We start from the raw sequence: 72,089 nt of genomic DNA, 5'->3' as shown, positions 1-72,089 counted from the left end.
ATACAAGTGATTGCCTTTAATTAAGGGATCACTTACTTAACGGGCAGTGACAGGTTCAAAATAAGGAAGGAAATCAATTTGACAGCAGGATGACAGATGCCATAAAAGAAGTAGTAAAACATTAAGTAAGCAATCGAGTCTAGGTACAGAAACACTCTTAATTTTGGAAAGGATTCAATAAGGCAAAAAAGGAAAAGAAATCAGTTAACCTTAACAGGCGAGTGAAATCAGAATTTCACAAAGGAAAAGTTTGAAATCAGTCAAGTTTGAAGATAAGTCAAAGAAGGAAACTCAGCATATAAATAAGGTGCACAAACACTATACATGCGAGGCCAAGCCTGTTGGCAAAAGGAAATAGCATACAATAGTAGCACAAAATTTAGTAGATAGAAACATTCGAAGTATAATAGTCTAGTAGGTCAAGTCACATTGAATCAGTAGTGAAGAAGACATAGAATATCAAAGGCATGTGAAGATCTCACAGTAGCAGGTGAGGAAAACCCCCTTTTAAAAATTAGGGTTTCGAGCATAATCGAGTTTTAGAGATAATAGAAAACCAGAGTCAGAAGAATCACACAAAGGAATAAAAGGTTTTGAAATAAAGAACTTCAAATCAAGTCATGCACTTAAACGAACAGTCGCAGACTCAAAGCCATAGGATTTTCAACAACAGTAGAGTTTTAAAAGAGGATAAACAAACAAATCGGGCAAAACTCAAGCAAACAAGCATAATAAACAGTCAAAAGAAATTAGGGCTTTTAACATGCAAACTCAGGTAGAAGAACGATATGAGCAAACATAGCAAAACATGTCAAAAATCAGAGAAAAGTTTTGAAATAACTTAACAAGAACCCAAATCGGAAAAGATAAGGGGTTTTGAAAGCAGAGTTTTAAAAAGAAACTTCGAGAAAAACGCTTAGAAGTCCAAAGCAAATATAGATCTGAAGCAGATCTAAGAGAAATCGAAAGAACCTTAGAGGTTAGGGTTTCAGAAGAACCCCAAGTGACGAAAAAGGCCTTGAAAACCATCCATCTAAGCAGGAGAGTCAAAAGTCTGACTCGAATAGCCATGGCTAGCCGGAGAATGGTCAAAGATGACCGGAGAACAGTCATCGAGCAAAGACTGGACAAAACCCTTTTAGGATCTAGTCATGAGACCACAGGAACGAACACGTAGGGGCCATGGGAGGTTGATACAAGTCTCTGATGGCCTTGGAAGGCCATGGATTAGAGCGGATTAAGGTGGCGGCGTCTAGGGTTTGATGTGGTTGTAGAGAGGATTTGGAAGAGGAGGGATTTCAGAGGCGACGGATTATGAAGAATGAAAAGGATTAGGGGGGTTTTGGGTTTAATTAGGAAAGCATTAATGGGAGTCGTTGATCTAAATGATCAACGACTGGGATTAGATGGGAGTCCGGGTGGGTCATTTAAATGGGTTGTGGGTCGATTTGAATGGGAATTGGGTTAGGGTAATTGGGCTTCAAATTGGGTTCAATTGGGGTTCAAAATCAGGCTATAATTGAAATAAAATGGGGCTAACATTTGAATAGCCAATTTTCCTATTTGATTTATAAAAAATAGTAAAATAATTTTTGTTACTAAATTAAAGGTACTAAAATGATTTATAGTACATAATTATCAAATTTAAAATACTTGACTTAATTTTTTTATAGATATAAACGTAATTAAATCTAAAAGAGGCTAACATTACAATTACATGTAATTTAGTTTTAAAAATACTAAATAAATTTGTAAAAATATGCAAAAATTATATTAGCTATATTTTAGTAAAAATATGAGGATCCAACAAATGAGTCACCAAAAATGATAATTTTGGGAATTATTATTGGTTTTTTATGAGTAAAATAGGGGAATAAATTGACTTAAAAATCTTTTCAAAAATTAGAAAAAAATGATAAAACATTTGGACATACATAACATGCGTATTTATGCTATTTTGAAAGTACTTTGTATATAAAAATATACAGGAAAAAATTGGGTATCAATATGGGTTTTGGATGATTTCAACAGCTTCGTATGGTGATCTTGGTCTTAGGCATCTATCCGGATTTGGATTTGGAAGTCCGTAGGGTAATTTGGAGCATTTCGGCGGAAGTTGGAAAAGTTGAAATTTGGAAGATGAAATTTTTTGATCAATAGTTGACTTTGGTGATATCGGGGTCGAAATGCGATTCCGAGAGTTAGAACAACTCTATCATGTCATTTGGGACTTGTCTGCAAAATTTGGCGTCATTCAAGGTAGATTTGATAGGTTTCGGCGCGAGTTTTAGAAGTTGGAAGATTTGAAAATCATAAGTTCAATTCATGATGTGATTCGTAGTTTCAACATTGTTTGATGTGATTTAATATCTCGAGCGAGTCCGTGTTAGGCTTTATAACTTGTTTGTGTGTTTAGACGGGATTCCAGGAGCCTTGGGTGTGTTCCAAATGGGATACAAGTCTTTTTCCCCTATTTTTGAACTACTGTTTCTTTTATCTGATGTTCTTCTTCACGATCGCGAAGTGCCTTTCGCGTTTGCGAAATTTTTCTGCTGACCACCTCATATTTCTTCTTTGCGTTCGCGTTCGCGAAGGTTTACCTTTTTCTTTCTTCGCTTTCGCGTTTGCAATCTCGCATTCGCGTAGGCTCGCGTCCCTTGTTCTTCGCGTTCGCGCCCCTTCACTTGCGTTCGCAAAGGGTTTTCTTGGCAGCCTTAATTTTCTTCTTCATGAACGCGACCCTTTCTCCGCTTTCGCAATTCATACAGGCCTTGGACAAATATAAGATCTTCAAATCAATGGTTAGGCCATTTTTATCATTTTGACTTGTAGAGCTCGGTTTTGAGCAATTTTTTGTGGGGGTTTTAAGCAAATTGATTGGGTAAGTATTCTTCACCTAGAATTTATTATATTCCATGATTTTATCTTTACTTTTATCATTTAATTTGTGTTTTGAGTTGAGGAAAATGGGGATTTTTAAAGAAACTTTTCAAAATAAAAAATCATGATTTGAGGGACGAATTGGTATCGGAATTTGATAATTTTGGTATGCTTGAACTCATATCGAAATGGGTGTTCGGGTTTTGTAAAATTAGTCGGGTTCCGAGTTGTGGGCCCGAGGGTCGACTTTTGGGTCGATTTTTAGATTTTGATGAAGATTGAGTCTTTATGATCCGGAATAGTTTCTTATGAGTTTTATTTGTGTTTTGAAGTTATTTTGGTTAGATTTGAGCCGTTCAGATGTCATTTTACCCGAGAAGTTCATTTTAGAGTATCGATTTGTCTACTTTGAGATAATTATCTTGCTTAACCTTGTATGGGGGAACTACCTATTAGGATTTGAGTCTTCTATGCTAATTGAAGTTTGTGAGCACGAGGTGATGAGTACGTGCCCAGACTTTTTGTGGAAAACTATCTTTTAGGGTTCTTAGGTCCTTGTATTCAGTGAATTTGTAGTTGTTCTCATTATGATTATGTTTATTAATTGCTAGTTCACCTCTACCTGCTATTCGAGTCAGACTTTTGACTCTCCTGCTTAGATCGATTGTTTTCAAGGCCTTTCTCGTCACTTGGGGTTCTTCTGAAACCCTAACCTCTAAGGTTCTTTCGATTTTTCTTAGGTCTGCTTCAGATCTATGTTTGCTTTGGACTTTTAAGCATTTTTCTCGAAATTTCTTTTTAAAACTCTGCTTTCAAAACCCCTTATCTTTTAAGATTAGGGTTCTTGTTAAGTTATTTCAAAACTTTTCTCTGATTTTTGACATGTTTTGCTATGTTTTCTCATATCGTTCTTCTACTTGAGTTTGCATGTTAAAAGCCCTAATTTCTTTTGATTGTTTATTAGATGAATGCTTGTTTGCTTGAGTTTTGTCTGATTTGTTTGTTTATCCTCTTTTAAAACTCTATTGTTGTTGAAAATCCTATGGTTTTGAGTCTGAGACTGTTCGTTTAAGTGCATGACTCGATTTGAAGTTCTTTATTTCAAAACCTTTTATTCCTTTGTGTGATTCTTCTGACTCTGGTTTTCTATCATCTCTAAAACTCGATTATGCTCGAAACCCTAATTTTTAAAATGGGGTTTTCCTCACCTGCTACTGTGAGATCTTCGCATGCCTTTGATATTCTATGTTCTTCACTACTGATTCAATGTGACTTGGCCTACTAGACTATCACGCTTCGAATGTTGCTATCTACTGAATTTTGTGCTACTATTGTATGCTATTTCCTTATGCCAACAGGCTTGGCCTCGCATGTATAGTGTTTATGCACCTTATTTATATGCTGAGTTTCCTTCTTTGACTGATCTTCAAACTTGTGACTGATTTCAAACTTTTCCTTTGTGAAATTTTGATTTCACTCGCCTATTAAGGTTAACTGATTTCTTTTCCTGTTTTGCCTTACTGAATCCTTTCCAAAATTAAGAGTATTTATGTACCTAGATTCCATTGCTTACTTAATGCTTTACTACTTCTTTTGCGGCAACTGTCAGCCTGTTGACAAATTGATTTCCTTCCTTATTTTGAAACTGTCACTGCCCGTTAAGCAAGTGATCCCTTAATTAAAGGCAATCATTTGTATAATTGATTCTGAATCATGATTGTTTCCATGTTTGTAGCTTATTACCTCTCTCTTACTAGTTTTCTAAAACTATAAATACCATGTACTTTTTTTCTTTCAAGGACACGAACACAAGGCATAAGCACTTGAGTTCAAACACACACTCCATTAAATCTCTCTCTTTTTTTCTCTGTTACTACTATATTGCTGTCTTACCTAGCCGGCTGAAAGCCAAGGCTAGGTTGTGGGAAACTTGCTTTTTTTCTCCGCATTTACATTTCTTACTGGTATGTTCTAATTAAGCTTCTGCACTAACAACAACATGCTTATTTACTGTTTCTTGCATCCTTGCTTGTCTATTGTTTGTATATAACCCATTACCAATATTAAAGCATGTTGTAACTTCCCCTTTTTCCTGTTCTGAATTAATGTAACATGACTTGTGAATCCTAAATCCCTACCCCAATGCGTTTAATACTGGTGGTTGGTTTGGGGCATGACAACATTGGACATTGCTGTGTATGACCCAAACCTGATTCCCCTGGGATCATAACCTCCATGTTTATCTCATATGTTGTGATTGGATTATAGGCATGTCAGCACTTCCCATTGCTGTGCATGCCCAATGCTAACCCATACCTAAGTGTATAGGCTCATTGCAATGGACTTCCAATCCCCTGACCCCTTTGTATGAAGTTATTAGCTTTGTGAAATGCTAATGGCTGTCTCCTTGTCCCCTCTCCTTTATACCCTCAGTTTTTCTAAAACTCTATTTCTACATTTTCACTATCTTCTTAGACTTAAGTTCTGCCCCCCCCCCCCTATGTGAGCCCTGCCTTGGGGATCCATGAGCTCCCACTAAACTTGGACACATAAGGGCTGGCATTTCCACACTGCACGCATCCCTATTCTGGTTACGTAACTTGGGTGTGAGCACTGCCCGGGGTCCTATTGAGACCCTTAGGGAACTTTGACACACTCAAGTCCGAGAAAGGCTTTGAATCAATGGCATTTTTGAGGTGGTTTATTCCATAACTCAGAGAGGAAGTCAAGAATCAGGCTTCATCTGGTTGTAACTTTTCTTTGCACTTTTCTAGGGTAATTCATTATTTCTGGTTTGTAATAATTTGTAATAAACATTTGGGGACTGGCTAGTAAAAAAGGTTGGGTAACTATTAGCCTGTTTGGCCAAGCTTCTTTTTGGCCAAAAGGCTTTTGCTTTTGGCCAAAAATTGAGGTGTTTGGCCAAGCTTCTGGAAGGAAAAAAAGTGCTTTTGAGGAGAAACAGAAGCAGTTTTAGAGAAGCAGAAAATAGTAGCTTCTCTCCAAAAGCACTTTTGAGAAAAATACACTTAGAAGCAGTTTTTTAAAACTTGGCCAAACAATAATTGCTACTCAGAAGTGTTTTTCAAACTAATTAGCCAAACACAAACTGCTTCTCACCAAAAGTACTTTTGAGAAAAGCACTTTTGAAAAAAGCACTTCTCAAAATAAGCTGATTTTTGCAGCTTGGCCAAACGGGCTATATGTATTTTCAAGGGTAGAAAGCATGCATATAGGACTGTTTTAAATTCTTTGTGTTCAATTTTGCATTTTTTGACACCATGTCTGTAGGGTTTATCTCAATTTCTTCATGGTCAATGTCACACCTAGATAACTTGCCTATAGGACTTATTTACATACTACATACCACTTAGATATCATGCTTTAGGTTCTAAACGGCTATAAATAAGTGTCATGTTCATAATATCGAAATCAGTAATATATAGAAATCATGCCTATATGGATTCCCAAGTAAATCTGGTTCGTTTTCATTCACATTCAATATTAGATATCATGTCCATAGGGTTTAAAATCAGCCATAGTAGATACCATCGCTTGCAGAATCTGAAACTAGTCTGTTTTAAAAATCAGACTATTTTGAATCAGTTTTAAATAATCTAATTCCCTTCTTTAACGAGGTTTAGCAAGCATGCCTATAGGATTTCAAACAATTCATTTTGAGTTATTACTTTTCGCCACATTCTGAATCAATTAGATATCTTGCATATAGGATCTCATCTAAACACTTAGGTAAGCCTTAGAGTAATAACCATAAAAAACTGAATCCGCCTTTGTTAATTGCTACAACCAGCAGGCAGGCCTGATTCGGACTTCTTATCTGAGTTATGTAATAAACATATCTACTTCAATAATCAAACTCCTCTCATCTTTAGTATTTTAATCAGACCTAAAAAGTATGTGCAAGTCATGCTAGTTATGTGCTTTTGTTTAAGGAGGTGTATATGGGCATTTATCTGTTTATATGCTTTCCACAACATGCAGTATGTGTTTTGTATGTCGCCTTAGATTTTTACCCTTTGAAACCAATCGGCCTAATATCCATTCCCTTTAGGAATAGTAGTCCTAAGCTCCTCCGGGACTGATAGGAATGGGACGGGTAATAGCATGCAATAGTAATCGAGACCAATCCGCGCTTTAATACCTTAATGGGGTGGGAAAGGTAGATATGGATATGATGACCGGTGTACTAATACCACGTGTATCCTCTTTTTTGAGGAGTGTCATACCGGGTATCGCATTGATGTGATCCATATTAAATATAAACCTAGGAACTCCTTTCCCTTTATTTGCAAACTCCTTTTTAAAACTCTTCTTTTAATTGTTCTTTCTTTTTATGCATTTAAATCCTCTAATATTTCAGCCCATACTTGTCTATTTGCTAAATTCACAATAAACTGTCTGGCCAGGGGTGCCTAACACCTTTCCCTTGGGATAACTTCAAGCCCTTACCCTATCTCTGATTATTCAAACAAAACTTAGAATTGAATCCCATTATTGTCCTAATGCACCTTAAGTTATTAGGTGGCGACTCTTCAAAATTGCAAAAACCCAGCTCTCAAAAGGAACGAGGTGTCCCATACCAAATGACATAAAACCGATTTCGCGGGAAAAAGAGGGCGCGAAAGCATGACGACTCTGCTAGGGACTTTAGGCTTTTACCATTTCAGACTGTTATTGTGAATTTATACCTCTTTATGTGGCAATTACTTGTTTAATTTCTTTAAGCATTCAATTCCCTTTTGAATTGCAAAACTAACTTGTCTTCTTTGTTTCTTTCCTTTACTAATGCTTTAAATTACGAAAATGTTGTATTTACTGCTTTCTTAACGTACAAATACGTGCCAACATATTTTTAATTATTGCATAATCATGCTCAACATCATATTTCACTCGTGCCCAAATAAATACCATAGCAACGCTTATAATGAGTGGTTGCGCTCTTCCTATATTATTACCCCCTAAATCCAGAAAAGGCATATTTGCGGTAAAACCAGTCGATCAACGATGTAGTCGATGGTTCCGTTCCTTTCCCCCTTGAGTTGTCTGCTCAAGGGTACCAGTCTAAAACCTCATAGAAACCATTACTTTGTTCAAATTGTACATGCATCATGGTCAAACCTAGCCGGGTCAGTTATGTTGTCCACATAATGATCCTTTAAGATAGCCTTGTCCAAAATCCACCAGGTTTCCCTGAACCCAAATGGACACCACCACGTTTTGTGCATTTATTTGGAGAACTAAATGTTTCATGTTAATTGTTGATGTTAAATAGTGGAGTCTGGTGGGGGTAGGGTCTTAATCCTTTTGTTTGGCAGAAAATGAAGAACGAGGTCCCCAACTTTGGTATGGTTAGCATACCCTCACTCTTGCTAGACTGGTGGAGGAGTCTTCCATCAAATGACCAAATCAATGAGTGGAAAAAGAGGGCCTCCAAAGCTAGCGAAAAGTTGGAATATCTAGAATACAGTCTGCTGGAATTAGAAGGAAAAGTGAGGAAAAGAGTCACCGACTGCCAGAACACTGAGGGAAATGAAGGAGAACACCTGGCAAAGGCATTTTTACTAGTGAACCTACGCGAACTAGAGGATCTAATCAACGAGAGTATTCAACCTGAGGAAGGTCCTTCTGGGACCAAGTAGATAGGAGTTCATATGTTATACTTTATAAATGTAATAAGGCCAATGGCCATTAGTGACTTTTATTTCTTGCTTATTTAGTGTCGATTTGGGATTCGTCTTATTTTCTATCAATAAAATGAGGCATTTAGAATTCTAAGTTCTCCAAATTAATTTGTTGCTAGGCCTACCTCGGGCACAAAGAGGTTCCCAAATTAGGACACGTTTTACATTCCGCACTATGTGTTTAAATATCGCAACATTTTTATGATCCTCACTAACTTGTTAACTTTTTGTTTTTACTTTTGTTTTATTATTCCCCTCCCCAAAGGTTAGTTCGTGCACTCTGGCAACATCATCTTATTTCACGAGATCCAGGGGCCCTCCACCCACTCTTCCTCTTAGTCTTATCAAAAACAAGAACAAAGGGAAGATGGAAGATTTGAACAATGTTAGAAAGGAGAACTCAGCTAAACAGGTAGAGGTCACTCATGGTCATGGTACTCAGGTTTCCAAAGAAAATGCATCCCAACTCGAATAAAGGCTGCTGAAATTCCAAGAAGAACTTGATCAGGTTCAGAATCTGGCAAATCTGTTATTTTCCCTAACCAATCCAGATATCAATTTCCCAAATACTCAGAACCCCACACCTCCACAGAATATCCCAGAGCAACAAAACCATCCCGCGCCTCACCATCACTGCAACACCTGCCATACCTCAAACAACACCCCGTTACTCATCCCAGAACTCTAAAATCCCGCAAATGACCACTTTTACACCCACCATAACACCCCTATATACGTGGAGACTATGCCACAGTCTACCCAACCCATCTCAAGCACACCCGAGTCAGATGACAAGGATTTGCTCATCAGGAATTTGGCTGAAGAACTTAAGAAATTGACTAGTCGAACTCAAGCCGTTGAAGGAAGTAAGGGGATTAAAGGGCTGAACTATGAGGATCTTTGCATACAGCCCGATGTCGAACTGCCCGAGGGGTACAAACCTCCGAAGTTCGAAATTTTTGATAGTACAGGGGATCCAAGGGTCCATTTGAAAACGTATTATGACAAGCTGGTTGGAGTAGGGAAAGATGAGAGAATCCGCATGAAGCTTTTCATAAGGAGCTTGAAGGGAGATGTTTTGTCTTGGTACATCAGCCAAGATCCAAAGAAATGGTCAAGCTGGGTAAGCATGGCGTCCGACTTTATGGATAGGTTCAGGTTTAACACAGAAAATACGCCAGATGTGTTCTATATTCAGAATCTAAAAAAGAAGCCTACAGAAACATTCCGCGAGTATGCTACTCTCTAGAGGTCCAAAGCTACTAAGGTCAGACCCGCCTTAGAGGAGGAACATATGAACAAATTCTTTGTCCGGGCTCAAGACCCGCAGTATTATGAACGACTAATGATGATCAAGAGCCAGAAATTTTCTGACATTATCAAGTTGGGTGAAAGGATTGAAGATGGCATCAAAAGCGGTATGGTTACAAACTTCGAGGCCTTGCAAGCTACAAATAAGGCCTTGCCGTCAGGTGGTGTGTCCAACACTTCCACTCACATATCAACCAACTCTGAACTACCAAGCACCTTCACCCTCCTACCAAACTCCACCACCCACTTATCAATCACCTCCACCTCCCACATATTAGCCTACTTCACCCAGATATTCCCAACCCGCACATGTTTACAAAACCTACAATGCTAAACCATCCCACTATCAATCACCTCATACACGCCAAACCTTCCCCAGACCTCGACCAAATTTAGATCGCAGACCTCCAAAACAATATACAACCATTGCTGAACATATTGACCAATTGTACGAGAGACTCAAAGTTGTTGGTTATGTCACCCACATCCCTACTGCAACTCATGAGAACCCTTCTCAGTGGGTTAATCTTAACAAATCCTGTGCATACCATTCCGGCATAAAGGGACACACCATCGACGAGTGTCGTTCTCTGAAAGACAAGATCCAGTCTCTGATTGATAGTAAGATTCTTGTGGCAAAGGAACCCGCTCCAAATGTCCACAGCAACCCTTTGCCAGACCATAAGGGCGGAGGCATCCACATGATTTAAATAGAGGATAATTGGGATCTTGAGGGATCAATCGGATTGATAGCGGAATGTGATGACCCAAATAAGACAATAATTACTCTTAATCTGATCGTGGTCCAAATTCAGCCCTCTGGGGACGCCGAGGTAAATATGTTTGTGCCACTTGAGTTTGAAGCAACGTCATCTGCAAAGACACCAGCACTAATTGAGGTCGAATTTGTGTCTCCAGCAAATGCACTTGCACTATTTGAAGTTACAGTTTTACCACCCAAGGCACATGCCCAGTCGGAGTAAAGATATCTACGTTGATTCTAGTGGCGATGTCGATCGTGACGCCATTCCATACAAAGGCTATACCATGGGACTATACAGCCGAGGCAAGGAGGAAAGGCAAGGTTAGGTTCGAAGAAACTATTGCGGCACAGGGTATGACAAGAACTGGCAGAGTTTATACCCCTAAACACTTAGCTGAGTCAAGCAAGCAGGCCTCCAATCGGCCACCCATCATTGAGACAGGGCCAGATGATCTTTGGAGAAAGATACAAGCCAAGGAATACTCAATCGTCGACCAGTTGAACAAAACATCGGCGCAAATCTCCATCCTTGCTTTGCTACAAAATTCTGAGGCACACAAGAATGCTCTATTGAGGGTGGTGAGTGAAGCATATGTGCCAAGCAACATCACTGGCGGGGAAATGGCTAACATGGTAGGACAGGTATTGGAAAGTCATAAAATTACTTTCATGAGGATGAGCTGCCCCCTGAAGGGTTGGGTCACAACAAGGCATTGTACATCACCGTGCAATGCGAAGACTATTTTATCACCAGAATCCTGATCGATGGAAGGTCCAGTCTCAACATTTGTCCGCTGGTAACACTCCAGAAGTTGGGTAAGGGACTGCATGAAATAAAGGATGGAGCTATCAATGTGAAAGTTTTCGATGGCTCCCAAAGGTCCACCATTGGGGAGATTAGTCTGTGTTTGCAAATGGGGCCAACTTGGTTCGATGTTGATTTCCAAGTGATAGACGTGCCAGCATCTTACAATCTGTTGTTAGGATGGCCGTGGATTCATGTTGCTGGGGTCGTAGCATCAACACTACATCAGGCGGTAAAGTTTGAATGGAATCACCAGGAGGTGATCATTGATGGCGACGGTAGCAACCCTATATATAGTTGCCAGACCATTCCATCAATCGAAGGAACAAAGAAACTAGGTGGAGAGACTTACCATCATATCGAACGGGTAAATGTTGTTGACAAAGACAAATGGTGGGATAACAATATCGAGAGTATACTGAACTGGAGTGGGTACGAACCTGGAAAAGGGCTCGGCAAGAACCTCCAAGGAATCACTAAGCCTATAAAACTCAAGAAGTATGGCACCACTTTCGGTCTGGGATATGAGTACACCTGGGAAGAATTCAACAACTGGTCACCACCATGGCGCGGTCCTTACTATCTACTAGAGCAGCCGATACCATATCTGGAGAAGACTTTCCAATCGGCCGATATTATTTATGGGTCAGATGAAGAAGAAGAAGCACTAGCAGCGATGAAGAACTTGTTCTTAGAAGATAATGACATGGACTGTTGTGTTGTTCTCTAGGAGGAGGGGGAGGAAGGCCCTTCCATACAGGCTGTAAGTAGAGGAGCACGCCTCAATAACTTGACCATCAGGACAACCAGAGCCCGACGAGCCTCGGGGTAGCAAGACTAAAACAAGTATCATGCACTGTTTTATTTACTAAATGATTTTCTTTTGCATTTTAATTCCCACAATAAGAGCTCCAATATTCCAAAACAATTATGCAATTTATCCAAGCATTTTAACTTTTCTTATAATTCAATGCTTATTATTATTTTTCTCTCATTACTTTACTTATACAGCGTTACTATTACTTACCTTGATGAGCCAATGACTGTGACATGCAATGAGACAACGCAACAAACGGACATAGATTCAGAGGAAGATGACATACCAAAAGAGATTGTTAAGGAAGTTGAGAATTTTGAGAACAGACCTAAGTCCAACCTGGATGAGACAGAAGTTGTTAACCTGGGAGATACAGAAAACGTCAAAGAAACACGAATCAGTGTTCACTTATCGCCGTCAGAAAAGAAGGAATACACAAAATTTCTAAGAGAATATAAGGAGATATTCGCCTGGTCTATGATGACATGACTGGTCTAAGTACATCTATTGTGGCTCACAAACTGCCAACCAATCCAACATGTCCACCGGTAAAGCAAAAGCTCAGAAAGTTCAAGCCTGATATGAGTCTAAAAATCTAGGAAGAAGTCACTAAGCAGGTCCAAGATAAGGTTCTCAGGGTAGTAGAATACCCGAAATAGTTAGCCAACATCATACCAATACCCGAAGAAGGACGGGAAGGTCAGAGTCTGTGTCGACTACCGGGATCTCAATCGGTCCAGTCCGAAAGACGACTTCCCTTTGCCAGACATACACATCCTGATCGACAATTACGCCAAGCATGAGTCGCAATCGTTTGTAGATTGTTTCGCTGGTTATCATCAGATCTGGATGGATGAAGAAGATGCTGAGAAAACGGCTTTCATTACGCCATGGGGAATGTATTGTTACAAGATGATGCTATTTGGGTTAAAGAATGCAGGGGCCACCTACATGAGGGGCATGACCACTATTTTCCACGATATGATACACAAGGAGATTGAGGTATATGTAGATGATGTCATCATCAAGTCCAAGAAAGTCACCGATCACATGGAAGATTTGAGGAAGTTCTTCAATAGACTGCGAAGGTACAACCTAAAACTGAATCCCGCAAAGTGTGCGTTTGGGGTTCCTGCTGGAAAATTACTTGGGTTTATTGTGAGTCGCCGAGGAATAGAACTGGATCCAGAAAAAGTCAAAGCTATTCAAGAATTACCACCGCCAAAGAACAAGAAGGATGTGATGAGTTTCTTGGGAAGGCTTAATTACATCAGCCGGATCATAGCACAATCTACAATTATCTGTGAGCCAATCTTTAAGATGTTGAAGAAGGACGTCGCTACCAAATGGACTAATGACTGCCAGAAAGCTTTCGACTGAATCAAGAAATACCTGTCAACATCACCAGTCTTGGTCCCGCCCGAGCCAGGTAGACCTTTATTACTCTACCTTACAGTATTGGATGGAGCCTTCGGTTGTGTTCCGGGGTAGCATGATGAAATGGGGAGGAAAGAGCGGGCCATCTATTACCTCAGTAAGAAGTTCACCCCGTACGAGGCCTGGTACTCTCTGTTAGAGCGCACTTGTTATGCTTTGACTTGGGTAGCTCAGAAGCTGAGGCCCTATTTCTGTGCCTATACCACATATCTCATATCAAGGATGGATCCTTTGAAGTACATCTTTCAGAAGCCCATGCCCACTGGCAAGCTAGCCAAGTGGCAAACTCTGTTGAGTGAGTTCGATATTGTTTATGTAACTCAGAAAGCGGTCAAACGACAAGCACTGGCAGACCACCTTGTTGAGAATCCCGTGGATGGAGAATACGAACCCCTAAAAACATATTTTCCTAACGAAAAGGTATCATTCATAAGAGAAGATATTGCAGAATCCTATGACAGTTGGAGAATGCTTTTCGATGGAGCAGCAAATTTTAAAGGATTTAGCATAGGAGCAGTCCTAGTATCAGAAACCGGCCAGCATTATCCGGTGTCTACCAAACTAAGGTTCCCGTGCACCAACAACATGGCCGAGTATGAAGCTTGCATCTTAGGGCTCAAAATGGCCATTGACATGAACATTCAAGAATTGCCAGTGATTGGAGATTCGGACCTACTCGTACATCAGGTGCGCGAAGAATGGGCAACCAAGAACTCCAAGATACTCTTGTATCTGCATCATGTACAGGAGTTGAGGAAAAGGTTCGCGAAGACGGAATTCTAGCATGTTCCCAGAATCCAGAATGAGTTTGCCGATGCATTGGATACCCTATCATCCACGATACAGCATCCAGACAAAAACTTCATTGATCCCATTCCAATAAAGATCCATGATCAGCCAACTTATTGTGCCCGCGTTGAAGAAGAAGTAGACTGAAAGCCTTGGTTTCATGATATCAAGGAATGTTTGGCAAAAGGCAAGTACCCAGAATTTGCAAACCCCACTCAGAAACACACACTTTGGAGATTGTCCAACAATTTCTTTCACAGCAGAGGAATCATGTATAGGAGGACTCCCGATTTGGGACTATTAAGGTGTGTCGACTCAAACGAAGCATCCAAGCTACTAGAGGAAATTCACGACGGGACCTGCGGTCCACATATGAACGGTTTTGTCTTAGCCAAGAAGATACTCCGAACTGGTTACTTTTGGATGACTATGGAAATGGACTATATCCAGTATGTCCGGAAATGCCACCGCTGTCAGATACATGCAGATATGATAAAGGTACCTCCAAATGAGCTTAATGCAACAAGTTCACCTTAGCCGTTCGCCGCCTGGGGGATGGATGTTATTGGACCAATTGAGCCTGCCGCTTCCAATGGACACAGATTTATCCTGGTAGCAATCGACTATTTCACCAAATGGGTCGAAGCAACATCTTACAGGGCAGTAACCAAGAAAGTCATAGCAGACTTTGTCCGCGACCGCATTGTTTGTCGATTCGGGATTCCAAAGTCGATATTACTGATAATGGCTCCAACCTCAACAGCGACTTGATGAAAGCTATGTGTGAAACCTTCAGGATCAAACACAAGAATTCCACAACCTACAGACTTTAGATGAACGGGGCCGTAGAAGTCTCCAACAAGAATATCAAGAAGATATTGAGGAAAATGATAGAGAAGCATAAACAATGACACGAGAAGTTATCATTTGCTTTACTGGGGTATCGCACCTCAGTTCGCACATCAACCGGGGCAACCCCCTATATGCTAGTTTACGGTACAAAGGCATTCATTCTCGCTGAGGTAGAAATTCCCCCCCTAAGAATAATGCAGGAAGCTGAGCTCGACGATGCAGAGTGGGTGAAAAGTTGTTACGAGCAACTAGCCCTTATAGACGGAAAAAGAATGAATGCAGTTTGCCATGGTCAACTTTATCAGAACAGAATGTCCAGAACCTTCAACAAAAGAGTCAAGCTGAGACAGTTCACACCAGGACAGCTGGTGTAAAAGAAATATTTTCCACATCAGGATGAAGCCAAAGGGAAGTTCTCTCCCAACTAGCAGGGTCCATACATGGTTCAACAATTTTTGACAGGAGGATCCCTCATACTCGCAGAAATGGATGGAGAAGTCTGGCCAAAGCCGATCAATTCAGATGCAGTCAAGCGTTACTATGTGTGATATTTATGCTTTCATTATATGATGTAATTTGAACTGCGCCTGACCTGATTCCCATTTAAGAGGGGATACATAGTCAGACCTATGGTTTCGGTCACAATTTAATAAGATTTTCATTTCCCCCGCAATTGGAAACTGGGGCAGAATTTTGAGGAGGACCCTCAAAATTTCGAAGTAATTTCAGCCGATCATCGTAGGCAACAGTCAGAAGCATCAACCCATTAAACTGGGGTACAATTTTGAGGAGGACCCTCAAAATTCCGTAGCAAGAGAGGTTGCAATGTCCCAAACCACGTCACAATCATCGGTTCGTCTAAAAAATTATTATTATTATTATTATGTCATATTTTTTACGAAATCATGCATGTTTATTACTGAAATTGCCTTGTTTAGCAACGCTACCCCAATGATACATACAATATCACCAGATCAAAGCCGAGCAGGTCAAGCAGAGCAAGCGGGGATACGAACTAACCTCCCCCCTTTTACAAAACTCACGATTTTTCTTTGGATGCAGGCACTTGGATTGCACAATCATCAAACATATCATACATTCATGAGACGAATATTGTTTAGGAATACAACTCTAAGAACCGTTGCACTTACCCACATTTGCTATCCATACACACCAATGACATTCTGTATGTCACAATGTCCACAGCAGTCACAATATCGCAACCTGGTATCAGCTAAGAAAGCTCTATTACCACTTGCCATTTTATTTCTTGCATAAGGCTACCATTCTGCCTTCCAAGACTAAACGTTGTCTCCTCTGCATTTTCTGCATTACATAAGGCTATCATTCTGCCTTCCGAGGTTAAGCTCTACCTCCATCTGCATCTGCATGGCTGAAATATCGCCACCTACTACGTTGCATGGTTGAAGCCACCTCATCTGCATCTGCATGGCTGAAAGATCGTCACCTACTACATTTGCATGGCTGAAAGATCGCCGCCTCATGTACGTTTGTATGGCTGAAAGATCGCCGCCTCATCTACGTTTGCATGGCTAAAAGATCGCCACCTTATCTACATTTGCATGGCTGAAAGATCGCTACCTACTACGTTGCATGGCTGAAAGATCGCCACCTACTACATTGCATGGCTGAAAGATTGCCATATAATGCATCCGCATGGCTGAAAGATCCCCTCCTACTGCATCTGCATGGGCTGAAAGATTGCCACATACTGCATCTCATGGGCTGAAAGATCGCCACATACTGCATCTCATGGGCTGAAAGATTGCCAAATTATCTAAAGGCGTCATCGTTCAGAGGCACCATTTTATAGCCCGAGAACACCATGTCATGGCCTGAGGATCTCTTTTAATTTTCTTGCATATCATTATTCAAAGGCGTCATGGCTCGGAGGCACCATCCTCATAGCCCGAGAGCATCATTTCATGGCCTGCAAATCCTTTATTATACGCTTCATGGCCCAGGACATCATGGTCTAAGGACGTCATTCTAACCATTCAAAGACAATCTTCATGGTCCGACGGAAAATTGCATCATGTTTAAATCTATGCACGATATATGCTTGTATTTCTTATTTGCAGGTAAACCGGCGAGCAACGGCCATCTCGGTAGGAGCGATCCTGTTCCAGTTCTCGCGCCCTATTAGACCTTCGCCATTTACCCTGTCCTGGATATTGCGTCCGTCCTCGAAAGTCTCTGCGGCCTAAACCTCTTCGAACCGTTTCGCTCGGTCAAAATTGGTCATCATATCTTTACCCGACAACTCTTTCATTCTTCCCAGGTAAAGAGGGGCAGCTTTTGATACCCAATTTTCCTTGTATATTTTTATATACAAAGTACTTTCAAAATAGCATAAATATGCATGTATAAGTATGTCCAAAAGTTTTATCATTTTTTCCTATTTTTTTAAAAGATTTTTAAACTAATTTATTCCTCTATTTTACTCATAAAAAACCAATAATAATTTTCAAAATTATTTTTTTTGGTGATTCATTTGTTGGATCCTCATATTTTTACTAAAATATAGCCAAGATAATTTTTGCATATTTTTACAAATTTATTTAGTATTTTTAAAACTAAATTACATGTAATTGCAATGTTAGCCTCTTTTAAATTTAATTACGTTTATATTTATAAAAAGAATTAAGTCCAATATTTTAAATTTGATAATTATGTACTATAAATCATTTTAGTACCTTTAATTTATTTACAAAAATTATTTTACTATTTTTTATAAATCAAATAGGAAAAATTGGCTATTTAAATGTTAGCCCCATTTTATTTCAATTATGGCCCGATTTTGAACCCCAATTGACCCCAATTTGAAGCCCAATTACCCTAACCCAATTCCCATTCAAACCGACCCGCAACCCATTTAAATGGCCCACCCGGACTCCCATCTAATCCTAGATGTTGATTGTTTAGATCAACGGCTCCCATTAATCCTTTCCTTATTAAACCCAAAGACCCCCTAAACCCTTTTCATTCTTCATAATTCGCCGCCTCTGAAACCCCTCCTCTCCCAAATCCTCTCTACAACCACATCAAACCCTAGTCGCCGCCACCCTAATCCGCTCTAATCCATGGCCTTCCAAGGTAATCGGAGACCTGTATCAACCTCTCATGGCCCCTACGTGTTCGTTCCTGTGGTCTCATGACTAGATCCTAAAAGGGTTTTGTCCAGTCTTTGCTCGATGACTGTTCTCCGGTCGTCTCTGACCTTTCACCGGCCAGTCATGGCTATTCGAGTCAGACTTTTGACTCTCCTACTTAGATCGATTGTTTTCAAGGCCTTTCTCGTCACTTGGGGCTCTTTTGAAATCCTAACCTCTAAGGTTCTTTCGATTTCTCTTAGATCTGCTTCAGATCTATGTTTGTTTTCGACTTCTAACCATTTTTTCTTGAAATTTCTTTTTAAAACTCTTCTTTCAAAACCCCTTCTCTTTTCCGATTAGGGTTCTTGTTAAGTTATTTCAAAACTTTTATCTGATATTTGACATGTTTTGCTATGTTTGCTCATATCGTTCTTCTACCTGAGTTTGCATGTTAAAAGCCCTAATTTCTTTTGACTGTTTATTAGACGAATTCTTGTTTGCTTGAGTTTTGTCTTGATTTGTTTGTTTATCCTCTTTTAAAACTCTACTGTTGTTGAAAATCCTATGGCTTTGAGTCTAAGACTGTTCGTTTAAGTGCATGACTCGATTTGAAGTTCTTTATTTCAAAACCTTTTATTCCTTTGTGTGATTCTTCTGACTCTGGTTTTCTATCATCTCTAAAACTCGATTATACTCGAAACCCTAATTTTTAAAAGGGGGTTTTCCTCACCTACTACTGTGAGATCTTCGCATGCCTTTGATATTCTATGTTTTCTTCACTATTGATTCAATGTGACTTGACCTACTAGACTATCATACTTCGAATGTTGCTATCTACTGAATTTTGTATTTCCTTATGCCAATAGGCTTGGCCTCGCATGTATAGTGTTTATGCACCTTATTTATATGCTGAGCTTCCTTCTTTGACTGATCTTCAAACTTGTAACTGATTTCAAACTTTTCCTTTGTGAAATCCTTAATTCACTCGCCTGTTAAGGTTAATTGATTTCTTTTCATGTTTTTCCTTACTGAATCCTTTCCAAAATTAAGAGTATTTATGTACCTAGACTCGATTGCTTACTTAATGTTTTACTACTTCTTTTACGGCAACTATTAGCCTGCTGGCAAATTGATTTCCTTCCTTATTTTGAACCTGTCACTGGCCGTTAAGCAAGTGATCCCTTAATTAAAGGCAAACACTTATATAATTGATTTTGAATCATGATTGTTTCCATGTTTGTAGCTTATTACCTCTCTCTTACTCGTTTTCAAAAACTATAAATACCCTGTACTTCTTTTCTTTCAAGGACACGAACACAAGGCATAAACATTTGAGTTCAAACACACACTCCATTAAATCTCTCTCTTTTTTTCTCTGTTACTACTATATTGCTACCTTACCTAGCCGGCTGAAATCCAAGGCTAGGCTGTGGGAAACTTGCTTATTTTTCTCCGCATTTGCATTTCTTACTGGTATGTTCTAATTAAGCTTCTGCACCAACAACAACATGCTTATTTACTGTTTCTTGCATCCTTGCTTGTCTACTGTTTGTATTTAACCCAGTACCATTATTAAAGCATGTTGTAACTTCCACTTTTTCCTATTCTGAATTAATGTACCATGACTTGCGAATCCTAAATCCCTACCCCAATGTGTTTAATACTTGTGGTTGGTTTGGGGCATGACAACATTGGACATTGTTGTGTATAACCCTAACCTGATTCTCCTGGGATCATAACCTCCATGTTTATCTCATATGTTGTGATTGGGTTACAGGTATGTCAGCACTTCCCATTACTCTGCATGCCTAATGCTAACCCATACCTAAGTGTATAGGCTCATTGCGATGGACTCCCAATCCCCTGACCCCTTTGTATGAAGTTGTTATCTCTGTGAAATGCTAATGGTTGTCTCCATATCCCCTCTCCTTTATGCCCTCAGTTTTTCTAAAACTCTATATTTGCACTTTCACTTTCTTCTTAGACTTTAGTTCTGCCCCCCTTATGTGAGCCCTGCCTTGGTACATGAGCTCCCTCTGAACTTGGACACATAAGGGCTAGCATTTCTATACTACACTCATCCCTATTCTGGTTACGTAACTTGGGTGTGAGCACTGCCCGAGGTCCTATTGAGACCCTTAGGGAACTCTGACACACTCAAGTCCGAGAAAGGCTTTGGATCAATGGCATTTTTGAGGTGGTTTATTCCATAACTCAAAGAGGAAGTCAAGAATCAGGCTTCCTCTGGTTTGTAACTTTTCTTTGCACTTTTCTAGTGTAATTCATTATTTCTGGTTTGTAATGATTTGTAATAAACATTTGGGGGCTGGCTAGTGAAAAGGGTTGGGTAACTATGTATGCTCAAGGGTAGAAAGCATGCCTATAGGACTGTTTAAATTGTTTGTGTTCAATTCTGCATTTTTAGACACCATGTCTATAGGGTTTATCTCAATTTCTTCATGGTCAATGTCACACCTAGATAACCTGCCTATAGGACTTATTTACATACTGCATACCACTTAGATATCATGCTTTAGGTTCTAAATGGCTATAAATAAGTGTCATGTTCATCATATCGAAATCAGTAATATATAGAAATAATGCCTATAGGGAGTCCCAAGTAAATCTGGTTCGTTTCCATTCACATTCAATATTAGATATCATGTCCATAGGGTTTAAAATCAGCAATAGTAGATACCATCACCTGCAGAATCTGAAACTAGTCTGTTTTAAAAATCGGTCTATTCTGAATCAGTTTTAAATAATTTAATTCCCTTATTTAACGAGGTTTAGCAAGCATTCCTATAGGATTTCAAACAATTCATTTTGAGTTATTACTTTTCGCCACATTATGAATCAATTAGATATCATGCCTATAGGATCTCATCTAAACACTAAGGCAAGCCTTAGAGTAATAACAATAAAAAACTAAATCCGCCTTTGTTAATTGCTACAACCAGCAGGCAGGTCTGATTCGGACTTCTTATCTGAGTTATGTAATAAACAGATCTGCTTCAATAATCAAACTCCCCTCGTCTTTAGTATTTTAATAAAACCTAAAAAATATGTACAAGTCATGCTAGTTATGTGCTTTTGTTTAAGGAGGTGTATATAGGTCTTTATCTGTTTATATGCCTTCCATAACATGCAATATGTGTTTTGTATGTCGCATTAGATTTTTACCCTTTGAAACCAATCAACCTAATATCTCTCCCCTTTAGGAATAGTAGTCCTAAGCTCTTCCGTGACTAATAAGAATGGGACGGGTAATAGCATGCAATAGTAATCAAGACCAATTTGTGCTTTAATATATTAACGGGGTGGGAAGGGTAGATATGGATATGATGACCGGTACGCTAATACCACGTGTCTTCCCTCTTTTGAGGAGTGTCATACCGGGTATTGCATTGATGAGATCCATATTAAATATAAACTTAGGACCCCCTTTCCCTTTATTCGTAAACTCCTTTTTAAAACTCTTCTTTCAACTGTTCTTTCTTTTTATGCGTTTAAATCCCCAAATATTTGAGCCCATACTTGTCTATTTGCTAAATTCACAATAAACTGTCTGATCGGGAACCACACTAGTGGATCCCGAGGAGTGCCTAACACCTTCCCCTTGGGATAATTTCAAGCCCTTTCTCTATCTCAGGTTATTCAAACGAAACTTAGAATTGAACCCCATTGGTGTCCTAATGCACCTTAAATCATTAGGTGGCGACTTTTCAAAATTCAAAAACTCAGCTCCCAAAAGAAACGAGTTATTCCATACCAAATGTCATAAACCTGATTTCGCGAGAAAAAAGGGTTGCGATACGGCGTGAAAACGTGAGATATATATATATATATATATATATATATATATATATATATATATATATATATGTGGGGGGCGCATGTGACGAGACAAGGTGGAAACATTATTATGCACGTGTGGCGAGATAAGGCGGGCACTTGCTTTATTATTGCACATGTGGCGAGACAAAGTGGGCTGTGTCAGGGATTGATTCATGATGACTTGTGATGGACTGGGGGCATTCTTGTTGTTGATACTTATGTAGTGGTGTACTTACCTGTGTGGGTTCTATTTTGAGGAAAAATTATGGGAAAATATTCTATTTGTTGTTTGTTCTTTTTTTTATACTTACTAGTTGGCATGAACTATGTTAGGATATTTGCACAAGCATACGCGTAGATAATTTCTCTTATTAACTAAAAGGATGAAACCTTGATATTATTCAGTAAATAATTGGTAAAGAGGGCACGGGGTGCCAAGTGTTTAGAGTTCCGAAATTTGAGACCCGTGAAATGTGAATATTCTAAGGTTCGGTACCTCCTGAATGGATATTGGTTGGAGCCTGGTATGAAAGCGGTCGTGTTTGTTGAATTATTACTTGTCTTTCCTCTATATGTGTTCACCGGATCCAAACTGTGTTATGCTTATTCTACTGTGTCATTATTATGGTGTTCCGCAGTTAGTTGTTGTTTTCCTTTCTTATTACAGTTACCATATCATTGTCATTGTCATTATGCGTAGTCCTTATATAAATTTCGTACTCTATTGCTCCTACACGTATATTCGTTCAGGTTATTTTAGTCCAGTAGGTGTCTTGACTGTTGTTCGTCACTACTTTACCGAGGTTAGTCTTGATACTTGTTGGGTACTGCTGTGGTGTACTCATACTATACTTCTGCACATTTTTGTGCAAATCTAGGTATTGATCGTTAGTAGCTGTGCGGATTGTTACTGTGGAGACTCGAGGTAAAACTGTCGTTGTGTTCGCAGGCTTCGGAGTCGCCTTTTAGTTTTTGTTTTGCACTGTTTATTCTTATTTCTGGACAGTTGTATTTAGAAGTTTTCTAGCAAATACTATGTAGAGCTTATGACTTGTACTACCGATTTTGGGGTTGTAAATTTTAAGGAGATTTCTATTTTAAATTTTTAGATGTTATTTAAATAATGTTGTTGTTTCAATTAATATTAGGCTTACCTAGTCCCTAAGACTAGGTGCCATCACGATACCCAATGGAGGAAAGTTTGGGTCGTGACACATAAAGACATATTATGTTAAAAACAATTTTTCTTAAAGTTTATTCCCCAGTAAGATAATCACTTCTTCAGTCAATATCCTCAAAGAAGTTCCCAACTTCTAAATGAGTAATATTTGCAAGGCCTCCAAAATCATCATCTTTATATGCATGATTTGCCTCAGCATCATCATATTTGTTTGAGGGATCTGCTTTATCATCATTCTTTTGAAAAGTCAAGTGTGCCTCCACATTGTTATCATTTCTTTTAATGGATGCTTGATAAAGTTTGGCAAAATGGTCAGGTTTACGACAAACATGTGCCCAATGACCTTTCATACCACATCTGTGGCAAATGTTAACTCTGCTTTTTAAAGGATTATTTTGAGGATCCTTATTGTTCTCTTGTTTATTTCCACCATAATGACGATAATTATTTCGTCCCCTTCCATGTCCATGTCCACGTCCACGACTATGGCCATGGCCACGACCATGGCACGATAATTATTTTGTATTCTTTCAGACTTTTGAGTAGTTGCTACCATATTCACATCGAAAAATGGTGCAAATCCAGTGGGACGGGTTTCATGATTTTTCAATTAAAGTGTATTATGTTGCTCAGCCACCAGGAGGCATGAGATTAATTCAGAATATTTCTTTAAACCCTTTTCACGGTATTGTTGCTGCAATACCATATTTGAGGCATAAAAAGTAGAAAGAGTCTTTTTCAGTAAATCCTCGTCATTCACAATTTTCCCACATAATTTAAATTGAGAAGTTATCCTGAATACAACTGAATTATATTCACTTACAGTTTTAAAATCTTGTAACCGTAAGTGAATCCATTCATATCGAGCTATTGGCAATACCGTTGCCTTAAGATGGCGTTCCTTCAAACTGCTCCATAATTCAAATGGATCTTTTAAGGTTAAGTATTCAGTCTTTAACCCTTCATCGAGATGATTGATGACGAAGGAAGATCATAGCATTTACTTTATCCTGGCCTAGTGCTTTAGTTCCTTGTATAATACTCCCTCTGTTCCAGTTTATGTGAACCTATTTCCTTTTTGGTCCGTTCCAAAAAGAATGAACCCTTTCTAAATTTGGTAATAATTTAGCTTAAAGTTACAACTTTACCCTTAATGAGAAACTTTTATAACCATACAAATACTCTGGGCCCCATTTGAACTTGTTTAAGACCACAAATTCCAAAAGTCTTCATTTTTTACTTAAACTTCGTGCCCAGTCAAACAGGTTCACATAAATTGGAGCGGAGGGAGTAGTATTTTCAAGAGCTTTTGCAGCAAGGTGAATTTCAGCATCAAGGACCCATGATAAATAATTCTTTCTGAAGATGTCAAGTGCCACAAATTCAAGTTTTGATAAATTCGACATAATGAAAACTATCATTAAAAAATAGATTAATTAGAAGCAATTTGGATAATTATGAAACAAGAAAAAAATAAAATAAGCCATGTAATATGGTATTCATATTTATATAAACAGACTTCAACAAATTTTTGAATAAATAAAATTAACGGATAATTTCAGTTGTGGCAAATTCTTAATTTAATTAAGAGAAAAATAAACAAAAAGAGAGGTAAAGCTCAGCTGTAATTATGGCAAAGTTTTGTTACAGAATGATTTAATATACGTATTCTATATTTTCTTTTAATATCTTAATAACAATTTTATAATGATCTTACAATCTAAATTTGACATCAGTATATATTTTTAAAATTTGAATAAAATGTCAATCTATAATTATTTTAAAACTTGTTGGCATCATACTTAGAAAAATAACTGCATAATGTCTTAAACGACAAATTATAAGGATGCATCACCTTTATGTGGTTACCAGAATAATTAAGTCCATGTAATGAAGCTTACATAAGCATAGAATTGATTGGTTGAAAATATTTAAAGAATGGTAACATCTAAATTAATCGATATATATATGTGTGCAGATTAGCAATCAATTTTGGGAAAAAGAAAAATCTCCAGACGTAATAAAATCAATTTAGCTAGTGTATGTCGGATCGGACTTGTGTAGAAGCAAATTGGTACTGTTAATATATTATGAAATAAAAGCAATTTAGTAAAATATGAATAAGAAATAGAGATAAAAAGAAGTAAGACATTTTCTTCTTCTAACTGTTTGTTCTTTTTATCTATTACAAGATCTTTATATGGGCATAAAAAAATAAAAATAATAAAAAAAAGTAAATATCCATCATAATTTAATTTTTCATATAAGAGAAATGAATTTAAGTTATATATGTGCATGAGCATATTTACAAACTGAAACCATAAAATGACAATCATTCTCAGTCAAAGGAAAGTGGCGGTATAAAATAATCCCAGCATCCAACAATATCTGAGTCGAAAAGCAGAAGTGGAAATCCACGTGATATCCTCCTTTACTCAGACGATACAGCTCACAGTATACTTTGACCTTTTGGATCATTTGAGCAAGGTAAGTAATAAAGAAAATTAATACAGCACAGCACTAATCTATGTGGACTACACACAAAAAACTACAAATTTTGCGTTCTTTTAATTCATCAGTCTTGATTTCTTTCTGCTGCTGATAATTAAGTTTTTTGATAATGCCTGTTGAACTCAAATTTTCTTACAGAAAAGAAGGTGATGGAATTAATAGGTGGGTTTTCTGGACTAATCGTAATGGGGAGGAGCTGAACCATATTAAATCTCTCTTCCAATTTCTCAGTGAGTTCTTCTATCTCTTTGTTTTGTGCATGTGGGGTTTTTTGTTTTTGGGTTTTCGCTTTTCATCAATTTATGTGACACTGTTTGAAAACAATTTTATAGACGTTTGTATGACTGTAAATCATTTTCCTACGGGTAAAATGAGAAGTACTTCCCGACCCTGCCTCAGTGGCGAAGCCAGAAATCTTGAAAAGGGTGTCCAAGGTTTAATATATATGTACAGAAAGTAATTTTTGATATGTATACATAGTACTTCCTCTGTTCCACTCTAGGTGAACCTATTTTCTTTTTGGTCCGTTCTAAAAAGAATGACCCCTTTCTAAATTTAATAACAATTTTACTTAAACTTACAATTCTATCCTTAATGAGAAGCTTTTATAACCACGCAAATACTCTGGGCCCTTTTTGACTTGTTTAGGATCACAAATCCTAAAAGTGGTCATTTTTTCTTAAACTTCGTGCACAGTCAAACATGCTCACATAAATTAGAACGGAGGGAGGGAGTATAATTTTCTATATACTCAGTATAATTTTTTCGATGAAGGATGTTCGACTGAACACCCTTCACTCTATGTGGCTACACCACTGCCTGTCTCCGAGGGATAGTTAAACTAGCGACTCATCTGGAACCTGCCTCGGGTGGCGAAACTAGGAATTTTGAAAAGGGTGTTCAAGGTTTAATATATATGTACAAAAAATAATTTTTGATATGTATACATAGTATAATTTTCTATATACTCAGTATAATTTTTTCGATGAACTTAACACCCTTCACTCTATATAGCTACATCGCTGCCTGTCTCCGAGGGACAGTTAAGCTAGCGACTCATGAATGCTGCCACTCGCCTTTGACTATAGCCTCTCATTTAACTCGCTACTTCGTCAAAAGTTGAATTGTTTGTAAATATATAAAAGTATCATTCTTTTTGGATAGCCTAAAAAGGAAAGTATGCCACGTAAAATGGGACAAAGAGAGTACATTCTATTTTCATTTTCTATGATATTGGTCTAATTAAGATGAGATTAAATGGAGCAAATGGAGATTCCTATTGCCCAACTTGCTTGGATTGCGGCGTAATAGTTGTTATTGTTGTGTTGTTTTGAAATTCTTTGACATCAATGTTGTCCAACTTTTTTCATTGGATAGGAGATTCTACTCACACTGATACAAATGGTGACAGTCAAATAAACAGATTGACAACCAAGAATCTAGTCGAGCTTCTTGATGTTCAAGGAACTTGTTTGATTCAATTTTGGGCACCTATAAGGATTAATGGTGGCCAGACTTTTTTAACCACAGCAGACCAACCTTTTGCTCTTAATGGCAAGATTCACGAGGGTCTGTGGGCGTACAGGCGTGTATGTCTCCATACTATAGCTTCAGTCGACACCACAGATATTACTGCAGCTAAACGCATCCATGTCCATGGCCGTCCAGCACGCGTCTTCAGAAGTGGAATGCCTGAATTCAGCCCTCATGTCAGATACTATTACATGGGCGAATACCCTTTGCGCAATTTTGCAATGTGTCTGGGAGTAGGTAGCTATTGGACTGTGCCTGTGTTTGAGGGTTCAGGGGACCGTTGCATTGGCGTACTCGAATATGCATTCGACGCAAATGAAGGTCTTGATATTTGCTCTATCTTAGACCGTTTCATCAACAATCACAGAATACTTAAGGTATATCCTATGCGCCCCTACTTTTTTTAGAGTTTAACTCTTATACACCGACTTTATTGAAGGAACTCTATATGTTTGGTCACTTAAAAGATAAGTACGGCTAACTCTCCGTAATAACTGGAACTAGTTACTCGGTAAATAAGACAGTCGACCTGCTACAACCAATAGTGGAAACTTTTGTTATGTATCCAATGTGGAGGACTAGGCATCCCAGGAACTTGTTGGATATGGTCTATTTTTATGGGTTTTCTTAGGTTGTGGTCAACTATTTTCAACAAAGCAGGACGACAATAAATGCAATGTTCTCAAGTAATTCTGCGAGTACTGAAAAACTTTGGTAAACAGATGTCACACAACATGCATGTTGGAGTTAACATCACTCAGATTAAGCAGATGTCACACAACATGCATGTTGGAGTTAATTTCACTCAGATTTCAATTAAATAAGTGAAGTTTCAAGATTTTACTAAATCAAGTAACTTGGCCAAGTGAAAATTTTGATAACCTCGAAAACTTTGATTACCAACTTGAAAGTGAAACATTTCAAGAATTTAAGAAGGGGAGCCTTGGCGTAATTGGTAAAGTTGTTGCCATGTGACCAGGAGGTCACGTGTTCAAGCCTGGAAACAGCCTCTTGCAGAAATGCAGGGTAAGGCTTGAGATACATCAAATGGACCTTCTAAATGTTAATTTGTTTAGCATTGGATGGTGTAACGAGAGATGTCCTGAATGAAATGACTATTTTCACACAATCAAACAACAATGTGTCATGGATCAGAAATCATTGTAGTTGGTTTCTCATAAAATTAAAGTTCTTAATCTTCTATCCCCGTCGGATTGCTCATCAACAACAATAACAACTACAACTATGGCTCAGTCCCAAACAACTTGGAAACATTCTCCACATAATTGAATGTCTAAACTTGTATCAGATGCTTCCTTGAAGTTAGATTTCCTCTATAGTTTACAGCCTAGTTTGCTGTTTGTTATATTTTCTACTGCCCTGAAACTTATGTTATTTGCAGACAATGGGTCTGGCTCTCATTCCTTCATGGTTAGCATGCCCTCAAGAGGTAAAGTTCACTCATTAGGCATTTTTTATAAGGGAAAAAAAAAAAAAAGAATTCCCCACGTTAAACATTTATCTTGAACAATGCATGTAGCCCTTCAATCTCTTTTTCTCCCTTTCTCCATTCCGTTGATGTAATTTAATTTACTCAAAGCAGATACAAGAAGTATCGGAGCAAGAACTCGCTAAAGTAAAGGAGGTTTTGGAAGTAACATGTAAGACTCACAAGTTACTCTTTGCTCAAACTTGGATTCCTGTGCTTGATTCAAGTAGAACAGAAATGTTGATCACCTCGGCCCCAACAAAGTATTGCAGTGAAGAGATAACATCTCTTGAATTTTTGGCTGTTAGTGACCTACATCATGTACGGACTGGGCAAGGATTGGTTGGAAAAGTGTTTTCATCAAAGGGTTCATGCTTTTGCAGAGATATAACTCAATTAAGCATAGATTTTTACCCCTTAGTACCAATTGCACGCTCTGCTAGATTTACCGCCTGTTTTGCAATTTTTGTGAGACTGAAGAATGCAAGCCGCATGGTACTAGAATTCTTTTTACCTCGTGATGAGACACTCGATGGAAATCCGCAAAGTTTCTTGAGCAAGCTATTAGCCACAATTGGAGAACAACTTCCAAGCTTTTCTCTAGATTCAGGACCAAGCTTTTTTGTTGAGGTTATCGGAACTGCTCTTGTTGATGGGCTTGATTTCTTTGAGATAAGCCAACCACAACCAGTGATTGAACCAAAGGGAAACAAAAAAGTGATGCATTTTGATTCCTTGAATCAAGAATCCGCTGATTTAGGATCTTCGAGTTCAACTGATATAGCAGCTCATTCCATGGAAACTACAAAGGATACTCCTGGTATACATGGTATTGCTATTTCTCAAAAGATTTTGGAATTAGAGAATAAAGAAGAATCTGTACTGCTAAATTCAGCACACCAACAAGGAGTTGAGGAAGCTGATGCGGTGGACAAAGAAAGGAATTTTTTAAATTTCAAGGAGAATGAAGTTTCCTATACTGATTCAGACATATTTGCAACATTTATTGTTGATCCAGAGCAAAATTTGCAAAAAAACTTGTCTATTATTGAAGCTTCTCTTGATGAAGAACTCGAGTACTTTGACATAGGTCAGCATCAACTTCCTTTGATGGTAAAATATGACACCCTCAATCAACTATCTGATATTGATCCTTTGATTTCATCTGATTTTGAAGAAATTATAACTGTAGATTATGGATGGGATGCTCGAATGAATCTTCAGTCAAAGGACAAAGGAGAAACTACACAGCCAGATTTAGCATATCAACAGAGAGGGGAGGCAGCTGATGTAGCGGACAAACAAAGGCATTCTCTGCATGTCAAAGAGAGTACAAATTCCCATAATTGCCCAGAGAAACATAAAAGGATAAAGAGGATAGAAAAGGAGTATGGTATTAGTCGTAGCGTTCTAGAAGAACAATTTGGAAAGAAACTTTCTGATGCTGCAAAAGATTTAGGAGGTAAGCATAATCTTATCAATATAGGCATTTCGCAACTTCATGCACATTCACCACGTTTGATGCAACATGAGTAAGATCGTCCCGTTGTAATTTTTTCTTGCAGTTGCTCGAACTACCTTGAAGCGCATGTGTAGAGACAACGACATTTACAGGTGGCCACGCTGTAAGTCTGCAACTGACGTATGTTCTGTTTCTGAAAGCAAACCAGTAAAAGGAGTTGAAAAACAGTCAGTGAATTCCAGTCAAGAAGACCTGCAGCCACATGCTACATTGACTGATCAGAGGAAGAAACCTACGGCTGCATTTCAGAGTGACAACGCCATGAGCGTAAAGGTAACTTGCAAAGATGTGACTGTAAAGTTTCCACTGTCTCTTTCATCGGGGAAAATCGATTTAGAAGCAGAAATCAAAAAGAGATTGAGAATTCCTATAGGAAGTTGTTCTATCAAGTATGAAGATGAAGACAATGACTGGATTGCAATAACATGTGATTCAGATTTAGAGTATGGAATACACACTTTAAGATCATTAGGAAGAACTACAATGAAGATGTTGGTTGAGCCCTTGAATTAATTTTACTGATTATGTACATGTATTAACCCTCCATTTATTGGTGTTCACCATGATCTTTCTTACATCAGTTAAAAGCTTTGCTTGAGCAAAATGATTTTTAGTTTAGTAAGTTAATGCCAATGTTACTGAGTAAATTCTCTGATCTCTCTTAACTCTCTCTGTCCTATAAAAAAAGGCAGCCCGGTGTACAAATCATCCCGTGTTATGCAGGGTCTAGGGTCCGGGGAAAGGCCGCAGCCCAAGGGGGTGTGACGTAGGTAACCTACCCTAATGCAAGTATCAGTAGCTGATTCTATAGCTCAAACCCGTGACTTATAGGTCACGCTGAGACAACTCTCCCCGTCTTATGGTATTTTTAAATGAACCAAACATAGTCCATGCTACATTTATGTTTCATTTCTTGTGAAGCTTCAAGAACTTATAACTTGAATATTTAGTATTTGCCATTATATATAAAGGATTGAGAATAGCTTTTTACCTGGGTCCCTTCCCGGATCCCGTGCATAGCGAGAGCTTAGTGAACCAGGGCTGCCTTTTAATGCTATTGATGTTGAACGCTTTAGGCTGCAGAATTGTTGAGGCATCCACATTTACAACCATACCTTGCTAAATGCCGGAATTCGCCACCTGCATTCATACCAGTATTTTCTAAAAAGGAACCAAAACAGAAGCCTGAACAAACTCATGAGTCAAATTCCAAGCCTACATTAGGAAAAGACACAAGGCTACCGAAGGAAATCACACAAGCGAAAAAACAGGACAAGGTTGCTGAACTCAAAGGGATGAATAGCAAATGTGAATCACCTAATATGGAGAGTGAAAGAATAAAAAACATATCTGTCAAAAAAAGTGGAAGTAGTAATTCAAGAAGCTCCACAAGAAGTACTTTGACTGATCAACAAGAAGCTGATCCAAAAGAATTTACACTTGAGGCTGCTGATAATACAATAGAAGTAACAGATCAAGAAAATCATAAACCAACTGATCATAGGCCAATTGAGGGCAAGAAAGTTGCAAATTCTCAACCAGAAGAGCAAATAAATGCACATTGAAGAAACCAGGAATACCAAAATCATATAATGAAGTTGCAGCAAAAGACATTGATCACATCGGGATACAGAAAAACACGATGGTCATAAACGTGCAGCGAGTGAGACATCAGTAATGGCTGCACTGAATTTGTTACAAGGGAACAACAATGTGGGAATTAGTATGAGCAATGAAAGGGCAGAAGCACTAGAGTCATTACTTGAACTTTGCGCAGAGTTACTTAAGCATGAAAAGATAGAAGAATTAGCTGGTGTGCTAAAACCATTTGGAGAAGAAGCTGTTTCTTCTAGAGAAACTGCAATTTGGTTGGAAAAAGGATTAATGAATCTCCAAAACCAAGATGAGGAAGCTGGGAGTACATAGATTTCTTGAAAAACTTCTTGTAAAATGTAAGCATTTGATTCTTGTTTTTGAACTGATCTTGAATTAATGCTTGTAGACAACAACAAAAACAAACCCACAAGTGGAGTCTTCGGAGAGTAATGTGTATGTAGACCTTACATCTACCTTATAAAGGTGGAGAGTTTGTTTTTGATAAACCCTTGACTCATTGCTTGTACTTAAAAACAGATGAAGAGAGCAAGTTAGTTGTGTGCTTACAAGCTTCAAAAGTGTTTGTCAAAAAACAAGACTTAAAAAATTTAGGTAGAGAAAGTAATTATCGAACATAATCTAACTGTATTGGTGGTAAAAAAAGCTACACGTGGAATATTATACTGCTGACATGGCATAACACGTAAGAGCAATGATATAGCAACACGTGGCAGTCTTATTTGATAGAATAAGAAAAGGCACGGGAGGGAAACACCCACGAGGTAGTACCGAGTCTAACAACTAGTAAAGACTGAATCAAGACAATAAAAAGGGAAGATTCATGAACCTTCAATTAATGAGGAGGGGAATCAGAATCGTTATAGAATCTCGTGGACAGTTACAATTATCAATTATAACGGATCATAAATGTCATTAAAGCTCGTAATGATTTAGCCATAAATGGAAAGAAACGTTATATGTGTAAACCTTTATATAAGGGGAGAGAATTTCACTTACAAGATCAACTAAGACAATATTGGAATATATTTACTTTACTTTTCTGCTTTTCTCGAAATTCTCTATATTGACTTTGCAATCAATTATTTCCTTATTTATTCTTGTTCTTTTTCTTCGATATCATTGAGAAAGTGAGGCAAAACTTGGTTATCAGAAGCCCGTTTTCTTCTAAAAATAGCTTTTGACCGAAAGATATATTTTTAGTTAAACAAATTGGTTCCGTTACCGGGAATCTGATAATCGTTTCACTTTCTAAATTCATTTTTCTGTCAAACAACCATGTTGACTGTCAACGACAACAACCAACAAAACCAACTGAATTAACTAAACCAACAAAAGGGTGAAACTCCAATCTCTTCACCCCAAAATTCTCCCCAAAACTCTCGAGAAAGGTCACCTCAAAGATCAACATCACACGAATAATCAGTAACGGGACGATCAAACTGCTGAAGATGCATTGAAAAAGCTAATTGCAAAACACGTCAACAATGCCCTTCAAGCTTTCGTTAGTGGATTACCAATTGTACCACCAACTCTACCTCCAAACAACACTACAACCATAGAAAACCCACGTTCGGGACTTGCTAATTCAGACAGTGGAGGAACTCCCAGCGAATCTCGCGATGGAAGGTCAGGTACCCCAAATAATTCTAATTTACAAAGTTTAGTACTAACTTTGCAGAAACAGCTCAAGGAGCAGAATGATCGCATAGAACAAATACCTGGAGTGCCACCCGTGATTAAAGGAGTGGATATTGATAAATATTCACAACAGCCCTGGAAGCAAAGTGCCGCTCCCTTGCCGATTCCAAAAGAGTTTAAGATGCCCGATATTTTGAAGTATGATGGAACAACTGACCCACGAGATCATGTATCTGCATTTACAAATGGCGTGAAAGGCAATGATTTAACCAAGCAAGAAATTGAGTCGGTGTTGGTCAAAAGATTTGGCAAAATACTCACAAAAGGAGCACTAACATGGTATTCTCTTTTATTGAAAAATTCTATTGATTCTTTTGTTGAGCTTGCAGATTCATTTATAAAAGCGCACTCAGGAGCTCAAAAAGTTGAAAAGAGGATGGAAGACATCTTCAAAATAAAACAAGGAGATGTTACCGCGTGTACCTGATAATTGGGCGGCCATGGCGTTTGCAAGTAACTTAAATAAAAAAGCTTAGAAGCCACGAGGAGACTCAAGGAAAGCTTACGAGAATTCCCTGCTAAAACTTGAAATGATGTTTACAACAGATATAGCACGAAGCTGCGGATAGAGAAAGATACTATCACTCATTCACGGGGAGATGAAAGAACAAGTTTGAGGCGACCAGAAACTGAAAAAGGTCCGGTTTGAACAAGTACGGACCTTACATGGGACTAGCAGGACGAGATTCACGTTCTAAACAAGAAAACACGAGGTGCGATTCTAGATCAAGAGACAGAGATGCGGGATCATCATCCAAGTTTGGAAAGGAGCGAGATATGTGGGATAACAATGTTAATACGAAGGCAAATATTGGTGATTACAGTTTCAATGTTAGCACTTCTGAGTTGATAATTGTTTTAAGAAGTATGAGAGATAAGGTGCGGTGGCCAAAAGAAATGAGTTCTAACTCTAGCAGAAGAAATTCCGATTTCCAGTGCGAGTTTCATAGTGACCACGGTTATAAAATAGCATATAACAGAGTGCTACAAGGTGAGTTAGAGCATTTGTTAAAACAAGGTTATTTAACCGATTTGTTTAGTGAGAAGGGTAAGTAAAGAAAAAGGGAAATAGTGCTCACCACATTCGCAGAAGGAGTTGTCAAAGATATGAAATTTCAGGTGATAGATACGGACATGGCATATAATATGATTCTCGGCAGACCTTGGATTGATGCTATAGATGTTGTTCCGTCTACTTTACATCAGGTTATTAAGTTCCCTTCACAATGGGGAATTAGACAAATACGTGGTGATCAGCAGGCTTCTAGAAGTATCAATTCAGTGGTAGATTCAAGCATAAAAAAAAATGTTGCAGACAAAAAATAACAATTACAGAATTTAGTTGATGATTTAGCAACACAAACCTCAACTAGGGATGGGCAAATGGATATAGATTCAAGGCCTGATATCATTCAAAAGCCAGAAGAGAATGAAAACATCAAAACAACAATTGAAGAACTCAAAGCAGTGGTGATGTTTATACATTGGCCAGATAGAAAAGTTTACAGTGGAACCAACCTGAGCACAGAAATGAAAGGTAAAATAATTAAATTCTTAAAAGCTAGCGCAGACTGTTTTGCTTGGTCGCATTCAAATATGACAGGTATACCACCGGAGGTGATGACCCATAAGCTAAATGAAGATCCAACATACTCACCTGTCAAACAGAAGAAAAGGGAGCAAGGATCCTTCAAAAACCAGGTGATTCAGGATGAGGTACAAAAGTTTTTAAAATTCGGGTCTATCCGAGCAGTAAAAAAAATATCCTAATTGGCTAGCTAATACTATAGTGGTACCAAAAACGAATGTCAAATGACGAGTTTGTGTAGATTATACTGACTTGAATAAAGCTTGCCCTAAAGATTCTTTTCCTTTACCGCACATAGATCAACTAATTGATGCTACTGCAGGACATGAATTGTTGAGTTTTTTAGATGTCTATTCAGGATATAATCAGATAAAAATAGATCCTTTAGATGATGAAAAAACTTCCTTTATTACAGATAGGGGGACTTACTGTTATAAAGTCATACCTTTCGGTCTAAAGAATGCTGGAGCCACGTACCAGAGGTTAGTAACGAAAATGTTTCAAGAACACCTGGGAAAAACTATGGAAGTCTAAATCGATGGCATGCTAGTCAAGTCAACAAAGGCGGGGGATCACATCCAACATTTGTCAGATACATTTTACATTCTTCGCAAATTCAATATGAAGTTAAATCCCGAAAAGTGTGCATTTGGCGTGTCTTCAGGTAAGTTTTTAGGTTTCCTTGTTTCTAACCGAGGAATAGAAGTAAACCCTGCATATCAAAGCCATTGAAGAAATACCGGACATACTCACGAGCAAAAAAGAAGTGCAGAGGTTGACAGGTAGGATAACAACATTGGGAAGATTTATTTCTAAATCTTCGGAGAAGAGTTTTAAGTTCTTTTCAGTGTTGAAAAACAAAACTAATTTGAGTGGACTGAGGAATGTCAACAAGGACTCAAAGATCTAAAAGCATACTTATCAAACCCACCTTGCTGGCTAAACCAAAGGATGGAGAAAGGTTACTCATCTATCTCCTTGTGTCATAAATGACGGTAAGTGCAGTATTAGTACGAGAAGACAAAGGTAATCAATCTTCAATCTATTATGTTAGCAAATCTTTATTGGATTCTGAAACTCGATATCCTCATTTAGAAAAACTTGCTTTAGCACTAATCATGGCATCTAGAAAGTTGAGGCCTTATTTTCAATATCACCTTATCTCTGTAGTGACCGCTTACCCATTAAGAAATATATTTCATAAGCAAGAACTATCAGGTAAATTAGCCAAGTGGGCTATAGAGCTCAGTGAATATGATATCACATATCAAATTAGAACTGTGATAAAACCACAGGTTTTAGTAGATTTCGTGGCAGACTTCAGCCCAGGGATAGTACCAGAAGCAAAAAAGGAACTGCAGGTGTTCAACGGGTCTAATACGGGTACATGGATCCTATTTACTGATAACTCCTCAAATGTTAGGCATTGTTCTAATCCCACTTTCATGAGAAACATAAGACAAGCAATAAAGTTCCATCCCATTACTAATAATGAAGCAGAATATGAAGTTGTAATTGCAGGTCTAGAATTGGCACGAGAGCTCGAAATAGTGCAGATTATAATCAAAAGTGACTCGCAGCTTGTAGTTAATCAAATGCAGGGGACTTATATAGCTAGAGAGGCGAGGATGCAACAATATTTGAAAAGGCACGTGACTTAATCAGACAATTCCAATCTGGAAAATCGTGCAAATACCTAGGGAGGAAAATGATGAAGCAGACGCATTGGCTAATCTCGCATCTGTTGCAGAAGTAATAAATAAAGAAAATGCTTCCGTAATATATTTGTTTCATTCAGCACTCGATCATGACAAAAACGAGGTAAATTTCAATAATTTAACTTGGGATTGGAGAAACGAGATCGTTAATTTTTTGCGGTACGGGATTCTACCTGAAGATAAGAAAAAGGCTCAGTCACTTCAACGAAAAGTTGCCCATTATTGTTTGGATCGTGGCAACCTATATCGAAAGATGTTCGGTGGACCTTTAGAAAGATGTCTCGGACCTTCTCAAATAGAGTATGTGATGAGAGAAGTACATAGGGGACATTGTGGAATCACACAGGAGGAAGATCCTTGGTAAAAACTCTAATTAGAGCAGGATATTATTGGCCAAAAATGGAAGAAGATGCGGAAAATTTTGTGGCCAAGTGTGACAAATGCCAACGATATGGCAACAATATGCATCGCCCAACGGAGTTTTTACATCTGGTTATTGCACCATGACCTTTTATGAAGTGGGGGATGGATATCGTGGGTCCACTACCTCAAGCCAAAGGAAAGATACGATTTTTATTAGTACTAACAGATTATTTTACCAAGTGGGTAGAAGTAGGTGCCTTCAAGCAGGTGCGGGAAAAAGAAGTCAGGGACTTCATTTGGAAAAACATCATATGCCGGTTTGGAGTTCCAAAAGAAATCGTATGTGATAACAGCCCACAATTCATAGGTGCGAAAATCATAGAATTCTTTCAGAGTTGGCAGATTAAAAGGATAACTTCAACACCTTATTATTCTATTGCTAATGGATAAGCTGGATCAACAAACAAGGTTATTATTAATAACTTGAAGAAAAGATTAGAGGAGTCAAAAGGTAAGTGGCCAGAAGTGTTACCAAGAGTCTTATGGGCTTACCGAATGACACCGAAAATAGGTATGGGAGAGACTCCATTCTCACTTGTATATGGTGTTGAAGCCTTAATCCCAGTTGAAATAGGTGAACCAAGTACAAGATACACCTAAGCATCCGAAGAATCAAATAAGGAAGAGATGCGGATAAATCTCGATTTGCTTGAAGAAAGGAGAGAAACGGCTCTAATAAGGATGGCATCGTAGAAACAAATTATTAAGCGATATTACAATCAGAAAGCTCATCTTAGATACTTTAAGATTGGGGACTTTATCCTCAAAAAAAAAATTCAATCAACAAAAGCAGCCAATGCAGGAAAATTAAGTCCAAATTGGGAAGGACCTTACAGGATACGAGATATTGCTGGAAAGGGTGCATATGAGTTAGAAACAATGGACGGAAAAGTACTCCATTGAATTGGAATGCTGTTCATTTAAAGAAGTATTACTTCTAAAGGAAGAATACCCGGTCAGGTATCATTTATGGTTTAGTTTTTTTTAATTATACTAACCGTTAGATGATAGGTACAAAGCTAGCTCGCACCAAATAATGATATTAGACCTAAAAGGCACGCGGGATATAAAATTATCCCCGGTCTGGGTTACAACCTTTCTAATGGAAATAAAAATAGTTAAGCAGTCATCATCTAAAAATATACCTCCGAGTCTCGTATGTATTTTCCTTTTCAGGAAATGGACCGAATGGAAGGAACAATCAAGTGCTCGAGCATTCATACTTCAAAGCTCTAATACTTGGGGGATTATAGATAGAAGACAAAGAAGACTGTAAGTCAAAGAAGGTCAAAGAAGACTAAAAGTCAGAATTCAAGCCTGGATCAACCCAAAAATCAAAAGTCAAGAGCCAAGAAACAAGTCTGAATCAGAAAACCTTTTGTATTAAGCTTTCATAAAGTGTAAACTCGCGGACATAAATTATAAGATCCTGTGAGTACTAAGGTTAAAGACAATGATTAGTCATGGGTTGCAAAATATACCCTAGAATTTTTGAAATCTGTTATAAGAAAAACAGTTATGAAAGAGTTGTAGATGTTAAGTGCTATGTAATCTAAAAGTTCAAGATATAAAACTTCCTCAAATTATTCATGAAACTTCTTCAAAATATGTAGTTTCCTACTTCTCTCATATATTTACACCAATATGAAGTTGAGACGTCTTCTTCATTAGTGTCGTTTATAAAAGGGCCCTCTTTTATAAAATTCGTGTCTATGCAAAAATCACGAAATAGTAAAGCATTTTGAATGCAAGACAAAGAGTTTAAACAAAAAACTCATATAAACGAAAGATCATATATTAAACTTGGCTAAAACTAAGTATACACTTAGTTAAAACCAAAATGTTCAAACAAACTCCAAAACGAACCAGGGGTAAAAACTAACCATCCATTCCAAAAAACAAAAACAAATTCTTATCAAGAGTTCCAAAAACAAACTAAGAATACTAAGGAGTAGAGTCCAATGCGACATTATCAGCAACGGGAGAGGCAGAATCCAATAAGGCATCATCAGCAACGGGAGAAGATTCAACTTGAGCAGAAGAAGCTTGAACTCCAACTTCACTAGGAGTAAGTTCATCACATTCGGAAACGCCGACTTCTGGTGAATGAAAGTCTTGACTTTGCTGAGTTTTCTCGATTGCTTCCTTAGCTTTAGCAATCTTAGCATTGAGATCAAAACCTTCCTGGCTAGCCTCCATCAAAATCTCGAGGCGGGTATTCAAAAAGCCCAACTTATATCAAGTGTCGATTTATCTTCAAGGGCTTCATAATCTTTCTCCCACTAGTCAATTTCAGCCTTCAATGCTTCTTTCTCAGTCAAAGAAGCATCATAAAAAACCTTCATAGGGGCGAGGAAACTCTCCAAGAACTGGATCTTATCAGAAGAGACACAGAGGTCTTATTGAACGTAAGTGAGTGTTTGAACTGGCTCCCTGGCATAAGTCTCCTTCCGGTTAAGGAGTTCTTTCAAACCCCTTATCTCCTCGGTAGCTTTAGAAAGTTGCTCTTCAAATGAAGACTCAAGGATGTCTTTGTCTCTGCTAACTTGATTTGAAGAGGCTTTTTCAACTCCCAATTCCGCCGCCATCATCCTTACTTGTTGTTCCAAAGCACACTTCTCTTCCGCTAAAAGTTCTTTCTCCAATTGAAGAACCTCGTATTGTTCCTTCCAGTTATCTGCTTTAGTATGATAATCATTGACTAGTTGCTCAGTGTGAACAATTCTTTTCATAAGATCTATGCCTATAAAGTTGATCTACAAAAGAAAAGAAAGAAGCGGTGGCCAAACAAAAGTAAATAACCACGAGGAAAAGGAAAGGGAAAAGCTAAAACTTAAATCTTCAAAGATGAATGAACAATAGCATTAATCCACGTCAAAGAGCTGTGGATTTCCAATTTAGACTTATCAACTTGAATTAAAGGTTTTAACCATACGTCGGCTTGACCAGATTTTTTCAATAGATTACCATCTTCAGGGACTTTTATGGTAACCTTTTTCATCACTATATTGCTACTAGAAGTACCAACTTCAACATGAGAAGTAGTAGCAATAGGTATGGTTGAGGAAGTAAAAGCAGCCACGGGAGGAGCAATAGCAGAAGTAATAGGAACAATTGATTGAAAACAGATGGGGACTGACACTGGAAAAGAAGCAAGGGGTAATTCCTCAGAAACAGGATCAAAATCACCACTATCAAAACCATAGGAAAACAACTGATCAGTAGATTCACAAGGAGGAGCATTCATCTCTTCATCAGAACTCACTAAGGTAGCATCTTCAGGCTCATTAACAGGAACTAAACTTGGAGGAGGTGTGGCTTCATCATCCGAAATAACGCACCTCCTGACATGAGGTCTACGAATAAAAGAACCTTCCTCTGGTTCTTCTTCTTCTTCATCTGAGCCACGGGCTCCATCAACCTTCCTCTTTGAAGAGGAGCTCATAATACTTTCTTGAGCAAGACACACCGTAAGTCTTGTAGACGAAACAGAAGCAAGACTAACACCACGAATGGAAAATCCTGACAAAAGAAAAAGAGTTACGGTGAAAAACTCTTAAACAAGTAAAAAAGAAAAAGAAGAAAATTAAAAACAGGAAAAAGTACCGTGTGTTTTGACTTTCCACACAAATATTTGAGAAAGTTACTTGCAAAATCTTCTCTCCATATGAGCAACAGATAATAGCTTTCCTACCCAAGCACGGAAGTCGGGGATCTCTTCAAAGACTTCCATCGTTGCTGAAAAAGTAGGCACGAGAATACGTGAGAACCAATTTTTAAGAAAGCCTAATACTCTCTTACTTTTGTCCACGAGGGAGAAAACTCCATCACAAAATAATTTGGGAGAGTGGATACGGAGTAAGTGACAAAAAGTAAAAGGCATAGAAGCCAAGTTTGATAAATAACGGAGGCATGCAACAGCTCTCCAAACAATAGGACCAATTTGTCCCAAACACACATTGAAGTAACGATAGAACTCAATGATTACCTGGTCAAAAGGTGGTTTAAAGCTTAAGGTAAAAGGATATGTATAAACGAAGGAATAACCAGTTTGGTATGGAGTTATTCTTTGGTTAGAATCGGGATTAAAATTGGAAAGTCGGGTTTCCAATTACATTCTCTTCGAATCAGAGCAAGAAGACTAGTGGTAATCAGAGTTGGGTAATGATAAACACGATCAAGGGAAGCAGTCATGGAAGAGACTTGACTCTTCATGGATTCACTATCAATCACAAAGGATGGCTCCTGAGGGACATTCTCATCAACAGTAGGTTCAGGAAGGGCTTCAGATAAATCTTTATCTTTAGAAGAAGACCTTGGGGTTGCAGAAGCCCTAGGTCTAGAAGAAGGTGGTTTGGAAGCACTACCTTGAGAGGAGGAACCACGATTAGAAATTAAACCGGGGCTATGTAACCTACTGCCTCTTCTACTCCTAACAGGGGTAGTTGAAGGGGGAAGTTCATCAACAATTAATACTTTACGAGGATCAGGATTTAATGAAGCCATGACTAACTAGGAAAACACAAGAAAAAGTTGCAGAACAAAGTAAGACAAGAAGACTAAGAGGGAAAGGCTTTAGAAAATCGAAAAGAAAGAAATTAAGTATTTATGGTAAGGCACGACTATTGAGGTCATTATGAAGCGTCATAATGGAACCGTCACTTCGTGACTGATGCGGTTGCAGGAAAACCCTAAAAGACGCTCAAGAACAGAAGAACTAATTGTCAAAATCCATGTGGCATGATCATTTAATAAAAGTGATGAACATTACATCGGTTCAGAAAAGGGTATGATTATATTCGAAAATTGCGGCAGAGGATTCCTACCATAAAAACCTTCCACTTCCACGAATATTCAATAAAGAATATTAAGAAAATGGGAGGACTATCTGTATCGGTGGTGAAAAAGAGCTACACGTGAAATATTAGACTGCTGACATGGTATAACAAGTAATAGCAATGATATAGCAACACGTGACAGTCTTATTTGATAAAATAAGAAAAAGTACGGGAGGGAAACACCCACGAGGTAGTATCGAGCCTAAGAACTGGTAAAGACTGAATCAAGACAGTAAAAAAGAAAGATTCATGAACCTTCAATTAATGAGGAGGGGAATCAGAATCTCGTGGATAGTTCCAATTACTAATTATAACAGATCATAAATGCCATTAAAGCTCGTAATGATTTCGCAATAAATGGAAAGAAATGTTATATGTATAAACCTCTATATAAGGGGAGAGAATTTCACTTGTAAGATCAACTAAGACAATATTGGAATATATTTACTTTACTTTTCTGCTTTTCTCGAAATTCTCTATGTTGACTTTGCAATCAATTATTTTCTTATTTATTTTTGTTCTTTTCCTTCTATATCATTGAGAAAGTGAGGCAAAACTTGGTTATCAGAAGCCCGTTTTCTTTTAAAAATAGTCTTTGACCGAAAGATATATTTTTGGTTAAACACTAACATCAATGTTGAATAAGTAAACTGACTTTGAAGATAAATAAGTGAAACTGAGGATGGTAATGTAATAGAAAAATAGGATTACTGCTTCCTTTTCCTCTCTTTTATCTTATATGGTAGTGTTTGAATGAGCATGTAGTTTAAAAAAGAAAGAATAACATTTGATGTATAATAAGATATACTATAATGAACTAAAAATGCTCAACAACAACAATAACGACCTAGTAATATCCCACAAGTAGGGTTTAGAGAGGGTAGTGTGTACGTAGACCTTACCCCTACCTCGATGGGGCAGAGAGGCTATTTCCAATAGACCCTCGTCTCAAAAAGACAGAAAATATGAGAAGAGACAATATATCAGTAATGTCAACCGAAACCATAGAAATAATAACAGCATCATAAGAACAAGAAAATAGATGACAAACAATAATAATAACCAGTAATTAAGGCTCGGTGATATGAAAAACAGAAGGATAGTGTGAACACAATATTAACCACTAGCCGTCTAACATCAACCCTATCAAACTAGCCTCACCACCGGTTCGAAGTAGAAAAGAGATCGAGTACCTCCCAGCCTACAACCTTAAAGCTCGACCTCCCTTCCTTCCTAAGGTAGGGGTTAGGACTGCGTACACATTAATCTCCCCAGACCCCACGTATGGGATCTCACTAAGTAGCCCTTGGCCTGCAATTTTAGCCGTTTGGCTTTTTAAAAAATAGCCATTTGGCCCCAAAACTTTTTATAATTATACTTTTTCCCTATTATCAACTATAAATACCCCTCATTCTTTCATTTTTACTCACAAATTCTTCAATCTCTCTCTAATTTTCTTCTATAATTGCTTACTTTATTATTGCAATTTCGTGAAAAATTGTGAAGTTGGTGAATTGAAGTATTCAAGTCTTCAAGTCTTCAACGATATTCAATTTTCAAGAAGTTGTTCGTCAATTCGGTAAACTCGTTCCAACTCTTAAGTTTTAATATTATAGTTTTGTTTGTTTTAGTTAGTATAATTATAATTAATATGGACTTTTCTTTGAAAAAAATATTTGGTGGTAATGGTAAGGGAAAATCTAAAATTGGTGAATTTAGTCGCCAAACTACTACTCTTCCTCTGGCTCCCCGATCCAGACCTGTTACCCGTCTTCCTCCACCTGTTATTCTTGATAGTGATAACCCTTGTTTTTAATTTTTTGGTAGTCAATTTTGCCATGATGTTGCACCAGGTCAACAATTAAATGATGAAATTATGAATGCTCTTTATCCTAATCAAACTATCTTTGAAAATGATGAGGAAAATAATGATTTAGATGAAACGCAACCGGATTTAGATGATATACCTAGTCCTGTTAATAACCCAACTGATAATAATTCAAATGATGCCCCGCCTGACCCTCCTGTAGTAACCCCTACTTTTAATAGACAATCTTCTAAACGGACCGAAACATTTGTTGTTTGGCACTTTTTTACTCAACTAAGAGAACAAAATAAGGCTAAGTGTAAAACTTGTGGGTCTTTGATGGCTCATAAATATACTGGAGACCGTAGCGGTACGTGGTACTTTGACTAGACACATAAAGAAACACCCTAGAGATAAAGCTAGATATTTACAAATGAAAGTTGCGCAAGAGGGTAGAAGTTTAGATACTGAGGTTAACCCTAGTACAGGATCAAATCTAGTTCAACTAGGAATTAACACTGTTACCGGTGGCATTTTATATTATGATCCAAATAAAGATCGTGAAGAATTGGCAAAAATGGTTACTGTTGTGTGCTTACCCTATAGTTTTCCTTCTAACTCTCACTTTGTGCATTATATTAGAAGAGTTTTTAATCCTACTTATAAAGGATGGCCTCGCGCAACCGTAAAGAGCGATATTTATAAAAATAAATATGAATATGAACAATATTTGCGCTATTTATTTACTCATATAGATTGTCGCATTGCTATTACTACTGATATTGGTAGAAGTGGTAATGACTGTGATTATCTAACTGTTATAAGTCATTGGATAGATGAGGACTGGATAATGCAAAAGCGCATTATTGCTTATAGAATAATTAATTCACGCCACACAGGTAAGTTTATTGTTAACACAGTTGCAGATATTTGAGATATTTTTTGCATTAGAGATAAAATAATGTCTGTTTCAATGGATAATGCTTCTAGTAACACTAATGCTATAGGCTTGCTTACAACTACACTAAATCCTGCATTTAGTAATATTTTTCATGTTAGATGTATTTGTCATATTTACCATTTAATCGTCGGTGCTGGTATGAAAGTTTTAAATGTAGAAATTGAAAAGGTTAAAATGGCTCTTAATTGGCTTTTTTATTTAAACAGTAGAAGTAGACTTAGAGAATATTTTAAAAATGTGATGAATTTGGCCTTAGAGAAAGAAAGGTTCCTAAACTTGGAGATGCAAAAGCCTCAATTAAAATAAATGCTCAAACAATTTATAATGCTTATCAACTTGCCTTAGATCATGCTAGACCAAATGTTCCAACTCCTACTTCGTCTAGTTCGCAATCATCTAAAAGAACTGCGAACCTAAAAGCCCTTAGTTCTTGGACAGAGTTCAGGGGTTCTCAAGGTGATAATATTGGTGATAGTTCACAACTAAATGAGCTTCAAGTTTATTTGTCGCAGGGACTTGAATCATAGAATCCCGACGGCTCTTTCGATGTTTTGGAATGGTGGAAGGACAAACAAAAACACTATCCGGTTCTTTCAAGGATGGCTCGAGATATTTTAAGTGTTCAAGCTTCAACAGTGGCATCGGAGAGCGCTTTCAGTCAAGCGAAGCTTCAAATCAGTGATCATATAGCGTCTATGAGGGAGAGCTTGGAAAAATCAGTACTCTTCAGAGATTGGATCCGTTTGGAAAGAAGAAATTTTGGACTTGTAGAATCACAACCGGAGATAGACGAAGCTTATGAAGAATTGCTAGCGGAACTTACACAGGATGCTGCTTCGCCCGGAAGCGGTGATGAACAAGCTTCTTTTCCACCATCACCAACGGAAATTCCTCCGGACCTTGAAGGATTTATGAAATTTGTTAGAGATAATACATAAACTAATATGTAACTTGTATTTTGGCACATCTTCCTTAGTTTTTTTCCTTTTAATGGTGGTATTAGTACCTTGTTGTGCTCATTCCATTGGGGAGAGGAAGACTAAGATAGATATTGCATTTTTTATTAATGTCCTAATAATAAAAATGATAAGACATTCCCTTGAATATTTCTTTGCAATTTATTTTGCGTTTAAATTTGATATAGTATATAGTATATATATATAGTTTACAAGAAATTGCCTTAGATAAAAAAAATTTAAAAAAAAAGCTCAGAACACACGCTAGGCCCGTTTAGGCCCGTGGGCCCGGCCCTTTTAGCCCCGGGACCATGTGGGCTTAGGCCTACAGTGGGCCGGTCCCACCCATCCAGACCGTTTGGCCCGGAACCGCCAAAGCCCGGCCCGCCAAAGCCCGGAACCGTTTGGCCCGGCTCGTTTAGCTTACTTAGGCCCGGACCCAGAATACAGCCTTACTTTTAACACATAAGGAAAAGATGTATAACATACAAAAATACTTTTGTTTTTCACGTGTTCTACTGTAAGAACACGTTATTAAAGGTATAATGAAAATGTTAAACTTCAAGAGTGTCCGAATGTGAATGAAATAATTCACAAATTTTGATATTTCTCAAATCCACTTAAAGCTGAGCAAGTCAAGGGAAGACTTTATAAACAGTAAATAAAGAGGAAAACTAATAAGATTATTAGCACGACTTTTCGTTTCTCTTTTAGTCGTCTCCTTTTCTTTAATCAATTAACTTAAGAGGACATAAAAATACAGCTGAACTGATTAGACCCCAACCTATACGACCTTTAAAATACAGCTTTAACTGATTAGACCCCAACCAATACGACCTTTTGAACCTTTTTATATGTATGTATATAATATATATACCTCTGTTACCTCAGTTTGATACATTCCTGGAACTGCAATCAGGTAATATATCCTAATTTCTCCACCAGTTATGTATAGATATTCTGAATTTACATAAGACATAGTTGTGGTAGTAATTTGTCAAGACGCAAGATTTAATTGCTGGTTGTAATGAATAGGCTTTTTTTGGTTACATTTTCCAGGTGAGTTAGTTGTTTTTGTAGTTCTACTTTGTGATTTTTTTATTTCTTGGCTTTATTGTCTAATGAAAGAGCAGCTGTGTTAGAAGAGGAATGAATTGAAACCTTTACCAGCATAAGCTTAGTGTGGTTTTGAAGAGCTTTTTTTTCTTCATTTTTTTGTGGTGGTGGTGGTGGTGGTGGGGGGGGGGAGTGGATAGGGATTTCTGAATTTAGAGAATAACAACATGGGTTGTGGGGAGAGTAGTGTGTATGCATACCTTACTCTTGCCTTGTGCAGGTGGAGAGACTGTTTCAGAAGGACGCTCAAGCTGAATTTAAAGAATGAAATTTAAAATAAGTAAAGGGAAACAATCCCTGGTTCGACCACTGTGTGTAGTAATTTCTTGTACTTATTTGTTGATGGTGAGTTCTTAAGCTTATTTTATCCTCGGGGGTAACCAATTCCACCAAGAGTTTTGCTTTATGTAATTTTGCCTGCCTGTTTCATACTAGAGGATATGCAATTAAAGGGTATGGTACAGTCTTTCTTGTATGTCGATTTAGCAAACCAATGGCTTTGAATGATATGAAAAAGTTGTTCAGGAGCACCCAATTTATACAATGGGTTTGTGTTTGAAAGCCGGCCTTACTCAATAATCCCCTAACTTAGAAATGTTGCTTGTTTCAGTATTGTGTGAGGCCAACTATTAGTAACGATAAGCATTTGAGTTATTGTTATAAAGATGGTGCAACTGGTGGAGTTTGGAAGTGAATATTTTGCATTATCCGTTTGTTATCTTTGTTTGTTGTGCTGGCTTGGATGTTGCGACGAAGAAATGGGGGCTTCATTTTATGACTGCTAGATTTGACTTTTGCAATTTTGTGTAGTCTGAACAAGATGGCTAATCCAAATAATGTTGAGCTGGAGGCAGCAAAGCTTCTGCATAAGCTTATCCAAGAGTCTAAAGACGAGCCGACAAAATTGGCTACAAAGCTTTATGAGGTGTGTTTACATCTCTTATGTTGTATTTCTTACCAAATTTGAGCAATTTACCTGTATTTTTGTGCTACTCATGACTCAGATTTTACGACATATGAGATCCCACGGGAAGGGAAACTCAATCCCCTTTAAAGTAGTAGCAAGGTAATTCGCTTTAAACTCCATTCATATATTTAGAGCATTACAGAACTTCTTGCATATTTCCCTCCTTATTTGGTCCCGACCCCCTCTCTTCAATAACCTTCTTTTAATCATTCTCATGTTGTGCTTCCCTTTACAATGAACAGTGTAATTTTCACAGTATAACTATAGCTGCCCCGTGTGATTATGTTTCCTGTACAAATGCATCCTTGAGCAGTGGCTCGATGGTTGAAACCAGAAAAACTGCTAAAAAATAGCCTGCATACAGTTTGGGGCTCTTGATACACTTGTGTGACTTGCCTATGACAGTTTTGCTTAAACTTCCCTAACTTCTGTTTTTGTTGGTTCAAGAGCTGTGGAGACTCTTGTCAAGCAACATAGTCTGGATATTGAAGCTTTAGCATCATCACATCTTCCTATGACCGTGGGAGCACAAGTAGGAGAAGTTGCAACGTCACAAGTAGCTGGTAAAACTATACTTGTTGCAATTTAACTTGCTGTCTTAATTTTAGCATTTCAAGTTCGTTTCCTGCTGGCTGTATGTTTCATATTTCACAAGTGATGAGTGTTAGTGCAGGTTCTTTACAGAGGGTTGAGGTCACAAGAGACATGACAGTAAATTTTCTGGGAAATGAGAACACGACAGTAAATTTTCTGGGAAATGAGATGGTTAAAGCAGATGTATACGCTTCTAACAGTGCAGTTAGTGGTTCAAGTGGCAGCGGACATGGTATTTATCGAGTATCTGGAACCCATATAAGTGGTAAGTATTAAAAGGCTTGTGCTAACTTGCAACTAGTAGCCGAGGGTCTTTCGGAAACAGCCTCTCTACCCCTCGGGGTAGAGGTAAGGTCTACGTACACTCTACCCTCCCGAGACCCCACTAGTGGGATTTCACTGGGTCGTTGTTGTTGTTGTTGTGCTAACTTGCAACTAGCATGTTACATCATGCATATTATGTGGTTAGAATCTGATATGTTCACTGATAATGAAGAAGATTATACACTGATAACATATTTGGAGGGGCAATAGGGGGAGATAGAGCAACATGTGACGGTGATTCAGCCAACAAGGCAACCTCTTTTTGCTCCTCCGTTTGCTCTGGTATCATCACAGAACTCTATTAACATTGTGTTTACCCTAAACCGGGTAGGAATTTTGTATTTATACAAAATCCTATTTACAAGCTTATGAGCATCTAATAAAACCCCTTAATGCACCACTTTACACGGGTACAACGTAAGAGTACAGCTCCCTGTTCTGACAATCTATACATTAAGCACGGAAACATGTCGCCATTGGCCGTTTTGAGATTGAGGGAGTAACAGCCTATTTTGCCTTCTGATTGCTAGCAAACAACAATTTTATAGTACTAGAATTATTTTTCCTCGGGATGAGAAGCTCAATAGGGATCCAAAGAGATACTTGGATACACTAGTGGCCACAATAAAAGAGCAATTTCCAGGTTTCTTGGTTAGTTCAGGATGAGAGATGGGGAAGAGCTTGTTTGTTGAAGTTATTTAATTTCTCCACTTGATATGCTCGATCTTTTTGAATTAGGTCATCCTCGATCAGCTACAGAGGCTACACAGGATAAAGGAGATGCAATGCAACCTGGTATCCTATTTGACATGTTCAATTCTTTTGAAATAGGCCAATATCAACCAGCCGCAGTGGCTACACTGGATAATGGAGATACAATGCAATTTGATGCATTTTTTGACATGCAAGACTTTTTTGAGTTTGGCCAACCTCTATCAGCTACAAAGGATAAAGGAGATGCAAATCTTGTAGACTCGAATCAAACAACTACAACCAGTATTGCTGATAACAGAAGACATTCTCCTAATTTAGACGATGATGTTGCTAGATCTCTACCCGGATTGGAATTGGGGATAGGGACACAGATTGTGCAGCTAGGTTCAGAACATCATCAAGTGGATGATGTAGAAGTTGATGCGAGGGACCTCCAAAGGAATGTAGTGCATGCTGATTTGGAGAAGCAAAACAAGACGAAGAGGATAAAAAGAGAATACGGAATTACTCTGGAGGTTCTAAAGCAACATTTTGGGAAGAAGCTTACTGATGCTGCTAACAGCTTAGGGGGTAAACTTATGCACTACACTTAAGAATCACTTGAACCTTATGCTTTACTTAATTTAATGATGTTAACATTAGCCTTTTTCACTTTACTTCTTTGGTAACTCGAGCTGCTAAACTTATGTTCTCATTGCAGTTGCACGAACTACATTGAAGCGCATATGTAGAGACTATGAGATTTACCGGTGGCCACGTGTTAAATCAAGAAAGCATAATTGCTCCCTCTCTCAAGCGGAGTTACTACAAGTTGTTGATAGACAACCTTCAGATTCTGGTCCTAGACACCAACAATATGTTGATTTTTCTCCTGGAAGTGGCCCAAAATCCGCAACAAATTCGAAGGAATTGCATGTTACCATGCAAAGTGAGAATTTCATAAGCGTTAAGGTAACTTATGGAAATCGAACAGTGAGGTTCCCACTCTCATTTTCATCAGGGAAAAGGGATTTGGAAGAAGAAGTAGAAAAGAGAATAAAGTTAGTTGGAAATTCGTCGATCAGGTATGAAGATGAAGAGAAAGATTTTATATTGATAACTTGTGATTCGGACTTGCACTATGCAATGCACACATTAAGATCATTAGGTAGGACCATCATAAAGATGTTGGTGGAGATTGAACCTGACTACAATCACATAATTGACTCCTGTTAAAGTCTCATCGCCGCCCATAAACAAAAACAACTTCCACGTGTTTGGTTCATAAAAGAATCAAGTCCGCACGTGAAGTGGCATGTTTGAATACAAAGCAAATCTGTCAAGAAAAGTGGAAGTACTAATTCAAGAAGCTCCACAATACTTTTACTGATCAACATGAAGCTGATACAAAAGAATTTACAACTTATAACACAATTGAAGGAACAAATCAGGAAAAGCATAAAGCAACTGATCATAGGCCTATTGAGGGAAAGAAAGTGGAAAATTCTCAACTAGAGGAGCAAAACAATGCACGTTGAAGAAACCAGGAATACCAAAACCATATAATGAAGTTGCAGCAAAAGCCATTGATCATCTAAGTACTAATCGGGATACAGAAAAACATGACGGTCATGAGCGTGCAGCGAGTGAGACATCAGTAATGGCTACACTGAATTTGTTACAAGGGAAGAACAATGTGGGAATTAGTATGAGCAAAGATAGAGGAATTAGCTGGTGTGCTAAAACCAGTTGGAGAAAAAGCTGTTTTGTTCTAGAGAAACAGCAATTTGGTTGACAAAAGGATTAATGAATCTTCAAAACCAAGCTGAGGAAGCTAAGAGTGCATAGGTTTCTTGAAAATTTTCTTGTAAAATGTAAGCATTTGATTCTTTTTTTTGAATTGATCTTGAATTAATGCTTGTAGATAAAAGCTTAAAAACAGATGAAAAGTTCAAAGGAAATACTCTTAGGGGTCATTTGTTTTGAAGACAACTTATGCTGAGATTAGTTATCTTGATATTATTTCTTATTGATTGTTTAGTATGTTGTATTAATCCTGGTATTATCAATTTTACTGTTTTATTCTAGGATTACTATTCCACCCTCTAGCAGGTATAAGTTATCCTGGTACTATTTTAATAATGAGATAACTTATCCCAAGATTAATAACCAAACAAGGGATAAAATGGTACTAAATTTTTATCCAAGGATTACTTTTGCTTATCCATCATGTCAAACGACTTAAAGAGGCAAGCACTTCACACACACACACAAAAAAAAAAAAAAAGCAAAAATTCAAAAATAAAACATTTTTCAAATCAACGATGCATGAAAATGTATTCTGAGGAATTTTCCACAAAAAAAAATGTCAATACATTTTTTGAAATATCTAAAAAGAGAAGTGTTGAATTTGGCAAAACCTTTTGTCCCACATCGGTGGGAAAAGAAGGGTTGGGGGGATTTTCCCCCTATAAAAGAAGGCTTAATGTTTAGGATTTAAACACACCTCTCATTTGCCTTCTCATCTGTTTAAGGCATTTGTATCTTCTCTCTTTAGTATTATTTCACTTGTATTTTTGGAGTGGAATAAAATATTGGTTGTGTCCGAGGAGTAGGCAAAATTAGCCGAACCTCGTAAATTCTGGTGTTTCCTTTATTGTTGTTTTATTGTCTTATTTATTATTTGGTGGCTGTCATAATTTTTGGTATAGTAGTTGTGACTTATTCACACTATATACATTTGGCTTCCGCAACAATTGGTATCAGAGCCAAGGTACTGTCTAAGTATGCTCTGTGGTTGCAGCATAGTCTGATCTTCCACATCAGAAAAGATTTATCTTGGTAACTGAGTCAAGGTTCTGTCTGAGTATGCTCTGTAGTTGCAGCTTAGTCTGATCTTCTACATCAGAAAGGAAATAATCTTGATTTGTGTCGTCAGCTATTAAATAATATTTGTGTCAAATATGGGAGACAATAAACAAGAAGAATCTACATCAAGTGTCAACAATACGTCATCATTGGCATCTTCGCTTATGACAAGAATTGTGTCAAATGCGAAATTTGCGGTAGAAATTTTTGACGGGTCCGGACATTTTGGGATGTGGCAAGGCGAGGTTCTAGATGTCCTTTTTCAACAAGGGCTAGATCTGGCCATTGAAGAAAAGAAACCAGATGTTATTGGAGAAGAAGATTGGAGAATTATCAACCGTGTTGCTTGCGGTACCATTCGATCCTACCTTGCTAGAGAGCAGAAATATCCATACACAAAGGAAACTTCTGCAAGTAAATTATGGAAAGCACTGGAGGATAAATTTTTGAAGAAAAACAGTCAAAATAAATTGTACATGAAGAAGAGACTGTTTCACTTCACCTATGTTCCTGGTACCACGATGAATGAACATATCACCAGTTTCAATAAGTTGGTCACAGATTTGCAAAATATGGATACAACTTATGATGATGGTGACTTGGCCTTGATGTTGTTGGCGTCACTTCCTGATGAGTACGAGCACCTTGAAACTACTCTACTCCATGGAAATGACGAAGTTTCTCTCAGAGAAGTTTGTTCGGCTTTGTACAGCTATGAACAAAGAAAGCGAGAAAAACAGAAGGGCGGAGAAGGAGAAGCACTATTTGTGAGGGGTCGTCCTCAAAATCAAACGAGGACAAAGAAGGGAAGATCCAAGTCAAGATCCAGACCCAGCAAAGATGAATGTGCCTTTTGTCGAGAAAAAGGGCACTGGAAGAAAGACTGTCCGAAGTTGAAGAATAAGGCCAAATATAATAATGGAAAGGCCATTATGGATTCAAATGTAGCTGATTGTGATGATTCAGACTTCTCATTAGTTACAACAGAGTCATCAACATCATCAGACATATGGTTGATGGACTCGGCTTGTAGCCATCATATGTGTCCCAACAGGGACTGGTTTGTGGAATTTCAAGAAGGAGAATATGGAGTCATCCACACAGCGGATAACAGCCCTCTTACCTCATATGGCATTGGTTCAATACGATTAAGGAACCATGATGGAATGATCAGAACATTAACAGATGTTCGATATGTACCGGATTTGAAGAAGAATCTCATCTCTGTGGGAGCCCTGGAATCAAAAGGGTTCAAAATCATTGCAGAAAATGGAGTGATGAGAGTATGCTCCGGTGCACTAGTGGTAATGAAGGCTAATCGGAAGAATAATAATATGTACCGCTATCGTGGCAGTACAGTTATTGGGACAGCGACAGTGACATCCAGTGACGACAAAGAGGCAGAAGCAACCAAGCTATGGCACATGCGCTTGGGACATGCTGGAGGAAAATCCTTGAAAACTCTATCAGATCAAGGATTGTTAAAAGGAGTAAAGGCTTGCAACTTGGAGTTTTGTGAGCATTGTGTTAAAGGGAAACAGACAAGGGTTAAATTTGGTACATCGATCCATAATACTAAAGGCATTTTGGATTATGTACACTCTGATGTTTGGGGTCCTTCCAAAACACCTTCATTGGGTGGGAAGCACTATTTTGTAACCTTTGTTGATGATTTTTCCCGAAGAGTATGGGTGTATACAATGAAGAGCAAAGATGAAGTGTTGGGAATTTTTCTCAAATGGAAGACGATGGTGGAGAATCAAACAGGCAAGAGGATCAAGTGTATTCGCACAGACAATGGAGGTGAATACAAAAATGATCATTTCAATAAGGTCTGTGAAAATGATGGCATCGTCCGACACTTCACTGTTAGACATACACCACAACAAAATGGAGTGGCAGAACGTATGAACCGGACCTTGCTGGAGAAGGTACGGTGTATGTTGTCCAATGCTGGCTTGGGCAAAGAATTTTGGGCTTGAGGCAATTACATATGCATGCCACCTCATTAATCGTCTACCATCTGCTGCTATTGATGGCAAGACACCATTTGAAAAATGGTATGGAAAACCTGCTGTAGATTATAACTCTTTGCACGTGTTTGGCTCAACTGCATATTATCATGTGACGGAGTCAAAATTGGATCCAAGGGCAAAGAAGGCTATTTTTATGGGAATTACTTCTGGAGTCAAAGGATATCGCTTATGGTGTCCTATGACAAAGAAAGTAATATTCAGCAGAGATGTTACCTTTGATGAATTTGCTATGGTAAATAAGGTAACAGAAGATACCAAACAAAATGAAGGTGCTTCTAAGCAGGTGGAGTTTGAGGGAAAATTTATTTTTCCTACACAAGAAGCAGAGGAGGAAACAAATGAAGATTACCCTCTGGAAGGAGAGCCAGTAGAGGAGATTCCAACTCAGGAACCTCAACAACAACTTGAATCAATAGCAACCAGCAGGCCAAAAAGAACAATAACGAAACCTGTTCGTCTCATAGAGACGGTTGCTTGTGCAACCTCAATTGTAGCTGATGATGTTCCTACCACTTATAAAGACGCTGTCCAAAGTTCAGAAGAAGATAAGTGGAGGATTTCCATGAATGATGAAATACAGTCCCTTCATCAGAATCATACATGGAGATTGGCCAATCTCCCGAAGGGAAAGAAAGCAATTGGGTGCAAATGGGTATTTGCAAAGAAAGAAGGATTTCCTAACCAAGTAAATGTTCGCTACAAAGCAAGATTGGTGGCCAAAGGATATGCTCAAAAGGAGGGAATTGATTACAATGAAGTGTTTTCTCCAGTTGTAAAACATTCCTCCATTAGAATTATGTTGGCTTTGGTAGCACAATTGGATTTGGAACTAGTTCAGATGGATGTAAAAACTGCGTTTTTACATGGAAACTTGGAGGAGGAAATCTACATGACTCAGCCAGAAGGATTCAAAGTTGCTGGAAAAGAAAATATGGTGTGCAAACTTGAAAAATCATTGTACGGATTGAAACAATCTTCTAGACAATGGTACAAGCGATTTGACGAGTTTATGTTGCGGCAAGGGTACAAGAGAAGCAAATACGATCATTGTGTGTATTTGCACAAGCTTAAAGATGGTTCCTTTGTATATCTTCTCCTATATGTTGATGATATGTTGATAGCTTCCAAGAATTCGGAAGAAATTGATAAGTTGAAGATTCAACTGAAGAAGGAGTTCGAGATGAAGGATTTGGGTGAGGCAAAGAAAATTCTTGGCATGGAGATAATTAGAGATAGACGTTCAAAGAAACTCTGTTTATCTCAAAAGGAATATTTGAAGAGAGTACTTCAACGTTTTGGCATAGATGACAAGACTAAGCCAGTTAGTACTCCACTTGCTTCCCATTTTAAGCTAAGTACTATTATGTCGCCAATGGATGAAGCTGAACGAGAGTATATGTCAAAGGTACCATACGCAAATGCTGTTGGTAGCTTGATGTATGCAATGGTTTGCACAAGGCCTGACATTTCACAAGCTGTTGGAGTTATTAGCAGATATATGCACAATCCAGGGAAGGAGCATTGGCAAGCTGTGAAGTGGATTCTACGGTATATTCATAATACTGTAGATGTCGGGTTAGTTTTTGAGCAGGAAGACAATCAGTCTGTAATTGGATATTGTGACTCAGATTTTGCGGGTGATATGGACAAACGAAGATCAACTACTGGTTATGTGTTTACTTTTGCAAAGGCACCAGTTAGTTGGAAGTCTACTTTGCAGTCAACAGTTGCTTTGTCTACAACAGAGGCAGAGTACATGGCTATTACAGAGGCTGTGAAAGAGGCAATTTGGCTTCAAGGATTGCTAAAGGAGCTTGGTGTTGAACAAAAAGGTATCACAATTTTTTGTGATAGTCAAAGTGCTATTCAATTAGCGAAGAACCAAGTTTATCATGCAAGGACGAAGCATATTGATGTTCGGTATCATTTCGTACGAGAAATCATAGAAGAAGGAGGAGTCACAGTGAAGAAAATTCATACTACGGAGAATCCTGCTGATATGCTGACTAAGGTGGTGACTGCGATCAAGTTTCAACATTGTTTGGATTTGATCAATATTGTTGAAAACTGAAGATTGAAGATGAAGACACAACCAAAATTTGTTATTGAGGGAAAATTAAAGATGTAGAATTTTGCCAAGGTGGAGATTTGTTGAATTTGGCAAAACCTTTTGTCCCACATCGGTGGGAAAAGAAGGGTTGGGGGGATTTTCCCCCTATAAAAGAAGGCTTAATGTTTAGGATTTAAACACACCTCTCATTTGCCTTCTCATCTGTTTAAGGCATTTGTATCTAGGCAAAATTAGCCGAACCTCGTAAATTCTGGTGTTTCCTTTATTGTTGTTTTATTGTCTTATTTATTATTTGGTGACTGTCATAATTTTTGGTATAATAGTTATGACTTATTCACACTATATACATTTAGCTTCCGCAACAAGAAGTAGTACAAAAGTCAGCTTATTGGTGTTGAACTTCTTTACCAAGTAAAAGATTACTTCTCCACCCATGTTTTAAGGATGAAAAGAAAACTATACTATTTTTGTTAAAGAAAAGGTGATTCTTAACAATAAGAAGACTCAAGTGTAAAATATTCAAAAAGAATTTGCTTATCATACATCCAAAAGAAAAAAAATTCCAGTACAAATGAAAGAAGATGCAGAACAGAACTGATAAACTTTTTTGTTTCAACTATCATATGAACATTGTAGTTTTATTATGATATTAAAGTTGCCTGATATATATTTAAAAATGAATTTATAAAGAACTTGATAAGATTAGATTTTTAAGCTTTTAAAACCTGAACTTTATAAAAACGAAATGTTTAAAACTTCTTACACAAACACCTCATATTAGGCACGTGGTGAACAGTAGAGACAGAGTCAGAATTTAAAGTTTATAAGTTCAAACTTACAATTGAACTTATAACGCGTTTTAATTATACCAGATTCATAATTAAATATTATATTAGGTGATTCGCCTAATATAAATATTTATATTGAATTCATTCAAATTTATACCAGATACTCTAGCTCCGCCCTTGCTCAACACGAGCATCACCAATCAACAAAGGTTGTGGTGGAGTTGTAAGTACTCCTTCATCCTTAATCAAAGGTTTCGGATTCGAGTCCCTGTGTATGAAATTGCATTTGTTAGAGAGCGTTTTACCCTCGGTGTGAAACTTTCCGACGTGAATCTGGATTTAATCGGACCCATATTCACCGGGTGGGAAAAAAAAACGAGCATCACCTCACCTCGTACTTTGTTATAAATGTCAATCTTCGAAGAGTTGGTGAAAGAAATATAGTACTCCTAATATACCCTTTTGTAGTATCCAATAAGGCAAACTGCACCAGAAAATGACAAACATTCCTAGTCAGTGAGAAAGTGATAATATAAATACTCCTTTGCATCCACTAGCAGCTGAGCCACGTGATGCCCTCCTTTTCTATATTACAGAGTTAGTTTTTTTGGTTTTCATCCGTGTCATTAGAGTCCGATTATATTTGGATCTGCGTCCGATTGGACCATATTTGGAAGACAACGCTCCATACCAAGGATTTTTTCATAAAAGAGTATAAGTTATGTACATCATTAGCATAAATTATTTTTAATTATTAAATATAATTATTATACATGTTCAATTTATTATACATGTTCAACCATAACATGATGGTGTAAAAATTCCGTACAGTGTGATACGCATAGGTTATTTCTCTATCAAAATTCTTACATTTCTATTATTAGTTGTTGTTTGTTTAATTATTTTACTAGGTGCGGTTATTTTTGCTCTTTTCATAGTTCTTTGTTATTATTGATTTGATTAAGCTTTTCTTGAGCCGAGAATTTACTGAAATATTTCTCTATCTCGTTAAAATGACACCAGGTATCTACTTTTAAGAATGTCGTTTAAAATATATCAACAATTTATAATGTATTTAAAGATTAGCCAATTTCGCTCAAACATCACAAAACAACGTCCTAGATTTTAAACCTCAAAATTCAAACTTCATCCTAAAGTTCGAATCTTATGTCTTGAATTTTAAATTAGTAGTTCAGAAATTCAGGAAACTTGGTCCTTAACTTCAAATTAGTAGCTCAAAAAACCAAGACACTAAGTTCTGAATTTCCAAATTCAGATACTTAATCCAGAAGTTTGGGTGAATTAACTAATCTTTAAATATATTGTAAATCGTGAATATTTTTTAAATAGGGGGCTTAAAAATGATTATCGCTGCGCTTCGTCCGGTAAGATCCAACTCAGAGTACCTTCCTTTTTGGAGTATAATCTCTGATAGGATATGGACCTTTTGGATCGTTTGAGTAAGAGAAGAAAAAAGAAAATTGACAGAGCACTAGTGACTAGCCTATGTGGCCTACACAAAGAACTATGTACCAAATTTATGTGCTTTCATAAATTCTTTTCTCTCTTTTTTATTGGTTGGTTTATATTCCAAGTTGGCATATTTAAATGGATTGTGTTCATTTTCACAACTTAGAATGAGAGAGAGGAAAGTAATTAAGAGGATTTTGATTCTTGATTTGTTATAATAAATTCTTTAATCATGCCTATTGAACTGAAATTTTCTTATAGAAAACGAAATGATGGCATTAATCGGTGGGTTTTTTGGACTCAACATAATGGTGATGAGTTGAACCAAGTTAAATCCCTCTTTCCAATTCTCAGTAAGTTCTTCTGTTTCTCTGTTTGTGGCCTTGGTCTTTTTTTCCTTTTTTTTTTCGAAATTGCATTTTTTTTTTGGGTATAGTTTTGGTCTGAGCTGAGATTAAATGGAGTGAAATGATTAGTGAGAATTCATATAGCCGATTCAAATTGCTTGGGATTGAGTCGTGGTAATAGTTGTTGTTCGTAACGAATTGGGAAAGGAGCTGTTAAGGAAGCAAAATTAGTTAGTGGGCAGTTACTGAAATAATTGAAAATCATTTAAAGCATATATAGCAGTGATGTCTAGTAATTTTTCTTGAGAAATATCCTTCATTTTGTCCATTTTTAGGGTCAATGAAATTCATGTTTCTTTCGATTTCTGTTGAGTATTAGAGATCATTAAGTTGAAGGGGAGTCTTGGCGTAATTGGTAATGTTGCTGCCATGTGACCAGGAGGTTACGAGTTCGAGTCGTGGAATTAACCTCTTGCAGAAATGCGGGGTAAGGTTGTGTACAATAGACCCTTGTGGTCCGGCTTTTCCTCGGACCTCGCGCATAGGGGCAGCTTAGTGCATCGGGCTGCCTTTATTAGAGATCATTAAGTTGTTGTTTTGTTTTGAAATTCTCTAACGTCAATCTTGTTCGACTTTTCATTGAAAAGGAGATTCTACTCAACCTGATACAAATGGTGACTGTCAATTGAACAGATTGACAATCAAGAATCTAGTCGAGCTTCTTGATGTTCAAGGTACTTGTTTGATTCAATTTTGGTCACCTATAAGGAATAATGGTGGGAAGACTTTCTTAACAACAGCAGACCAGCCTTTTTCTTTTAATGGCAAGATTCACGAGGGTCTGTGGGCGTACAGGCGTGTATCTCTTCACACAATAGCGTCCGTGGACGCCACAGAGATCGATGAAACTAAACGCATATGCGTCCATGGCCGTCCAGCGCGCGTCTTCAGAAGTGGAATGCCTGAATTCAGTCCTCATGTCAGATACTATTACATGGATGAATACCCTTTGCGCAATTTTGCAATGTGTTTGGGAGTAGGTAGCTATTGGACTTTGCCAGTATTTGAGAGTTCAGGGGACCGTTGTATTGGCGTACTGGAATATGCTTTCGAGGCAAATGTAGGTCTTGATCTTTACTCTATCTTAGACCGTCTCATCAACAATCACAGAATACTTAAGGTATATCCTATATGCCCCCTACTTTTTTGTAGAGTTTAACTTCTATAGTCAATATAAAAGATATTTTTACATTATCAAGTCACCTAAGAGATAGCTACAACCGACTACGCTGCCAGTTTATATAAGCTAGATTATATATCCTCATAAGCATGACCACAATAAATGCAATGTTCTGAAATAATTTTGTGACTGAAAAACCTTGATAAACAAAAGTCATGCGACATGCATGTTAGAGTTAATTCCACTCAGGTTTCAATTAAATAAGTGGAAGTTTTCAAGTTCACTACATCAAGTAACTTGGGCAAGTGAAACTTTTGATAGCCTTGAGAATTTTACTTACAACTCGAAAGTGAAACATTTCAAGAATTTATGGATTAGGAGTCCTCAGATAACCACTTTTGATGGTTGCTCCTTCTGTACCATTGTTATTTTCCATGTTGGCTTTGGAGAAAATTTAGAAAGTAATGATTTTGTTGGGATTCTCATAACATTAAAGTTCTTAGTCTTCTGTCCTCATTGGATTACTACTACTACTACTTAGTTGCGAATAAGTTGGGTAAATTCCCCACATGATTGAATATCTAAATTTGTATCGGATGATTCCTTGCAGTTAGGCACATGATTGAATATCTAAATTTGTATCGGATGATTCCTTGCAATTAGGCTTCCTCCAAAATCCTCGAGTAAGCCTAGTTTGCTGTTAGTTGTATTTCATACTGCGCTGAAACTTATATTATTTGCAGACAATGGGTCTAGCTCTCATTCCTTCATGGTTAGCATGCCCGCAAGAGGTAAACTCTCCTAATTATGCATTTCTTTATAAGCAAGTGAAAAGAATTCCCGTCATTGAATATTTATCTTGAACAATACATTAAAAAAACGGCCAGCCCAGCTTCCGGGGAAAGTCGGACCGCAAGGGTCTATTGTACGCAGCCTTACCCTGTATTTCACTGTTTCCACAGCTCGAACCCGTGACCTCCTGGTCACATGGCAACAACTTTACCAGTTACGCCAACTTTCCCCTTCTATCTTGAGCAATACATGAAGTCTTTAAATCTCTCTCTCTCCCACCTCTACTCTATTTATGTAATTTAATTTGCTCAAAGCAGATACAAGAAGTATGGGAGCAAGAACTTGCTCAAGTAAAGGAGGCTTTGGACGTAACATGTAAGACTCACATGTTACTCTTTGCTCAAACTTGGATTCCAGTGCTTGATTCAAGTAGAACACAAATGTTGATCACCTCGCCCCCAACAAAATATTGGAGTGAAGAGATATCGTCTCTTGAATTTTTGGCTGTTAGTGACCTACATCATGTACAGATTGGTCAAGGATTGGTTGGAAAAGTGCTTTCATCAAAGGGTTCATGCTTTTGCCGAGATATAACTCAATTAAGCATAGATTTTTACCCCTTAGTACCAATTGCCCGCTGTGCTGGATTTACCGCCTGTTTTGCAATTTTTGTGAGACTGAATAGTGCATGCCACATGGTACTAGAATTCTTTTTACCACGTGATGAGATGCTCGATAGAAATCCACAAAGTTTCTTGAGCAAGCTATTAGCCACAATTCGAGAGCAACTTCCGAGCTTTTTCCTTGATTCAGGACCAAGCCTGTTTGTTGAGGTTATCAGAACTGCTCCTGTCGATGAGCTTGATTCCTTTGAGATAAACCAACCACAACAAGTGGTTCGATCAAAGGGAAACGAAAAGGTGGTGCATTTTGATTCCTTGAATCAAGATACCGCTGATTTAGGGCCTTCGAGTTCAACTGATATAGGAGCTCATTACATGGAAATTACAAACCATACTCCTGATAATGGAGAAGAAACTGTGCTGCAAGATTCAGCACACAAACAAGGAGTTGAGGAAGCTGATGCAATGGACAAAGAAAAGAGTTCTGTACATTTCAAAGAGAACAAATTTGCCTATACTGATTCAGACATACTTGCAACATCATTTGTTGATTCAGAGCAAAACTTGTCTACTGATAAAGCTTCGCTCGATGAAAAACTTGATTCCTTCAAAATAGGCCATCGTCAACTTCCCTCGATGGTACAATATAACACCATCAATCAAATATTTGGTTTTGATCCTTCAAGTTCATCTGATTTAGAAGAAATTGTAACTGCGGATTATGGACGGGACACTCAAATGAATCTTCAGTCAAAGAAGAGAGGAGAAAGTACACAGCCAGATTCAGCACATCAGCAGACAGTGGAGGAAGCTGATGTAGCGGACAAACGAAAGCATTCTGTGCATGTCGAAGAGAATACAAATTCCCAGAATTGTCCAGAGAAACATAAAAGGATAAAGAGGATAGAAAAGGAGTATGGCATTAGTCGTAGTGTTCTAGAAGAACAATTTGGAAAGAAACTTTCTGATGCTGCAAAGAGTTTAGGAGGTAAGCAAATCTTTTCAATATAGGCATTTCGCAACTTCATAAACATTCACCAAATTTGATGCTAACTTTTTTTCTTGCAGTTGCTCGAAGTACCTTGAAGCGCATGTGCAGAGACTACGATATATACAGGTGGCCACGTAGTAAGTCTGCAAATGATGTATGCTCGCTTTCTGAAAACAAACCAGTAAAAAGAGTTGAAAAACAGATGGGGAATTCCAGTCGAGAAGACCTACAGCTACCACATGCTAGTCTGTCTAATGGAATGGATACAACTACGACGTTGACTCAGAGGAAGGTGCCTATTGCTACATTTCAGAGCGACAACACCATGAGCGTAAAGGTAACTTACAAAGATGTGACCATAAGGTTTCCGCTCTCTCTTTCATCGGGGAAAATTGATTTGGAAACAGAAGTTGAAAAGAGATTGAAATTAGTACCGGTTGGAAGTTATTCTATAAAGTATGAAGATGAAGATAACGATTGGATTGCAATAACTTGTGATTCAGATTTAGAGTATGGAATACACACTTTAAGATCATTAGGAAGAACTACAATGAAGATGTTGGTTGAGCCCTTGAATTAATTTTACTGATTATGTACATGTCATATGTCCCCTATTTTTAGTGTTCATGCACCATAGTACAATAGACACTTGTACGAGGCGTGGAAACAGCCTCTTGCATAAATGCAGGGTAAGGTTGCGCACAATAGACCCTTGTGGTCCAGCCCTTCTTCGGACCCCGCGCATAGCGGGAGCTTAGTGCACCGGGCTGTCCTTTATTCACCATATTTTTCCCATCAGCTTAAAGCTTTCCTTGAGCCTAATGCTTTTTAGTTACTAATGTTAATACGTGGTTGTAACGTGTTAAATGCTAGGATTTTGTTAGGTTTTGTTATCTTGTAATTGTTCTACATCTGGTAGGATCCCTAGATTGTATTCTACGTTTCTTCGGTCTGTGCTGGATATGTGTTATGACTTATGTCTCTTGTTTGTGTTCTTCTAAATAATATATGTGCGTAAATTAGCTAAGGATCTAACCAAACATTTTCCTAGCAGCAGTCCCTCTTTCTACTGACCACTTTATTCTTGCTGCTATTCTTTGTGTGACCTATATAGGTCACGAGTTCGAGCCTGAAATCAGGCGAGATACTTGCATCAGGGTAGGCTACTAACACTACACACCCTTGGGGTGCGCCCTTTCCCTGGAACTTGTGATCACGCCCAACTATGCCTTATAAAAAGGACAAGCGGTCGTTACAAATATAATCCGAGTATTTAGCCCAGAGTCGAATTCCACAGGAAATTAACCTACCAATTACTCTTGTTAGACTCACTGAATTCTTCGTAATCAACTTTCCAGAAATTTGAAATAACAATTGGTGATATTTTTACTAACTATAACTGAATGAATGAAAGTAAATAAACTAAAAGCTAACTATGGCTGAGTTGTATGCAAATAAGAGAAGGATCTAAGGTTGTGATTTCCCCTATTGATGGAATCCCTTCCTATAATGTTTCGCATAGAATTGCCTAATCATCTGTATCGATCATGAGCACTATTACTATCGTAAATCTCTCCCGAGTAATTACGATAATTTACTAGACGCACTCTCCCGAGTTACGCTAGCTGGCTTTTATTACGGCTCACTTTAGATCGCACCCAAGGTTTCGTTATCCCTAATCTCACATTTAAACCCTTGGTTATTGATTCCTCATATACTTTGAGAATGGTGTTGTTCAACAATTACCTAAATATGCACTCTCTCCCGAGTAATACATACTAAATAGGCACAGCTAATTAAGGATCCTATCAATTAACTACAACAAGAACGTAGTTGATCAAATAGAGATTAAACTGGGCAAACTATATTAACATAACACGAAGTTCATCCTTCAACAGGTTCCATCAAAACCCTAGACAAAATAATTAGCTACTCATAATCGTATTCATACTAACAACAACAAAATTCATCATAAATGGTAAATACAAAAGGAAGAAAAGAAGAACTCGATGTCGAATTATTCTCCTTGCCTCTTGCCTCTCCTTGCCTTCAACTAAGCTGTAAAAACCTTGATAATGTCCCTTTGGGCGAGCTGGACCTCTTATAGGTTAAGTGGAATTACCCCCGAACTTCCAAGTTTACCCCTGAAATTATATGCTTAGAACTGGACTAGCGCGGTCGCGCTAATGGCCGCAATATAGCATAGTATTCTGTCTCGAGTTTCTGGACTAGCACGGTCACGCTAATGGCCGCGCTAAGCTGGGTCATCATTTTAGCTCTTCTTTTCTCTCTTCTTTCACACGTACTTAGCTCCGAGGGGCTTCCCTTGCTTTAATTTAGCTCCAAACGCTGTCCTAAGTTCTCATAAGCGCAACTCGCTCCTGTAAAACATGAAACTCACAATTAGAGCCAATTTATCGTCATTTAACTATCCTAGAACAGTGAAGCATAGTCAAGTTGGGGCATAAACCGTCGCCAAATTACATGAATCTAGCCTATTATCAACAACCCACACTTAAATCATTGCTAGTCCTCGAACAATCCACCACACTCTATAAAGGTTCCTTCACTAAGATTTTCCCCTAACGTATCACACCAAGAACAAATCACCAAAGTTACGTCTAGTAGTGGACAATCTTTGCCTCAAAAGCCGACTCTCACGTGCCGTGCAATATTCACACTTACTCAAATTTTTCTATACAGAAATTCGTGAATCATATGCCCTCACATCACACAAGAGAGTAGTTCCACAAATAGTAATATTAAGAACAATTAGGAACTCAGATAGATAAAATTCGCTCACTCTCAAAAAGAACATTCGCATGCCACACAGATGCACCATAAGCTTGCTCGTAGTGTACTACTCTACTAATCGAGCTCATTCAGTCTAAGATCAATTAGGACTTCATTTGGTTGTAATGTAGGCTAAGGGACGGGTAGGATATATTTGGATATAGTGACTAACCTCCCTAAGCACTTTTAATACAATCACATTAACGTTCAAAACCATATTGATGTCAAACCAGACATTTCACCACACTTATATTTATAACAACCCAACTCCATTAGGTACAATTGTATCAAGTCACCACTTATCAAATACTACATTTACTCATTCTTTTTTTTAAGTGGTGCTTATTCTTTTACTTTTTCAAAATACTGTACTTTTTTTTTCTATTTCATCTGTTCCACTCAAAAAACCAAACCACCTCCCCACACTTTAGCTTTTGCATATTTCATAACCATTCAAGTACTCATGGGAGGTAAAATGGTTCAAACAGATGGGCCGTTCAAATAATTGGGTAAGGTTTGTAATGTGGTTGCCAAAGAAACAGGCTTATAGGCTCAACGGGGTTAACTACGATGTATCACATTTAGGTGGGTCTACTTTATATATCTGGCTTACAAAGAAATGCTTATATCACTTCTAAGACTGAATAAAGCTACTATTTCGCTTTGCAAACACATGGGGCAAGTTCTAGGTATCACATGCAGAGCATAGAATATAGTACAATTCACACACATATGACACATGACTCACTCTAAATTGGCTTATCAAGACACTCTCGTTTGAGTACTCATGTCAGTTACAAACATACAATTTAAGGAACTCCAACAAGAATCAACCACTGAGACTAAGCGTCACACTCTAGTGTCTATTGTGTTTAGGTGTATCAATGCCAAGGGTTCTCTTTCTATTTCAGCTCATAGCCTATCAATACTAACTAAAAACTAAAAACAAAATAAACAAAAACTAATTACACCCGGTTCAAGCAAAACCCTTGGAAAAGAACCGTGCCCAAAGAAAAATCAAGGGGGAGTTACTACACTACCTAAAACAAAAATAATTTTGTTGGTATTTTCTTTAGACTTACTTCCCTCAAGAAAACTATCTAGAAGATCCGTCATCAGGATGAGTCCAACATATTTCTGTTTTTTTTTTAATTTTTTTTTACGTCGACTTAGACCCTCAAGAACCCCGTCGAAAGAGATCCGTCATCGGAACAAGTTAACTTACATAATTTGACTATTACTCAAAACCACCGAAAACAATCAAGAAAAACAAAGAAAACATCAAACAGTCAAGTTGTTACATATACACACATACATTGAAGTATCCCCCACCCCATACTTAAAAGCAAGACATGTCCTCATTGCATACAAAATAAAGAATAGTGAGGTAAAGGAACTTCCCTAAGTGATCACTCTTGATCGGAGACCGTCTTCGGGTTCAGATTGCAAGCACGACCTAGAGCTCTCAGCCAGCCCAATACTTTCTTCTCCGATTTCACCTGCTGGGCAGCCACCGCGTCAACACGTATACCTAAGTCGGCGACTGAGGTACGCAATTCGGCCACCTCCTACTCCAAAGTTGTGAACCGGGTAACCCGAGCAACCCCAGATGGTACTACAACCTCTGCAATTTGCTCATGGGCAGGAGGTTTGACCCTCACATCCTCCTGCTCAGCCTCCTCTTCGTCAGAGTCATCAGATTCACCACTATCATCACCACCCGCTTCCATCGGCTCCTTCCTAGTAGTTACCTTATCTGCTTGAAACTTGGAGTCTTTTGGCATTATTGCATCCACATCCAGATTTTCCGGCACCCAAACAGCCCGACATACTTTAGTAACTAAGGAAGGGAAGAAGAACCCATACCTTTTCACCGGATAACGGGTGAAAATCTCCTCATGAATCATCTTGGCCACGTCAAAGTTGTGACCATTCATAAAGCACCATATCAGAGCCACTCGAGGACCATTCACCTCCATGGTGTTGGAAGACAGGATCAGGCGGTTGTTGATAACATATAACCAGTATTTACCTTCAAAGGTTAGCGTTGCGGAGTAAAACTTCTTACCATACTTCATCCATATAATTTCCTTGTCGGGTACACAGATTGTTGTAAAGAACATCCCCACTGAGTGTGTGATCTGCCATATATCTCATGGTAGTCTTCATACGGATCCACAGGAGCGGGCAACTGGTATATCCTCCTTATAGACTCAACAGAGGCATCCACTGCCTTCTGCGCACTGTTACTACGCCATTCACATGTTCTTTTACATTGGCGTAGAATTCACGAACAACCATCATATTCCGCTCATCTGGCTCTTCAAGGAAGATTTGTAGCCCCCGCCTTACCAACTCATTATACAAGTTAGGGCAGCCCAGCTGGATCGACCCTATATCTTGCCCCTTTTCGATATCGGTTTCTTAAGGGCCTTATCCGCAAAGCGGTCCTGAGCCTTAGCAGTGACAAACCTGCTACTATCAAAGGGACGAGCAGGAGCTGACATGCGCGCCCTGGACGATCCATCTTGACCGCTGGACGAGGCACCGGTGGTGCGGCGTTTCCTGGATGGAGTCATAGTACCTGGAAGAATAATAGCATTAGCATAGAACAAAATGTGTGACTCAATTGCGGTTACTCAAAGTTCACTTGCACAATTGGTCACAATTACCCATTTACACTCACTGTAGCATTTAAGCAAACACCTTGTGGACTTTATATACCCAATCTCCAATTTAAACAAGTTGTAACCCCATGACCACCATAATTTCCCCAAATTCACCCACTAAGTTAAGATAAAATTCCACCAATATCACCACCCACAAACACTACACAAACACTACAAATTTCTACTAAGAAAAGAAAAGAAAAATCTACTATATAATTAAAAAAATGAAAATAAAAATCTGCACAAAAAAAGAAAAATGGCAAAAAAGAAACCATACCTGTAGTGAGAGAATGTGGGGAGAAGTAGGCGTGCTCTTCGATTTTGACCATTATCGATAATTACTTATCGATTATCGATTTGTACATATGCTTATTATTATCATTTCAATAAGGTTTTGATTTTTTCGATTTCGATTTATCGATTTTGGGGGCTTATCGATTAAACCAATAAGAAAATTTGCGGGATTCCACGGAAAGTATATCGCTATAAACACGCCTAACTAATATGGACAAAAAGAAGCTAAAATAAGACGAACACTGTTTATAACATAAAAATTGTGTCAACAAGCACATGCAACAAAACTAAAGTAAGGGATCAAATGTATGCCACCAACACTCCAACGGTATAAAAAAACAAAAGAAAATACATCATCACGACTAATTCTGTTTTCCATTAATTTGAACTTCATTCCCTTGATCTTTAAATATGATCATTCCTTAAATGTGGTAGAGGAAATAATAGGGTTAGGGACTTAGGGTAAAGGAAAGAGTATTATATAATAAGGGTTAAATTTTTTTGTCTTTTTTGTATATCTTATCGGTTTATCGATAAACCGATAACCGAAAAGGACAAAATCGAAATCGAAATCGATAACTCAATAAGGAAAATTTCGAAATCGAAATCGATAAACCGATAACAAATAATCAATTCGATTTATCAATAAATCGATTCAAATGCACACCCCTAGGGAGAAGTCTAGAATAGTAGTGGAGAGTTGGGCTTGAGCCTTGGGGAATTTAGGAATGGAGTAGAGTGAAATTTTTAGAAGATGGGAGTTAGGGTTGGGAATTTGTGCGTTGGGGATTTTGGGGATGAAGAAGAGGGGAATAGTTAGGGGGGGGGGGGTTACTAAACACTTAATACAATTAATATACAAAATAAAGAATAAGAAATAAAAAAATAAAAATAAATAAAGCAAATGTTCAGTTAAATAGGCGGGACTAGCGCGGTCATAACACGATACGAGCGCGGCCGCGCTAGTGAAAACAGTGTACTTGGCCATATGTGCGGCCACTAGCGCGGTCGCGCTAGTGGTTGAGATGCTGAGGCAGAATGTTTGCCCATATGCACGGCCTGTAGCGCGGGTGCGCTCCTGTGCTAAAAAATTTTCCACTTTTTCACTTTTTCTTTCTGTGTCCGATTGACTTATTACCTGCCCAATTTCACCTGCCTTGGTTAGTACTTACCAAAATTAAAATTAACAACTACTAACTATCATTGGGTTGCCTCCCAACCATCGCCTTAGTTAATGTCATGGCACGACAATTACAACAAATCAATGGGTTGCCTCCCATGCAGTGGCTGATTTAACGTCGCAGCACGACGCAGATAAGCACATTTAAGGCTCGCTCGACCTTTGAGGTTTAGTCAGATGGATCACTAACACTTCCTTTGATTCATCCATGCCCACATATGGTTTCAATCTCTGCCCATTGACTCTAAATGTATGAGAGTCTTTCTCTGAGGCAATCTCTACGACACCTGAAGGGAATACTTCGACCACTCGGAATGTTCCAGACCATCGTGACTTGAGTTTACCCTGAAATAGCCTTAATCTTGAGTTATAAAGCAATACCATGTCTCTGGGATTGAAATTTCGCTCAACAATGTTCTTGTCGTGCAACCGCTTCATTCTCTCCTAATACAACCTCGTGCTCTTGAAAGCAAGATATCGGAACTCGTCGAGCTCATGCAATTCTATGACTCTAGTTGTTCCCCCAACCACAATGTCCAGATTCAGCTATTTCATTGCTCACCAAGCTCTATGTTCTAGTTCCACTAGCAAGTGACAAGCCTTCCCGAACACCAACTTGTATGGTGACATACCAATTGGTGTTTTGGAAGCAGTTCTGTAGGCCCAGAGTGCATCATCTAGCTTTTTTGCCCAATCAGTTCTTGTGGCATTCACAGTCTTGGTCTGTACACTCTTTATCTCTCTATTAGACACTTCGGCCTGTCCACTAGTTTGAGGATGATATGATGTTGCCATCTTGTGGCGCACATCGTACTTTGCTAGCAATTTCTCGAAGGCTCAATCGCAGAAGTGAGTGCCTCCATCACTGATAATAGCTCTCGGGGTCTCAAAACGGGTGAATATATTCTTCTTCAAAAACCCCACCACCACTCTTACATCATTGGTGGGAAGTGCTGCAACTTCCACCCATTTGGACATGTAATCTACAATAACAAGTATGTACTTATTGCCAAAGGAGCTGACGAAAGGGCCCATGAAGTCTATCCCCCAGACATCGAACACTTCAACCTCTTCAATTGGGTTCATGGGCATCTCATGGCAATGGGAAATGTTCGCGGTTCGCTAACATTCATTACAGCCTTTCACCCATTGATGTGCATCTTTAAATACTATTGGCTAGTAGAACCCGACTTCTAGTACTTTTGCTGTCGTCCTGACTCCTCCAAAATGCCCGCCATACACCGATGCGTGACATGCCTACAAAATAGAAGATTTTTCTATATCGGGGCACACCTCCGGATCATATTGTCAACACATATTCCAAACAGATAAGGTTCATCCCAGTAATACATGCGGCAGTCATGATAAAACGTTTTCTTTTGTACAGAGGAAAGGTCATAGGGAACTATACCGCTTGCCAGGTAATTTGCAAAGTCTGCATACCATGGCACTTCCTCAAGGCCATTAGCGAGTAGCTACTCGTCTGGAAAGGTTTCCAGAATATCCTCTACTTCAACTGAGTTTTCAGCTCCTTCAAGTCGTGATAGATGATCAACGACTTGGTTTTCTGTGCCCTTACGGTCACGAATCTCCAGGTCGAACTCTTTCAGTAACAGCACCCAACGAATCAGGCACGGTTTGGACTCTTTTTTCTCAATCAAGTACCTGAGAGCTGCATGATCAGTATATACAATTACCTTAGAGCCAATCAGGTATGATCTGAACTTGTCGAATGCAAACACCACAACCAGTATCTCCTTTTCAGTCATAGTGTAGTTCAGCTGGGCTCCACTCAACGTTCTACTAGCATAGTAAATTGGGTGCATTAGCTTGTATTTCCATTGTCCCAGCACTGCCCCCACTGCATAGTCACTGGCATTAGTTCGAATGGTTGCTCCCAGTCGGGGGCAACAATGATAGGTGTTGTGACAAGCCTCTTTTTCAACTCCTCGAATGCTACCCTGCAATCATCAAAATACAAGAAAGGGTGATCTTTTTCTAACAACTTACAGAGAGGGTTGACAATTTTTGAGAAGTCTTTTATGAATTTCCGGTAGAAACCGACATGCCCGAGGAAGCTCCTGATTGCCTTGACTGAAGTGGGAGTGGGAGCTTTGCTATCACGTCAACTTTAGCACGATCC

The 72,089-nt window shown here is 38.2% G+C and overlaps 3 protein-coding genes across 8 annotated transcripts; all 3 read left to right on the top strand.

Annotated features, from left to right (window-relative positions):
• Nucleotides 1-26,014: 26,014 nt before the first annotated feature.
• LOC104232263 (protein NLP7-like) lies at nucleotides 26,015-31,151 on the top strand. 2 transcript variants are annotated; one of them, XM_009785413.2, is made up of 6 exons: nucleotides 26,015-26,230; nucleotides 27,378-27,910; nucleotides 28,936-28,983; nucleotides 29,137-30,112; nucleotides 30,215-30,484; nucleotides 30,588-31,151. In XM_009785413.2, exons 1-6 carry the CDS (start codon nucleotides 26,110-26,112, stop codon nucleotides 31,055-31,057), a joined length of 2,418 nt encoding a protein of 805 aa, XP_009783715.1. In that variant the 5' UTR covers nucleotides 26,015-26,109; the 3' UTR covers nucleotides 31,058-31,151. The 2 variants fall into 2 exon arrangements, with proteins under 2 accessions (XP_009783715.1, XP_070018486.1); XM_070162385.1 differs by having other exon boundaries at nucleotides 30,200-30,484.
• Nucleotides 31,152-46,967: 15,816 nt separating this feature from the next.
• Nucleotides 46,968-51,884, top strand: LOC104232264 (uncharacterized). Of its 5 annotated transcripts, none has more exons than XM_009785415.2 (7): nucleotides 46,968-47,069; nucleotides 48,077-48,191; nucleotides 48,271-48,332; nucleotides 48,681-48,796; nucleotides 48,907-49,092; nucleotides 49,890-50,435; nucleotides 50,566-51,884. In XM_009785415.2, the coding sequence occupies exons 2-7, from the start codon at nucleotides 48,087-48,089 to the stop codon at nucleotides 51,078-51,080; spliced, it is 1,530 nt and encodes a 509-aa protein (XP_009783717.1). In that variant the 5' UTR covers nucleotides 46,968-47,069; nucleotides 48,077-48,086; the 3' UTR covers nucleotides 51,081-51,884. The 5 variants fall into 5 exon arrangements, with proteins under 5 accessions (XP_009783717.1, XP_009783716.1, XP_009783718.1 ...); XM_009785414.2 differs by lacking the exon at nucleotides 46,968-47,069 and adding an exon at nucleotides 47,076-47,209; XM_009785416.2 differs by lacking the exon at nucleotides 46,968-47,069 and adding an exon at nucleotides 47,454-47,611.
• Nucleotides 51,885-59,060: 7,176 nt separating this feature from the next.
• Nucleotides 59,061-63,992, top strand: LOC104232265 (protein NLP7-like). The gene is made up of 5 exons (XM_009785417.2): nucleotides 59,061-59,430; nucleotides 60,072-60,604; nucleotides 61,348-61,395; nucleotides 61,714-63,007; nucleotides 63,088-63,992. Exons 1-5 carry the CDS (start codon nucleotides 59,310-59,312, stop codon nucleotides 63,588-63,590), a joined length of 2,499 nt encoding a protein of 832 aa, XP_009783719.1. The 5' UTR covers nucleotides 59,061-59,309; the 3' UTR covers nucleotides 63,591-63,992.
• Nucleotides 63,993-72,089: the final 8,097 nt, after the last annotated feature.

The sequence above is a fragment of the Nicotiana sylvestris genome, chromosome 11 (genome assembly GCF_000393655.2).
Source record: "Nicotiana sylvestris chromosome 11, ASM39365v2, whole genome shotgun sequence".
In the NCBI taxonomy this organism is placed as follows: Eukaryota; Viridiplantae; Streptophyta; class Magnoliopsida; order Solanales; family Solanaceae; genus Nicotiana; species Nicotiana sylvestris.
This window is presented reverse-complemented; position numbering and strand designations above follow the sequence as displayed.

Bases quoted from the DNA above. Each gene is read 5' to 3' on its own strand.
- LOC104232264 (XM_070162810.1), top strand. From the start codon at position 48,103: ATGTTGAGCTGGAGGCAGCAAAGCTTCTGCATAAGCTTATCCAAGAGT. The intron at 48,797-48,906 runs GTAAAACTATAC...GTGTTAGTGCAG, and splicing joins TGCAACGTCACAAGTAGCTG to GTTCTTTACAGAGGGTTGAG. The intron at 50,436-50,565 runs GTAAACTTATGC...TTCTCATTGCAG, and splicing joins TGCTGCTAACAGCTTAGGGG to TTGCACGAACTACATTGAAG.
- LOC104232265 (XM_009785417.2), top strand. From the start codon at position 59,310: ATGCCTATTGAACTGAAATTTTCTTATAGAAAACGAAATGATGGCATT. The intron at 59,431-60,071 runs GTAAGTTCTTCT...TTCATTGAAAAG, and splicing joins ATCCCTCTTTCCAATTCTCA to GAGATTCTACTCAACCTGAT. The intron at 61,396-61,713 runs GTAAACTCTCCT...TGCTCAAAGCAG, and splicing joins GGTTAGCATGCCCGCAAGAG to ATACAAGAAGTATGGGAGCA.
- LOC104232263 (XM_070162385.1), top strand. From the start codon at position 26,110: ATGCCTGTTGAACTCAAATTTTCTTACAGAAAAGAAGGTGATGGAATT. The intron at 30,113-30,199 runs GTCAGCATCAAC...CTGATTTTGAAG, and splicing joins ACTCGAGTACTTTGACATAG to AAATTATAACTGTAGATTAT. The intron at 30,485-30,587 runs GTAAGCATAATC...TTTTTCTTGCAG, and splicing joins TGCTGCAAAAGATTTAGGAG to TTGCTCGAACTACCTTGAAG.